Raw genomic sequence first — 72,089 nt, forward strand, 5'->3', positions numbered from 1 at the left:
GTGGAAGTGGATCCTTTTGTAGGGAAAAGCGCATAGGGTTTAATGACAAAAAAGGCATGATTAGTTATTAATATTCATCCATGTGTTTGTGTTAAAAATCTATGTAACGTGTGTATGAAAAACCGTGTGGCTACAGTTTCTAGCATAATAAACTTACGAAATATTAAGTTTATTAATTTTTGTACAGTGCCATTTCTATGGATCGGTGGCTAATAAAAACAATAAAGGTGACAAAGAAAAAAATCAGAATACCGTCATCGTCTGGATGTTGCACCAGACAGAGAATTCAACTTTGTTCAACTTTTCCCAACTTCAGAGAAATTTGTCAGACGAGGTAACAGCACCTTCCTCCATGATAGAAATTATAAAGTATTATTTTCATAGCTGTGCATGCAATTACTGAAATTATATAAATATTAGTATACAGCAGTACAGAGCTCCAATGTAAGCTTGTCCATTTTATATTACCTTCTTCTTATATAATTCGTACTTAGTATGATAATTTACTTTCTAAATGGACATGCTGCTTATCCTTGCCACCCAATTTTTTCTTCTTTTCTTATCTCTCTGCCCTTGAGGTATCCGACAAAAGATGTACACCTTTCTCTTGCCTTGTGTAACATCCATATGCACAACACTGTGGCATTTTACTGCCTTTAAACTAAGAAGAAAATTGGTATTTAACTGAATTCAATGGTTTTCTTATGCTGCTACTAGCGGGCTTTGGGTCCAGAGAAGCGCGAGAGGTCACGTGAACCAATCAGAGCGCCGCATTGTCGGCAAGCGGCAGGGAAGACAGTTGCGGTACTCTGTCTATATAGAGCTCTACCCAATGATGGCCATCTTGTGTGAAGCCAAAGCTTCCCTGTAGGAGACTCCAGGTTCAATGCCCCTGTGTCTCTTAAAAGGTTTAGCTTTAGCCGAAGGTGGTGTGTCTATACTGGTCCTAGTTCTCTTGGAAGTCCCTGGGCCAGCTTGGTTCCCACTGCAGCTAGGATGAGGAGAGGGTCCCAGTTGCGTAGAGCTCCCAGTTCCTTTCTCCTTGTCCCTAGCCATTTTCAGCCTCCTTCTAGCCACCCCTGATAACTTCTTAGTGCTCAGATACACCCATTTCCTTACCTGATGATAGGTTTCCCTCAACTGGAGAGTCCCTGTCGCCACTTTTTGTTTTTTGAGTAGTTCATCCATATGGAGTCTCACGAGTACAGGGGAAATAAAGGTCACCCAACACAGAGCCTCGATTGTATTGGGAAGGCTAGATACTGCAGGGTTTCGCCTGGTGTCCTGCAGAGATTGTTAGCAACACTGCAATTTTACTACCCCAGTGCCATACAGCCCTCGGCACGATGCATTTACACCTTGCCTTGAGTAGAACAGAGCCCGTATATAGTTGCGGTACTCCAACTGGGAGTCCCTTCAGTTGGATTTTAGATGGTAAGCTGCTTCTTAGTCTGGTACCTCTACCATGACCTCTCTGGTATGAATAACTCTGTCAGTGCAACTCACAGTTTCATTGAATACACACAAGCCCCGCCCCCCCCACCAACTTCAAGGTCATGTGGCTTGTAGGGGGGGGGGGCGCTCTGGTGCAAAAGTGAAAACGCAGGAAAGCTAAACTTTAAAAATTTACCTTTTGAAGCACACATCTCACAATACAATACATTCATTAGATTTCACACAAAGAATTATTGAATTTGGGTTCATCATTTAGACTTGCCATGTATTTAGAATCAACTAAAATTAGTTGTACAATTCTGTCCCACTCTATAAGAAAAGGACTTTCAAAATAAAAGTTGAGTAACTGTAATAGGTGTAGTAAAACCGTCGAAAGTGTATTATATTTTGTACAGCTTATTTTCACAAATTAAATTAATTGCGAAGAATAAAGAAAAGAAAATCTGTCAACTTACATAATTAGTTTCAGAAAACATACAAACCATTTATTCAATATGACATCCGTAGTATTTTACAATTTACGAAATATCATGCAATACTTGCAGATCGCTGGTTAAAAAATTTATATCCATCCATGAAAAATCGCAATGAACTTACTGAGGAGCTGTTACAAAAACAATTATATAGTTAAAAATAAATTATTTACATAATTATGAGAAGAGTTTTCTTTGAATGTTATTTGAATTACAATTCATTTAAGTAACTTAAATTGATAAATTTCTTTGTGATGAAATTTTTGCTCTGGAGATGGGAATTAAAGGAAACAATCAAAATGCGATTAATATTAAATTTACAAATGTAATTTCGAACTACAATTGTTGTATGAAAGGCAGCTGAAACGTGTATTCTTTCGAGGAATTCTAATAAAAAAAATAAATTATTTACGTTTTCATGAATTACTGAATTAATATTTAATAACATTTTAAGTTTTAACATTGCTTGTTACGTAAAGTTAACCATACCAAATTTATATTGAACACAAAATATTGATTTATGTTGTAATTTGCATTTCATTATACTTCTGAAACTTATTGAATAAATAAAATAACATACTAGATGGCTTGGGGAGATGTTAGATGCCTGAAATTATTGCATAATGGACACTGACATAACAATATTAGAACAATTGAATATATTCTTGTCTGCTACCCAGAAACACAATATAGTTTCCTATTCGTATCCATTAAGCCTATGTGCAAATCATTGTGAAATGGTTTTGAAAAGACCAATTTAATAAGGAAATTGGAGAAAAATTAAATGTATAACTACAATGGTGATCGAATCTTAAATACAGGAAGACAAAAATAGTTTTACAATATTGTACGTAAAATTAGTATCATGTTTCATTGCTGTTAAATCATAATTTCACTTTCCAGTTAACATTAAATACTTTGGCATATTACAGTGTTATAGAAGTTCTCTGCTGTCTGAATTGCTGATTGTGATATGGTTGCTTGCTAACCGACAATTAACTGCATTCTGCTACTGCTATCTGGTAGCATCATAGTTCTGTAGCTAGAATTTCCCTCAGTTCCACATGCTTCTATTCATTAATGTTTGTAATTTTTATTTACCTAAACTTTAAATTATTGTACTTCCTTAATAATTAATCTGTTAGTATTATTTTCTCGAAAATTATATTGCCACATAAATCCTAGTCAATATATTAATTTTAAGTTTCTGTAATTCAGTAATGTGTCATTATGGATTCAGTTTATCAATTTCAAAATAAATTGGGGTCTTATCAATACCAGATCTTTAATAGAAATATTTTTTTTTCCACTGCACATTTCCTGTATTAAAATTGTAAACATTTTAAGTTGTGGCAGCAAAGGTACTGGGTTGCATCTGTTCTAAGTTCTTCCAGTTGAAGTTGACTTTACTATAGCGATTACTGAGTGGACCGAATTGCAGACAGCTTACTGGACATGTAACTGTGATAATCAAATATCTCCTATTCATATTAATGTTACACAACTCATGAAGTAAGATTATGTAAATTCCATCATGTTAACTGAATCTTTTGTTAAACCAATTTGAAAATTGGAGGAGCACTCAGGCGTGGGTTCGATTACCGCTTGGGTTGATTATCTGTTTCTATTTTTCAGAGGTTTATACCAAATGTAAGATGAATGTCAAGTAATAAAATGACGAATATGAGGCCTCACCTCGCCAAATATTATATTGCTGTCAGCAATTACATTGAAGTGAAGTAAATACTATTTTAAATATTCAACACAATGTATCATTTACTTTCCGTAACAGTTTAATAGTAAGAACTTCTTAAAAAATAATTATTATAAGAAATCATCTGTGTATCGAAGCGTCAGCTGAATGCTTTTTTGCTTACTCAATTTAATGAATGATACACATGACATATAATCATTTTATCAAGAATTAATAGATACTTGTTAAAACACACATTTGCTATCCACTGTGAGACACTTAAGACGATTTCGTCATACAAAACCATCAGTGACATTTCATGTTATTCTTATGCATCTACCACTTTTGGCGATGTTAAAAGGAGTTTCTTGCATTGTAAATATTGTTTAAGTGACCACTTAACTTAAAATTCGTATATTTTCGTATGTACAGCATTGTTCACTGCAACTCTAGTACCTGGTGGCCCATCTGCGCCGTCTTTAGTTGAACTGACTTCTCTTAATGCAGGAAATGCTAAGTAGTTGCCTAGTTCAGAGGCTTAGGGAACGGATACCAAAACAAATGCACGAGTTTGACTCGAGTGTCCTAGAGGTTGCAACATCAAGTACAACTAGTAACAGGGTTATGAACCCGCTCCATTTACTTCGTTCCTGTTTTGATACTAATTATGGTAACAGTGGTGTTTCTGGTGTGTTTACGAATGAGGAGTATACCGACATTGTTCTGCTCTGTGTTGAAACACTGAAGAATGCAGCTGCAGCTCGTTAGGCTTTACCGACAGTAGTTTGAAAGTGATGTTAATGAATAATAATAATAAACAATAATTACAAGGTACAAATCTCTTTCAGTATATTTAGCCATGGATCTAAACCAGCGACAATCGCCATCACATTGGTTTCATGAAGGCATTGCCCCTATAATGTAGAAAATTCTGTTTAATGGGTTTTCTATAATCGTTTTTAAAATGGTGCAGATGGGCCACCTGGTATAATACTCCCAGTATATCTTGACCGATAACAACTGTTAGATTGGAAGTGGTTGATACCTACTGCGCATGCATTACCAGTACATTTAAGTTACATCTAAATTTGCTACAATATTTCAGTTGTAATAGTGTGTGTACTATTTAATTTCACAACATGTACTTGATAGTAAACTCTTAGAAAATTAAAATAAAACTCGTTGACTTCAGTATAGTCTGTAGTGTCTTTGGATACAACTCTATAGTTGATAAAGGAAAGAATCTAATGCTTTCGTTTTCGCATGGATGAGCAATAGTAAAATGCACAGTTAGCTTCAGATAATGGTCTACAATTCCGTTCTCTAAATTATTTCACCGAATAGTAGCACATCTGTCACTGCAATTTTATAACATAAAACATAAGTTTCTCTAAATTTTGAGAAATGACTTGAAGAAATATCATTACATATTATACAATTTTAATAATCTTATATTTGAGAGCATTTATTTTACTGAAGAAATATATAGATGTAATAACGGAAATTAGAATAGGAAACAGAACTGAAATTGTACCAAACAGAGACATACATACACTTCACAATATATACAATGTTGAAATATTAAGCAGTTGATGATTTATTAACCTATACCATTGCAATGGCAACTTTAAACTTTGATATTGCAACACCATGATGAAGGATAAAATCGTAATTTCTAAAATAACAAATTTTATTATTGTCTGCAATATTCAATAACCTTTTATGTTACAAAATTGTAGAAATTTTAGATACAAAAATAGACTTCAGAATATCATTTTTTTTTTATTTCTATCATTCCAGTTATTTGAGAAAGTTAAAACATTTAACACTGAAGATTCGTTCGAATTTTTATCCTTGCAATCGAAAATTACTATTCTACTGCTGTAACAGAAAACTCACAAGAATTTATTAAATGTGTAACAAAACCGAAGTCTGAATAAACTGCAATAATGTGCAACGAAATTGTGACTTAGCATAGAGGGAAAATGACCTCTGGATGGAAGATAGTCGTAAAACAAGAAGAGACACATTAGTCTTATACATATTGGCAAATAGTGAGAACTGCGTGGAAAAACATCTTCATCGCCCCAATATAACAAACTCTGAAAATAACTCCTGATATTATTATGGATGAGCGTCATTTTGTACAGTACGACGACTTGGATCAGTAATAAGAACAACGGTGGTGTGAAAAGGATCAATAGAATGTATTAAGACAATGTCAGAACATTAAATAATGTAAAGCTTACTTTAAAGGAAACGAAAATATAATGTTTGAAATGTAACAAAAATGATTAGTAAAAATGTATATCTCAAGGGCAGATGGAAAAATCTATAAGATGATTTATTATATAAATGTAATAACTTCCAGCATATTAAGGAAAGGATATGTTTTGGAAAATCTTCAGAATTCAGATGGTCAAGATACATACCGAGGAAAGAATTGGCTCAAAACTAGTCAACATTATGGAATTGTAAATGGTTTACACGATAACTGAACGAAATATAATGTTCTTCTTCTAAGTTAAGGGTGTAGAGTACTGGTGTAACAGTTGAGCACAAATGACCCCATGTACATCCCAAAAACTGGAGATCAACTCACAAGACCGCAATGCATTACCAACTTTTTGCTGTGCTGCTGGGATTAATTTCCTCAGAAGATAAAAAGTTTGTTTCCTGAGATAATGATGTCAGACTGGCTTAGATCTGGGCAATCCAGCAAAATTTGAAGTGATACCTCGGCCTCCATCCCACATTTCGTACAAGTTGAGTCATAATTAAGGCCCAACATAATTATGTAGGTGGTTATTCAGATGACAGAGTCCAGTCAAGATTCCAGTTAACCATCTTCAAAATTCTCCTTTGCAATGTCAGAAGGTGTTCAGTTGAGTCAGGTTTAGATTCTCAATAAGGAGTTTAGCCTATTATATGGCTGGTGTAGATCTCAAAGCTCCTAGTAAACCTTTCATCAGGTTCTCCTTTAAGACCTACTTGATTATACATTTAGAGATGCCAACACAGGGTTCCGGGTCATGGCATTGCATGGAAGTTCCTTGCTTGGCCAATAGGCCGGCTTGTTATTGTCATACATTCTACTGTGTGCTGGGACATTTGGGTAGATATTTTCCAGGCTAGTAGATTTTCCTGAGCACAAGCTAATATTATAAATGCTTCAGCTTGCAAAACCATAGTGTATTGACCAACGGGGATAGATATTCTAGCCCTGGGTCTTACGCCATAAATCCCTGCTCCAGCATCACTGTCAGTTCTGGAACCATCCGTGAATCACACTAGACTACGACATGTAAATTGTTTAAGATGATCTCCCTTCCATTCTTCCCTATCAGGACTAATACAAACAAGAGGATTTACATGTTGAACAGGAGTCATACTATCCTGTCTCGTAACAATAACAGGGTTGATATCAGTTGCCATTTTCCAAACATGGAGTTGAGAGGCAGTTTGCATGACTGTGTTTTAGATTGCGAGATCCAGAGGAGGCAAATCAGCGGATAAATCGTAAAACAGCGAACGCCAGTAGGAGAAGTTATCCCCCACCCTCGCCGATCGGCACCTCGCTCACCTGCTCTCTCTCTCTCTCTACTATCTGCCCCGCTTTGGTGGATCACTGCCTACCGCCTCGCACGTATTTCATATTTTACAATACAGTACAACCAAATTGCTGGCCTTCTATGCCCAAGGTTGCGGGTTCGATCCCGGGCCAGGTCGATGGCATATAAGTGTGCTTAAATGCGACAGGCTCATGTCATTAGATTTACTGGCATGTAAAAGAACTCCTGCGGGACAAAATTCCGGCGACGATGATATAACCTCTGCAGTTGCGAGTGTCGTTAAATAAAACATAACATTTTACAACCAAATTAATGTGCATTAGACAAAAACGACACACATTGCATTTCTGCAATACATTATGGCAGTTCCCTTGAACATAAATAGATTCATTTTCTCTTCTACCACCAACTCGCCTCGGTAGCCAAGAGGTCTAAAGTGTGACCACAAAGTGTGTGTGCATGCATTTCGTTAGGAAGATACACGGATTGAATACTACCCTCTGTAAAGTCATAAGGAAAAAAAAAGAGAAGCTTGAGAGAGAGAGAGAGAGAGAGAGAGAGAGAGGAGAGAAGAGAAGAGACAGGACGAAGTTCCTCTTTTGCTTCGTAGATTCCGCATTCACTCTTTTTGTTCCACTTTCCTCCACTAGATGTCACCCTACCCTAAACCCCTATTTCCACTCTTTCCCGCTAGAGTGTGTGGTGAGCTTGTAGGGGAAAAGTGGAAAGGGGTCGTGGGCAGAGCTTAGTGTTCGCTGTTTTACGATCTTGTGATCTAATATCAGTGAAGTCCTCATGGTTCCTGCAGTACTTAAACACGTAAGTCATTGTACAAATACATCAGAGAAATCAAAGTCAGGGCCCACCATACCATTGCTGCATACATAAACATGAGGCGTAGAACAGTGCAATGGATCCAATAAAGGATTTTCGATTTGGCTGTAGCCCCCAAGTACATACAAAGGCTTGTCTGCAGGCCTAAAAAACAGCAGTAGCCTATACTCCGCATGAGTTTTGCAAATCAGCTGTGCATATATATATCCAGTGTGGTCGAGAAGTCTCTCTGCAGTGCTTGTGGAGCCAGGGTGTAGCCAGCCGAGAATCCACTAGGCAAAGAATTCAAGTAGCAACACTGGCTGCTAAGCATGTGATGGACTGGGGATGTGAGGTTGTCAAACCGGAATTAATGGGGGAAGTAGCAACTTTCTTCAGGATTATGTGCCAGCTTTCTACAGGTTTACTAGAACTAATGGAGCTGTGAGGAACTTTTCGATCGCACTGTATATTGTTTTACCAAATGTCAGGTCTTTCAGTGCAAACCCAGCATTCTTAAATCTTTTTTATTTTATGCCTTCCTCTTAATTTCTGTATATGATCTATTTATCTTAATATCGTCTATCATCTGATATCTTTTCTGCCCCTAAATCATCTCCTATGTTTACCATTCCTTCAAGAGCATCCTTCACTGGGCAGTTTCTTCTCGGCCAGTGACTCAACCAATTCTTCTTTCTTTTCCTGGTCAGTTTCAGCATCATTCTTTCTCCATCCACTCTTTCCAACACAGTTTCATTTCTTATTGTCTGTCCATTTCACATGCTCCATCCTTCCCCATATCCACATTTCAAATATTTCAATTCACTTCTTTTCACTTCGTCATAATGTCCATGTTTCTGTTCGATAAAATGTCATACTCCACACATAGCACTTCACTAGTCTCTTAGTTCTTTGTCCCGAGGTCTGCAGAAGATACTCCTATTTCTATTAAGAGCTTCCTTTGTCATAGCTATCCTCCTTTTGATTTCCTAGCAGCAGTTCATGTTACTGCATTTAGTACACCCCAAGTATTTGAAGCTGTCCAGCTGCTCTACTGCCTCATTTAGTATTCGCGTTTCTCATGTTTACCTTCTTTATTTTTCTTCTTCGTCTTGTTTGCATTTATCTTCAACCCATACTCCTCACAGCTGTCATTTAGCTCCACTAGCACATCCCTTAGTATCGTCTGTTCTTCTGCTACTAACGCCTTATCATTAGCAAATCTTATGCACTTTATTCTTCTTCCTCCTACTATTACCCTTCCTATGTTCTGAAAACAATTCTTCACTAAATTCTGCAAGTAGATGTGGAACACAGTAGGTGATAAAGAGCATTCTTGTACTTCTTTCCCTATTTCACTTCCTTCAGACATTTCTTCTATCCTGACTTTGACTCGTTTCATATAAAAATTACTTAACAGCCTCCTCTCTTTCCAATCCACGTCTATTTTCTTCAGGATTCCCATCAGTTTGCATCAAGAATTATTGCTCCTAAATATTTAAATTATTTAATACTAGGTTCTTATCAAATAAGGAAACTCGTGGTCATTTCCTAGTTTTCTTTTCTTCTTAAACAAAACCATTTCGGACTTTTTAGAATTTACACCTAATTTCCCTTTCATGCACCAAGCCCACATCTGTTCAAAGTCTCCATTTGAAGCTCAAACAGCATGCTGACATGACACTCAGAGATAATATCACTAAATCATTAGCATAGGCCTGAGTGTAAAACTCCGCCCTATTAAGATTATCTATACAGTCGTCTATCACTAGACACCACAACAAGGATGATAATATCCCCCCCCCCCTGGGAGCATTCTTGTGACAGACATAATTATTATGCTGTCATTAAGACATGCTTTAACAATTCCCTGAGAGTAAAATGTTTTCGATACCGGTATCTCTTCTTTCTGTAGGCTGACATACAGAGTGAAAGGATGTATTACCAAATGCTACTTCGATATCTAGGAGAACCACCAAAGCACTGTGACCCTGGTTTACTGCTCCTTCATTCCTTGAAGCAAGGTGATGAAGGGCTGTGTCAGTGGATTTCGAAGGGTAAAGGTGATATTGTCTATTATGGATTCAATGCGCTTTCAAGGCACTTCTTCTTTTATATCTGTCGACCAATTTTTACACTGACTTTAACATAAAATACTATAGGTTAGTCTGTCGATATCTTTTATCTTAGATAAAGTCGCTTTTCCCTGCCTTTTATATGAATATGATCCTCACATTCCTATAGGATTTTGGAATGTATCCAGTTACAATTCCGGATTTAAATATTCTTAAAATCAGTTTGATGACAATAACCAGGATATTGACACTTTGTAGATGTTGTATGATTATTCTTATATATTTCTATTTATTGATGAGGAAGATAATATAATTTATCTAATATAATTAGTATATTTGACTTCCAATCAAAAAGTTGTAGAAGGACCGGGTATATACCATCCTCTCCTAGCCATTTGAAGGGTGAAATCTACGAATAGCCCATTTAATCCCTTCATAGGATACAACTTAAGAAGTTGTTTTGAAATTCACATTACGTGTTCCTCTTCTGTTCTCTGTTTCTGATACATTTGCTAAATATTATGACCAGAGAAATGTTCTTTCGACAGATGCTTCAACGTCTCTCCAGGTGTGGTGGCAAATTCATCATTTCGAAATGATACACAGCGATTACCTTTGATGGAAAAGGTATAGGTCCTAGTCTAGTAGACGGATTCTTCGAAAGAAATTTGAGAGTCTCGCTGCTGGACCAGTGCATTAATCTCCTCTGGTTTTGTTGAATAGTCTTCTTAATGAACCTCGGCGATTCTCCAAATTCTTGGTTCATTAGGATATTTTACAGTTGGAACTTCTCTGATGATGGGGACAGCTTTTCTCATAAACTAAGATGATATCGGTAGTCAGAATCTGTGCAGATATTTGTAACTCCAATTTATTAGTGTAGTTTAAAGCTGGAAAAGTTATACTGCTACTCAGTTCGTTTCGAAAGATGTCCCAATTCACAGCCTGCACTAAAGCTAGCAGCAAACTTTAGAAAACGGCTGCGAAAATTTAATCTTCAGTTTATCTTATAATTTTTTTTCCCCTGGCGAAATTCGCAGAAGATCAGTCACTATATCACGATAGTTTTCTGCTTTATGGTTTCCAAGAAAATTGAAACATAAACTTTTGAAAGACTGCCAGGCTGCTTTCTCCAGTGGATTTAACAGTCCTTCGAAATGATCATCACCCATTAATGACCGGATTTGTGGTCCTATAAAAATTCCTTCTTTCAGTTTAGCATCACTGACTTTGGGGAATTTCGATTTCAAGTACAAGAATCCATCAGACTGTTTATCCATAGCTTTGACAAAATTTTTCATTACTCCTAACTTAATATGCAATGGAGGTAACAATATTTTTTCAGGATTCACTAAAGGGACATGTGACACATTTTTCTGGCCAGGGATATGAGATTCACGTTTAGGCCATGATTTTGTAACATAGTGAGACTTCCTATCTCTGCTGTCCCAGAGGCACAAAAAACAGCAAAATTTGGTGAACCCAAGTTGCAAACCAAGCAATAAAGCAACGACCTTTAAATCACCACAGATATACTATTCATATTTTCCATATTGTATTTTCTCTAGAATTACTTTCATATTTTGATATGTCTCTTTCATATAAGTGCTACAGGTATTGATGGAAGTTCATTGCCAATATGTAGCAGCACAGCCTTCAAACTAACTTTAGACGAATCTATGAATAGTCGCCACTCATCTGGCCGGTGTTGAAGCCCAAGAGTTTCCATAATTGAACAAATATCATTACAGAACACAATACCATTTTCCTCAGAGAAGCAGTCCTTGAAATCACTATGGCGGCCACGATAACTACATATTCTTACGTCTTTTTGGAGTAGATTCCACCCTTTGAGTCTGGAAGCTAAACCTTCAGCTTACTGTTTAGACAGATTTAAATCCCGAATCAGGTCATTAAGGTCTTTCTGATTGGGAAAGTATGGTTCTGATGAACAGGTATTGGCTTCAAATGTAGGATCATTTTTATTTTCATCTGAAGCATTTTCAGTTTCAGTTAGGTCAGAATCAGAGTTATTATCTAAGGTCGTATTGGCATATACTGGTACAGGGAACTATTCATTGTGTAAGACAGGTCTTATTGCAGATTTAAAATTAGGATACTTAACTGTATGTTTTGTTTTAGATGTGATTCCTGTAATATTTGTCAAACAGAAATAACAATCACTTAAATGATCCTTCGGTTCCCTCCAAATCATAGGAATTGCAAATGGCATACGATGTGTACCCTTTTTCCATCCAGTCAGCAATCTAACACACGAAACACAGAATGTATTTGGGGCCCAGCTCTTATCAAAATCACCAGCCTGACAGCCAAAGTAAAGTTGATAACACTTCTTTACAAGGGGGGGCAAATGTCGCCTCTGAGACTTGAATGTCAGCTCACCACAAATATAGCAGAAACTGTCTACATGATTTACACACTTTCTTGGCATGATGAACAACACTAAGCACTAAAACACTACATACACAATACACTTCCGAAAAGAAAGGAAGGAACTATTTCACTACTGAACAAACTCACAGCCAGCTCGATACTGACACATCACAATGCCAGATGAACAGGTCTGAGCATGTCCAAACATGAATGAACCTGCACAGGATTGTTTTATGGTGCTTCAGCATAATATTACAAATCATTTCCTTAAATACAGCTTGGATAAAATCGCTACATATGAGCTAACGGTTCCAATGACATGTCAAAGAAAACGCTAAAATCCGATTTTAAAAAGTAGCTGTCACAAAAAAGATGGAAAAATTCTGACTACATATGTGAATTCAGTATGAAAAACTGCACTAGAATCACTAATCAGATTTCTTGTGAAGAAAACCTTGTCGATCAGTATTATTCAAAAGGAAGAAATGACTAGAAATGTTAACAGTGGATACCGACATGTTTGTTTCCATATTTTCTTCACAATTTCCAATTCAAATGTTACTTATTATAGTATTTCAAGAGCAGAAAGAGAAAAACGTCAATACATATAAAAAATAGAGACGAAATGAAAGAAAGAGGAAAAAAACCATAAAATAGAGAAACAAGATATAAAAGTTACTAAATTCATGTAAAAAATATTATCCATCGTACCAAAAGTTATCTTACACTTTAGTTATCGTATATACATTTATATGCACGGTCCTACAAAAGGAAAAATAAAATGACAGACAAAAAGAATGATATCAAGCATTTATTCACATTTTTCGTTGCACTGAGATGCAGTGATTGATTATAATGTACTGGAGTATCCTAATACTGTGACTTTTATAAGTTGAGAGCAAAAATGAAATGAAAACCTAAATATTGGTTCAAATCGAAGAGTGTGACCATTAATTGAAAATGACAAAGAATGAACAATGGAATGCACTTGCCCACATGGTAGGGAGGTTGGGATGGGCAGGGCGGAACTCGACATGCAGCTACCTCCACGTGGTGAGTTCTGGGTTGTTTCAGTTCAAGAGACTGAAACAAGCAAAGAGCTGCATCTCTTCTGTGAATGGTGGTACGAAAATTCATACAGGGTGGAAGGTGTTCAATAACAGTAACTTCACACACTAAATCCCGATAAAAAGAATAGACCTGTGGAGTAACGGTTAGCGCGTCTAGCCGCGAAACCAGGTGGCCCGGGTTCGATTCCCGGTCGGGACAAGTTACCTGGTTGAGGTTTTTTCCGAGGTTTTCCCTCAACCCAATATGAGCAAATGCTGGGTAACTTTCGGTGTTGGACCCCGGACTCATTTCACCGGCATTATCACCTTCATTTCATTCAGACGCTAAATAGCCTAAGATGTTGATAAAGCGTCGTAAAATAACCTAAAAAAAAGAATAGAATCTTCCTTTGCCATTATGAGTCCTTTAGTTTTATTTAGTAAGAAATCAATTTTGTTTCTATAAAAAATTGTTACATGGCAGTGAATTCAATAGCACTTGCCAACAGACGGAAACAATCTTCCCTGCAGTACGGATGGCAGTGACGAGGAGACTGCCATTACACCCTGTCCCTGCGGTGAAGCATGCGTCTTGTAACAGTGTTGCAAAATATCCATTACTTAAACTGATTTATTATTAATTAAAGTAGGTATTAAGATACTTACTCTTAAAGTAAATATAACCAACACATTGTATAAAATTATTTGTTGCAACTGAAAAATGTAATGTAGACATGTTTACAAAATGTATGTTTGTAAATGTGTTTAAGGGTACTGGGACGTGACGAGTGCCTATTTTAGCTCTTGAACTAGCAAATAACATATAGGCTCTACTGAAGCATTCCTATGTCACAGGTTTATGAAATTTATACCATGCATTAAACAATGTTTATATTATCTTTTCATTAAAAATTAAATCACTTATCTCCAATAGAATATTTATAGGATGTCCCCAAATAAGGTAATTAGAAAATAAATTCTTATGCATGGTTCATCAGTTAGGTACACATATCTCATAGAATTTTAGTCAGACCTCTCTAATTTTTTGTGGTACAATAAGAACATATCAAATGACAAAATGAATGCACTACTTTCTTGACTAAACATCACATGTGTAAAAAATTAAAAAAAAAATTATTAACATAATTTTTTTCCAAAATTTTCCTTAGATTTGAATTTTTAAAAATTCAATGATGAAGTTTAAAAGAAAACCACTCCATTCATTTTAAAGAGTTAATTAATATGTACCTGCCACAAAAATTTCATGACTCTATCTTCATTAGTTTATGAGATAAGTGTACCTAAGTTTTGAAAAATCAAGGTTACGGGAAAATGCAAAAAACTGAAAACGTGTATTTTGTACTTCACTCACCAATCTAGAACATTCCAGCCCCATACTCATCCTGCTCCTGTGTTTCTTGGTCCTCTCTCCTCCTTTTGGCATTCCTCTTTCTTGTTCTGGCCTCTTTAGTCATTTGCAAAGCAAACTTTTCACCGTCTTCGAAGCGCTTCTTGTCAATGGTGTAAAGTGCAGTTTTTGTATTTGAGCCCACTTCAATGCCCAAACTCTCCAACACATTTAGTCTATTTACACAACCATCATTAAAACAGAAGATTGCATCTAATACACCCAGTTTTAAGGTTTTTAAACCCACAAAAACTGTTTTTGGGATGCGCTCCCATATACAATGATTAAAGCTTTCATTAGGGTTTTGTGTATTCCCATGTAAGCATTTTTTCAATAGCTCCTGGTTGCTGAGGTCCCTAAAGATGGGTTTTATTTCATCCATCAGAGCTGGAGGCAGTGAATGCTGATGGGAATACTTATTTCCAGTGACTGAAGCTTTATTGTACCCACACCAGCAGTCTTCATCTGTACCTGGAGGACATAACGTGTGATATGGCTCCTCATCTGTGCTATACTTGTGGAAGTATATTGCCCACACTGCTCTTCTCATTTTTTCTACATCTTTTCCAGCATTCCTCCTTATGGCCAGTCCATAATAGGTTTGCAACTGATCTATTGCACTATCTGTTAGCCGCCCTCTCCCTGTTAGTGGTTTACTATCAGAACATTTTTTACCTTTCATGTCTTTACATAATTTTCTTAGTCTTGTTCCCATTCTCTTTTGCACATGTCCACAGCACTCCAGCTTACTTACTTCCACATTCCCATAAACATTTAATTCTTCAACTTTCTTATATCCCTTTGAGTCCCCATCTCCTAAGTAATTCACATACGTGACCTGATATAAATTCTCAGACCTCTGAAAAATTTTTACTACTCCATCGCTCTCCATCCCACCACTGAAGCCATCATAATTTTTCATGCAAACATGTCCAGGCTGGTCTGATTTACAATTATGGCAGAATTTTGTCAAACATTCGACATCAATTACTTTCCCATTGTCTAGTGAAGTTGCAGTGATGACACCATTGAGGGAAATGTGGCCTCGCTTCTGCCAGGACCCATCGAAAGCAGCAGTTATGTCCCTACTGTTTTCATTTAGAGTCACTGCTTCTTCTATAGCATTTGTCATAGATTTTTTTTGCTACTTCTTCCAGACATTTCAACAGTTGGGAAGTGCAGAAATTAAATTTGGCAGTTGGTGGTGGGAGATCCATTATACCACACAGAGTTTGTGCTGGCTTCCTGCCTCTGCCAATACTTCTCATTCCATATACAAATCTTAAATTTACTTCATAACATTTTGTTTTCCCTACCTTATTGGATGTCATACTTGAAGCAGACTCTTTACACTTATTACAAACAACAGACAGTTTAGTTGCAAGCCCTCGCCTACTATTTTTATTTTCTGTAAGTTCAACACAGTCGACGCCACTACAATACTTACACTGTACAGTTTTCTTCACCAAATTAGATAATAATTGAATGTCCACAATGATAAAACCCTTTGAATATCCCTCATCACTAAAATAAAAGTTGTCATCACACTCTGGTTTTATGTGAGACAATTTTCTTGCAGAAGCTGAATGCACTTCTCTACTGCAGCTAGGCTCTGACAGGTTATGTTCACTTATATTATGTTTGCTTTTACTTACATTACCATTAAACACTGGTTTTCTTTTGCCAAACTTCTTTAATCTGCCCATTTTTACTACACACACACACACACTAATAATGCTGAATAAAACTGATGCAAATAACACCACAAAGATTCTTTTTGCAACAAAATTTACACGAGGTTATTCAAAACAAAACAGGAGTGCTTTCCACTGGGCTGTGTTATGCTCTTTGCAGTTTCAGAGTATCCAGAAGCACCAACAACAGCAAAGAAATTTAATCGGTCAAAATATTCCAATAAATAGCCCAGAAATTATAACACATTTAATAAGTTGAATTGGGTATTTAAAAAAGGTTCGTGCAACTACGACGCCATTTTTAAATTCCCTATTTTAGTGCATTTAAACCCAGAAACCCCTACAATATATATATTTTTGGATAGAGAATTTATTCAAGAATTCGAAAACAATGAAAACAAAAAATGACATTTTTGGCCGATTTTCACGTCCTAGTACCCTTAAAAGATAAAAGAACAAAAAATAATCATAATTATTATAGTAGTTACTCATGCAACAAGTTGCGAAATAATAGCGTTTTAAGCATGAGAAGTGAAGATTGTCCACTGACCAGAAGGGGAGATGAACAACACAGTGAGTACTTAAAACGCTAGTTTCGCATATGTTTCATACAACATATTTTAGACACTTACTCGAGAATCCTAAATGTATCTATATTTTAAAGAGAATAAAATTGTTGATTCATTCTTTCGCAATTATGATGTTAAAGACGAAAGAGTATTACATTCATATAGAAAGAGATTTCACGGCCTTCGGATATGTAGTAGGCTATGGTGATTGTTTTGCTGGTTGTTATGAAGTTGCTTTCTGCTTGTTATGTAATTGGGAATATAAATCGGTTGGAGCTAAAAGGAACTAAGTCAAAATAAATGGATGTCATGAGCATCGAATGGTGGAAGCAGGAACTAAGACTTTTAAATATTCTTTTGTCTTCTATAACATAAAAATATAATATTTGTGTTATCAATGGAATCATTTTTGCTTCTTTTGAAAAGTTGTTCAGGATTCGTCTCTCAAAGGACTGTCACTGAAATCCTTCCACTCTGTATAAACTTTACTCATTTTTATATGCAGATAACATCTCAGTAGGCCTAATAGTTTTTAATTTAGTGTTTGAACGTCACAAAATGTAACAAGGTTAAAAGAACCAGGAACGCACACTAATTAGCAGACTCCATTAAAGCAAGGGAATAAAATATCACAGTTTCTTCAGAAAAAATTACATTGAAGTATGATTAGAGTAACTCAACAAGATAAAAAAAACCTTCAAAATTGCTCCTTGGCTCCTCAGGATAACAAGTCAGCCTATGTACTTCACATATTCGAGAAAAAAAAAATTCGATTTTCCAATCACGTAATTAGAATTAATTTATTAATCATTTAACAAGTAATTTCTGTATATTTTCCATTCTTAAAATCATGTTCTTGTAACTTGAAGGGTTGTCCACTCTGCTAAGTCTTTCATGTCTCGCTAGCTAGTGTCTAATTGTTTAGCTGCCAGATGACCTTGGAGATTAAGCAGTCTTCAGTTTTTGGAGCATGGACCTTTTGATAGTACCAGAAAGTAGGCCCTACTTCTGAATTGTCTGAGTTGTTAAGTGTCTGCATATTGTCGAAAGCCAAGCCGAGGAAACTAGAATAATGTCAAATGCATTAAAATTTATATTTGATTTTGGCTATCAGTTAAAGTATTCGACTCTAGATATGTCAGATTTTTTTAAAATTTGGTAAATAGTGTGTTTGCCTCATCTGAAAGCTCATTTCTTCTGGTTTCAAAGATATATAACTTGTATTCATTATTCAATAATTGAAGCATTGGGCCGAATACTGGTCTATGTTAGAATTTTTAAAAATCGAATTTTTAATGGAATAATGCCCTGTATAGTCTTAAACAGCTGTCACAAAAATTGTTTTCCAATATCTGTACCAGAGGCGCTTCTACACGAGTTACAGCCATGAATTTCTTGGTTGAAACAACAGTCTATGTCACTACTGTAGTCACTTCTAGTGTATCCAGTTGTTTACATTGTATCGGGAGTTACTGCACGAGAGTTTATTCTCTTTACGAATACTGGATGCTTGAACTCTGTGTATCAGGTTTCGGTTGATCTGTTACGTAAAATGGACGACTACAAGACAGTGATGATTTCTAAGGTAGATATTGATCGGCTAAATAAATCTAAAAAAGAAAAAGGATCCTAACAAATTCATATTAATAAGTGGAAAGATGTGTCACGAAAGTCGCTGAGAGATAGTAGTCTTGAGTATATAACAAGGAAGACGAAGTCGCAAGTTAGTGCGAATGTTCTCCTAAGTAATATAAGTTCCTGTCTGTTATTTTTACAGTATTTTATTAGTTTTATTTTAATTTACACTTTACCTAGTGTTAGTTAGTCTATGTTGTGTTCTGTCACTATAGGAACCGTGCAAGCTCCTCTGGTGGCGACTGTTGTTACTAACTGCGGGACAGCAGCAATAGAGTTGTGCTTGAAGCGTATGAATATACTTAACATCTCAGGTTAGAAATATGGATGATCCTAAAAAGCGGAAAGGTAATGCAAATTGCTGTGTTCTTGAGTGTAGTAATGCTTATAGGAAAACACCAACTGATAATTATTTTTATTCATTCCAAAACAGAAAACTGAGGCGCAACAATGCTAATTGTGGATCCATGCAGTACACAGACGAAAGTAAATAAGGCTACACTGCTTGTAATCATAGTATTATTACATACTAGGCCTGATATAAAAAATAGAATGTATATAGTATTATGTTTATAAATAACCGTTAAGTTAACAACGACAGGAATTTATCATTTAAATTTCAAAAAGTACATAATTACTGAGTTCTTTACATATATATTATGTATAATATTAGCAACAATAAATAATAATATACTTACTTTTTAAATGTATTCACATCGATATTTAATTCTTGATTTCAAGTGCTGATGGTTTACCTTGGAAACCAACACCCGCAGCAAGAATTTTCGGTATTCATTTTATTGGGAACGAGATCAGAACACCCCCAAAAACACCGTTCCCAGTATTTTTATAAAAGATTACAAGAAAAAGACTGCCTCATCTCAACTAGCTCTGGAAAGGTACGAAAGAGCTGCATAAAGAAGAAGAAAAGATGAAAATTTAAGTTTTATGGAAGGTGAATGCTCAACAAGTGTTATTTCGAAAAATGAAGTAGCCATACAGGCAGAAGTAAATGAAACCATTCTTAGTGATTTTGTTTTTTCTTTCACAATTGAATTGTGTGAATTGTCTACTCAAGTGTCTATTCCATTACATGCCGAACTGAAGTCACATAAGAAATGTTATGACAAGCGTTCAGAAACAGATGATATGTTTAATGAAATGCAAGGTTTCCGAAATTATTCTACAATAAAATATGAGACAGAACTACCAGACATAATAGGAGTGACATTTGTGGTTTCGAATATATTGTTAAAATTGCTGCCCATTGAAACACAATCATACCCGTAGAATCATAATAAGAAATATTTCCAATTCTACCATTTAACCCAAAAATAGCTACCATAGATAGTCGAAACGCCCCAAGATGTAGACTATACATGTTATTTTTGCCATTTTTATTAGTGAATTTCACATCGAAAGCTTTCGAAAAATTCTATCCAAGAGTAAGATTAGTAAAGAAAATCATCTACTCATATTTTCCAATTAAAATGAAAACTGGATTGTCGTATTCTGCTATGAGGATGATGTTCGGAATTAATCGTACAATTATAATTATAATGTATTTTTACCAACACTTTAATGTTGTTGACATCCACAATGGTTACTGTAATTTTGGGTTTTGGCCTAGCAGAGAAAGTATTCAGGAAACAATGCCTGCAATATTGAAAAATGTAGAGTGACAATTAATTGTTCAGAAGTGGAACAGCCACCCAATGTGGATCAGATGGTGGCCTTCAAATCTAAATGCTACCGAGGCAGATTGAGTGACACATTCATAACAACTGATCGCGGATTATTGACTTTATTAGAAGGTGGTGATGAAATCAGGGTTTTCCCGGAATAATAACAAACCTCTCTGATAAAGGGATCATTGTTGTTACTCCACCGTATCTGCACGATGGTAAATTAACAGCTGAAGAAGTCGAAACGACTTACAGCGTTGCCAGTGTTCGAATTCATGTTGAAAGGTGCATTCGGCGAATTAAAATATACAGTATAACATTTTACACAAACCATCAATTGAACTGCTTCCGCATGTTGATCTTGTTGTTTATTCAACTGTCCAAAGAGAAGTCTGAACCTCATAAGTGATACCAACAAGGCACCACTTATGAGGCAACTAGGCCAGAATATCATGGGGTAGAGTGGCCAGTTCCTTTTCCCTTCCATTGCATCCTACATCATATATACCCAGATAGGTCGGCCTTATAGGCTATAAGGTTAACAACTTTTATCAGTTTACTACGCTGCCATCTAGTTGTTACATAAGGAGTCACGTCATAATTCCCATATGAATTGCATTAGTGACTGTACTGCCATCTCATGTTCGTTTATGGCGGACGGGTGGCGATCCTGGTAGTTGTTCTCTTCAAAGTGCTGCAGATTTTAACATAGCGATGAGTTATCTGTTACATATATGATCTAGGATTGCATATATCGCTGACTAGCTACAAATTAGGCCTACACTAGTCAGACTTCATATGCATACAAACAATATTGTTCTTCCTCGTCAAGTGAGATGTACAGCCTGATAACAGATGTACTTATCAGCCAGAACCTCAATCAGAGGTAGTATGTTGATGATATTGTTCATTATGTGTTGTGTTTTAGAGAATTTTCAGTTGCCCATTATTCAGGAAGTGTAATTAAGACTACTTTTAGAATTAAATCACATTAAAATACGTAATTTATAGAGACATTATACACACAAATATTATACACGTCATGACATCAAATATAAGTATATCAATGTTTTCGTAATATGACTGTTCACCCTCATTCAATGGTCTGAAATCTGACTTAAATGCCAAACAACTTCACTGATATTTCAGGAACTTTGTAGTTACATTTTTACACTCCTCTAGCAGTACTGAACTTTCCACTGAGTCTATAAAATAATTAAAGACTGGAGATTGCTGGGTTTGCAGTGAAAGACCTGCCCTTGGCAGAACACTATGAATCAATGAACCCATTCTTACGAATATTACAACTTTTTATCGGCAAAAAGCCACATGTAATTTCTATATCACGCATGACTAGTGAAAGACTACGAGCCTGTAGTTAATTAGGAATTGAGACACTGCACAGCGCCACCAGTACGATTTTGAGACCCATGCACGGTGCCTATAGTTCATCTTAGAATTTTATAACGGTATTTCATTTCAGTAACATATTTGTGGAAATTGTAAAGAGATGTGCTCACAGCTTGCTCTTGATGTCAAAATGGAGCTGATTAAAATGTATTACTCTCTTACAGTCAGCATTTCAAAACTGTGATTGCTATTGTCTTCATTATTGATCAAATTTATACTTAACAGATTATCCATCAATGGATACTGAATATTCGGGACAGGGGTTCAAATTCCATCCCCCAACAATTTCTCAACTGTAATATTTAATTTTCTTTATTCGTTTGTTATTGTTACAACTTTCATTAATTTAAGGAACCTGGAGGTTCATTGCCGCCCTCACATAAGCCCGCCATTGGTCCCTATCCTGTGCAAAATTAATCCAGTCTGTATCATATCCCACCTCCATCAAATTAATTTTAATATTATCCTCCAACTAACACTCTGTGTACATTTATGGAGACGCCCATATGTGCTACATGCCCTGCCCATCTCAAACGTCTGGATTTAATCCTCCTAATTGAGGAGGTAACTTTCAAAACGTGTTTTGTTACAGTAATGCTATTTTTCAGAGTAAACGTGTTATTTCCATTGTTCTGCAAGCTACTTTCACAAAAATTACTAAACCATCTTACGAAGACACTTATAAAATTTCAAGTTTAAAAATATTTTTTTAAATCAAAACTTGTACATTTTGATTTAGAATTTGGACAAAACGTGTTTTGAATGAACTGAATGGACAAAAAATTATTTGAATGAAGAGGTTTTGGACAAGAAGTGGTTTGAATGAAAAAGCTGTGAGCAAAATGTATTTTTTCTCAACACAAAATTGTTTAATATTGAAATGACATCTTCATGAAAAATTATAAACTTGAAACGATATCAAGTTTTTAAGTGAAAAGCAGTCTTCATGGGAAGATGTTACAAAATAAATTTGACTTACATATGAAATTCACATCTTTCATCTAGGTACCAATCTTAGTTACTGAGAAAAAAAAAAATTTACAAAAGGAAACCTTATGATTATTTTCCACTGGTAAAAAGTAACGGACATTAAAAAGATGCTCACCACCTGGCTTTTTCTTTTTACCTAAGTCAACAGGCCTAGGTATACGTCTTTTTACTGAGTAAGTCTGCATCAAGTTGCCAATAATGTTATCTCTCTTGTTTTATCAGGTTTTTTATAACACTGTTCACTGAAATGTTTAGGTTTAAATTTAATACAAGAAAACCTTTCCATATTGTGTGTACACAGATTAAAAACTAGAGTTTTCCTATGCTGAGACTACCTTAATACTTTTGCTTTGGACTTTGAAGAACTTTCTTTGGCTTTTTCTTTTCCAGTTCCCACCGCTACTTTCACCAACATTCATACTACCGTCTACTTCTTCCATTTTTACACAAAATCACAATATAACACAATGGTCAATTGACTATTAATCACTAGAATTTAATTAACTTGTTGAGTAACACTTCTCCATTGCAAAGCTAACCTCAATCATACACTAATAACACTGATCACACCACTTGACTGGGTTGTATATTCAGTTGTCTGTAAAAAGAAGCACTCTCATTGGTCAGTTGGTCAAAACGCTCTTTAATCTAAAAACAGGGTGAGGACAAAACCTATTTTGCCTGAAACCCTGATTTTGTTTAGTTTTTCTAAATGGGATAAAATATTTTTTGTTGAGTAAATAATATTGAACAAGATGTAATTGATGACAAAGAAATCATTGGTACCAATATCTCAAATTTAAAAAAGAAATGTGACAAAACACGTTTTGATAGTTACCTCCTCAATTAGGTATGTCAGGTGAAGAATACAATGCGTGCAGTTTGCATTGTGTAACTTTCTCCATTCTCCTGGAACTTCATCCCTCTTAGCTACAAATATTTTCCTAAGCACCTTATTCTCAAATACTCTTAATCTCTGTTCCTTTCTCAAAGTGTGAATCGAAGTTTCACAACCATACAGAACAACCAGTAACTTAATATAACAGTTTTATAAATTCTAACTTTCAGATTTTTTGATAGCAGACTAGATGACAAAAGCTTCTCAACCGAATAATAGGCATTTTCCACACTTAGCATTTAAAAATAATGTCATAATCATTTTGTTCATAATTTAACATTTTTATTGATTTTGTATATTTCAGGCTTGGCCAACTTGTTTTATGGTGTGATCTACTTTTTCTCATTAAGACCTGCCGTGAGCTACTACGAATGATGCAATAGTTCAATTGTAAAACTGGCTTTACGAAGAGATTCTGTTGTGCTGATAACTTGGATTTAAGTTCATTCAACTTGCATTTTCTAACTTAAGTATTGGGTGGAAAGTCCAACTGGTAGGCGTATTTGCTGTGGAGTATGTTGAAGTGCCGTTCTAAATTCCATTTCTTAGGCATTGCTACTGAAGCATTACAAATTGTATATAACTTACAATATATATATGAATGGTTTTTAGTGATTTTACCTCAAAAGAAGAAATGCTTGGTATGATTCCTCTGAAAGATAAAACCACAGGTCTGGATATATTCAACTCCTTCAAAAACTTTGTTGATAAAATTAAATTGCCTCCCTTTAAGTTAGTGTCCATTACAATGGATGGAGCAAAATGTATGACTGGTCATATTAAAGGTTTCATTGTTTTATGCTGGAAAGATGATGACTTTCCAGATTTTTTTTAATTATCATTGTATCATTCATCAGCACGTACTGGCCAGCAAACGTTTAAACACAAAAAGTGTGGTGGACATACCGGGTAACCTTCAAAATTGTAAATTCCATCCGATGACAGCCTCTTCAAAGCCGTTTCTTCAGGATGTGACTGGGTGGAAACAATACGGATTTATTATTATAGACGGATGTAAGGTGGCTCAGCCAGAGTAAGTTTCTCCAAAGATTCCGTGATTTATTGAGTGAAATTAAAACATTTTTGGAGGAAAGAGGAGATGATTACCGAGAGTTAGAGAATGTGGTGTGGCTGTGCGACTTGGCATTTCTGACAGATTACAAGGCAAACTAAGTACTCTGAATTTAGAACTTCAAGGAAGAGAGAAGGCTGTTAGTGATATGATTGGCCTGATTTCTGCTTATCAAAACCAGTTTTAAATGGTGATAACTGACCTTCAACAAAACAATTTCGAAAACTTGCAAGATCACAAAAACAACTATCCTGATTTTGAGACTGAAACCGAGAAATTTGTTGATGAAATTGCTGAAGTTATTCAGGACTTTGAATCTAGATTCAGCGACTTCAAAAAAATCGAAGATATTATTCAATATTTTTCTTTCCCATTCAGAAAAGACTTAGACAGGAAGAACATCACAGGGAAAATTAGTATGATCTTCTCCATGGATAATATATTTCTTGAAAATGAGATTATAACTCTTCAGTGTGATATGTTCTTAAAGACACGGTCATCAGAAGAAGAATTTTGTAAATATGTTTTCCGAGACAAATACAGCAATATTAGGAAATGCAGTGAGATGTTGCATTCTTGCTTCGGATCAACATATTTATATGAGTCTGCATTTTCATACTTGAAACAAACAAAGACAAAACATCGTTCCAGTTCAACGGATCTGCATCTGGAAAATTCCTTGAGACTGGCCCTGTAACAGTATATGCCTGATTTTGAAAGTCTAGTAGATGAGATGAAACCACAATTTTCTCATTAACAAGGTAAAGTAACTTGAAATAGTGTGTTATTTTGTATTACCGGTATTATATATATATATATATATATATATTATAATAAACAATAATTTGAGCGGTATCACTAATATCTGTTGATTCAGCAAGCTGGAGAGAAAAGGCATTGCACTTAGATGTCTGCTCGCAATTGCTGGTCACATTTTCATTCATTTTTTCAGCTCGCCACATCACAATATTTCGTGATAACTGTAGCTCTTGAAAAGCAGCCCTAATCTCATTATTGTTTTTAAAACTTTGAAAAAGTACATCTGATACTTCTATAAACATATCCTTAATAATTTCACCATCATTAAACGGTTTACATTTCTTGGCAAGAAGATGGCTTACTTTGAATGATGCTGCTTTCCATTGTAAAACTGGCTTTACGAAGAGGTTCTGTTGTGCTGATAACTTGGATTTAAGTTCATTTAACTTGCGTTTCCTAACTTCAGTATTGGGTGGAAAGTCCAACTGGTATTTGCTGTGAAGTGTGTTGAAGTGCCATTCTAAATTCCATTTCTTAGGCATTGCTACTGAAGCGTTACAAATAATGCAACAGCATATTTTGTCTTTTATCATAACAAAGAAGTAATTGTGCTCCCACTCTCTGTGAGAATGATAAGCCCGCTCTTTTTAGATAAACTCATTTCGTAGGATCACTAAATACATCATTCACTGTTATTAATGTTACAAATTCTAATATGAGTATGAGGCACTACTTTTAAGACACAGGATCAGAAGATGGAATAATGAAGTCGATACAAACAAAAACACACAGGAAAACAAGCGACTGCTACTGTTCGTGTATCTCCTCTAATGCTATTTTACGAGATTTTTTGCACTTCGTTGCGTACTAATTGCCCAATATTATACACTATGATCTGGGCAGTGCATGAACTGGGGAAACTTTGTAAATTGTAGTCAGATGAATTACATCTGTGATGAAATTTACTTATTTTCATAACTGCAATTGCATCCCCACCACTACAGTACCTACTCAAATCTCGCTGTCCACATAGTTAATGCTTGCAATAACGTCATTCTATTTCGTAATGACGAATGCTGATATATGCAATGAAGCGAAGCTCGTAATATATTTGATTCGATCCGGAGTAAGATAAACTGCCAGGAGCCGTTCAATTTGGGAATCTTGAGAAGAGAGCTTCTTATCAGTCTTCTTGCCATATAGATGCTGCGAAGTCTTGCTTTGGAAGTGAGCATAAACTCGAAACAGGTAATCTGACTTCAACATTTTGACAAACACAAATTTCTGCCTCAGCTTAAAGAAACTGAATTCAAGACAAGTTGAGCGCATTGCGAGTTTCACTTTCTCACACTGTGATCTTCTGCAATCATGTTAAAAGAGAAAGTGCAAATAATGCAGAGAAAGGACTTATTACTGCAGCAATTCAAAACAATCTCTTGATTTCAACTTATTTCTTATAAACGAATGAATTATTGAATAAGTGAGTACCAGTACTAGGGATGGAAGTTCGGACACCGAACATATGAAGTTAACTACGTCGCGTGTAATACAACTCGTGTTGTTTACATCAACTCAGAGCAGTACAGGGACTTGTACAGAGCACTGCTGTGCTTGAATCAAAACATTGCCCGGTATAGTATAGTCAAGTAATTAAAACAAATAGCCTAGATTATAACACACATTTACGAAAGCAACTTACTTAATTCTATTTTTTGTAGAAAATGGTGATGAATTTTAAATAAAATAAATGAATGGTGTACTTTAAGTGTCATTAATTGTGTTGCAATCTACAACTCAGAAATTGTCAAATATAAACCTTTTTCGATTGTCATTCAAACAAGATAATGTTCTTTTGAATTCGCACGATGTAATTGGTGCGAATTTGAAATAGTTTTATCATAATGTTGTGTTTCATCTTGTGCATGTTCACTATTTAATTCATATTGCACTTCACATAATTTCGAATATGCTGGATTTTTTTCAAGAACACTCTTCTGTTTTAGTTTAACCCTTTTATTGTTAGCAACAACTGGTCGTATACAATTTAAAATTATATCATAACACAAAGGAAAGAACTGTGTACACCTACGCATGTTTTTTGGAGTCGGAAATTTTCTAGACATAATATACTTTTCAATCAAGTGTTTACAATGTGGATTCCCAAGTTTATGAAATGGAATATTCGCACATATGAGCATCAGACACAAGTCATAATAAAAAATGGACTGATCCGAAATCGAATCCTTAAACAATTTCAGATGTTCGATGTGTCTTTCACAATCACAATATTTTTGTAAATCATAACGCTTATTAACCTTCATATCTAACTTACACACTTCACGATATAATACAGGATGCCCATAAAGTTTCTATAAATTTCACAAAAAGCATAAGTTTGGATCATTTCTGTTGTAGGAACAGTGAAGACACGTCCAAATGTTTACCACTGCTGAACGAGTCACAATGGTGGAATACTGTTAGGTGGCAAAAGCTATGCTGAATTTCAGAGGGTATTTCAGAGAAAGTATCACAAAGAAGCGCCTACGAGACTTGCTGTTCAGCAGATTGTGAACAAATTCAGGTGTACAGGGTCTGTAGGTGATGAGCAGCGCCGTGGACGACCTATGGTCAGAGAATAAGAGATAGAGAAGTCCAAAGACATCCACTCGCAAGCTGAGTCAGGAGCTGAACATTCCAACATCCACAATGTGGAAAGTGCTGCGCTACACTCTTAAGAAGAAGGCTTACCATATCCAGGTGCTTCACAGGCTGGAGGATGAGGTCTATGCAACATGCCAAGCCTGTGTTGTGATCTGCGTCAAGCTGCAGCAGAGTAGGACCAGATGGATCATGTCCTGTTCAGTGACGAAACGACATTTCATCTGTGCAGCATCATCAACCGAACAGTTGCCGGATATGGGCAGATGAGGAACCCAGTTAAGGCAGTGAGTGGCAAAGGAACTCTACTAAAGTCAATGTGTGGCTTGGTCTCATGAAAGACAAAATTTTCGGCCCTTTCATGTTTGCCAAACAGACAATAACCGGAGGAAGCTAACATTTCCTGGAATCACATTTACAGCAGGATGGTCTACTCGACTCAGTGGTTTTCCAACAAAATGGAGCACCACCCCACTTTGCAATCGCTGTGCAAGAGTACCTGAATAATGTCTTTCCTGACCGGTGGATCGGAAGAGGTTCGAATCGCATGTGGGCTCCTCACTCTCCCAACCTGACACCCCTCGATTTTTTCGCATGGAGTTTTATCAAGAGTGAAGTTTACAAAACTAGGTGCTTGATATTAATGGGCAGCAAGTAAGAGAGGCATGCTTGCTGATAACACCTGCTATGTTACGACGTGTTTTCCGTGCAACCATAAGGCAATGAAAATGGTGTGTTGAGAAGGAAGGAGGACATGTGGAACTCCACTAGCCCGAGTTCTTGTTAGATCCTACTCTATACAAATATAATGTTAGGTCAGTATCATGGATGTATAGGGACTTTATGGGCACTCTATATATTTTCGTCCTTGACTGAAAAATAATCACCTTTGAAGTCTTTTACAAGAACAGGCAAAGTTGCAACCACAGACAGCAACAATATATTCCTATTACAAAAAAGAGTAATAATTAGAATAATAGTAGGTGCCAAATCTAGGGAATCATGTAGGACTACAGTAGAACCTCTATTATCCGTGGTAATGAAGGGGGTAGAGTGAACGGTTAATCGAAAAAAATCGGATAATCCATACAATAAAATGTTTCATAAACTAAGTACATAATATTTTCTTAATTTTCTCCTTGGTCTTTTCTTTTAATGCGCTAGGTAGTGGATCAGAAGTTCCCTAATTTAAGTCTGTTTTTTTTACAATTCATGTTTGATTTTCCGATGTCAATTATTAAAACATTACTTATTGTACTTAAGTATGGTTTTCTAAGACGTGTTTTTAATGGCCAAGTAAACTCCTTATGACGACTGTCTGTGGAAAGATGGAAATAGTAGAGGTCTCATGTTGTAGATTTAAAAATTTTTATACAGTTTATATTTTGTTTTTCATTAGCCTAAATAGCGCACAGTTGTAATTTCTATCTCGTATTATGATGTGAGATGAACCGAATTTTCTCTTTTCCCAAACTACTCATTCATTAGCCTAAATAGCGCACAGTTGTAATTTCTATCTCGTATTATGATGTGAGATGAACCGAATTTTCTCTTTTCCCAAACTACTCAATTACTTGCAGTTTTTTCCATAGTACAACATGCTTTCTTTTGATACTTATAGAAGACATTTTGCATAGAAGTTAAACATTAGCGGCCACTCGAAGAGTAGGCCATAATGCGTAAGGGTAAAGATTTGTAAAAAAAAAAAACAACACTCTGTAGAAAAAAATTCGTACTAATGTAATGTACATTACTTCTTTTTTTTTCTGCGAGAGAGAAAGACAGTCGGATAATCCACCAATCGGTTAATAAGATGACGGATAATCGGGGTTTTACTATATTTTCAAAAAACTACAAATAATGCCCATGACTTGTCAGTATATTTTTTCATTAATAATCTTCCTCGTATGTAATCTGAAAACTTTGTAACCAATTCAACAATTCATAGCATAAATACACGTCAAAAAAATGACTTTCATACTTCATCAACAAGTCTATCATGCTATCAAAAAGGAGTGCGTTATGTGGCAGTAAAAATTTTTAATAGCCTCCCTATCGAGTAATACTTGTATATTACCAATATTTGTTAAGTGAATGTAAGAAGAACAGTGAAGATAATAATGGATATTACTTTTATTGCATACATTTATGCTACTTTAATTTGAAGGTGTCATTAAGTTTTCATGTAATATTAGAGTGAGAGCGTGGTTAGCTGTATTTGTGACTTAGTTTTAGTACTGTACTTTGTGTACTTTGATAGCAATAAATGCATCAGTTTTTATTGAACCTATCCAATAAACCTCATAAGTTAATAGGACTCCCTGATATTTGTGATGAAGGTTTTGGATTTTGAAACTGTGTGTAGAGATTTATTTTCTCTGATTAACTTTTTTACTTCTTTACTGTATTAATTATTAGGACATTACCTTGCTGACTAGTTTCGAAGTGTTGTTCTTCATTGTCCAAAGCCTAGTTATTTTCTGCAATGATTATAAGTTCAGAGATTCCATTGTCAAGATCAGAGAACTAAAAATCTTACCTGTACCCTGCATATATATTTTAGAAACAGTGTGCTTTATTCATCAAAACATAGATTTTTTAAAACAAATTCAACCTATCATGAGTATAACACCAGAACATCCCAAACATACATCTGAATTACCACAGGCTTACCAGAAGTCTTAACAGCATATCACATAGAGGCAGCAATTTAAATAATAAACTTCCACAGAAAATCAAAGAACTTAACATAAGAAAATTAAAAAAAGAGGTAAAGAATATTTTATTAACACATATGCCATTTTGCACAAATGAATATCTAAATTTAAAATTTTAGAATTTAACGTTTCTTGATACTGCCCTTGACCATTTATGTTTCAGGTAACTCAGAGTTGAAGAAAAGACAGGGAAAAGCAAAAAGAGAAGATACTAGATAGAACAGTGGAGACTGAAGATCAAGCTTGTCCTATATATTCTCTTTTTTTTTTTGCATGTCACTTAATATTAAACTGTTAAATTTATTTAGAATTAAGTCTATTTTTGTATTATATTGTATGTTATGTCATTTTTCTTGTGTACTGACGACGCCATGAATGCTTGTAATTCTATTTGGCTAATAAAGATCTAATCTAATCTAATCTAGTAGAAGTAGAAATGAAGAACCAGGTTTTAGAAAACTTAAGACTGAAGGTAGAAAACATCAGTGAAAAGATAGAAGAATTGATGGCAGAGAATAACAAATTAAAGAAGAAGATGAGTGACTATGATCTCAAGATGAGGAAAAATAACTTAACAATTTTCGGGATCGAAGAAAGGGGCCGGGAAAAACAGATGGATACCTTGGAGAAAGTGAGAAATTTATGTGAAGTGATCTTTAATATCGAGTTGAGAGAAGAACATGTCGACCATTCGTACAGGTTAGGGAACGGGACCAAAAGACCTATCTTCTTGAGCTTTAGGAATACAAAAGTAAGGGAAGCTATTCTGAATAACCTAGGACGGCTCTGTGGTTCAGGAGTGAGAGTGGAAAAAGATATGCCATTTGAAATAAGAAATAGAAGAAAACAGCTACCTTATATGAAAGCAGCAAGGGCGAAGGGTCACTTTGCTAAAATGTACGAGGATAAACTGAAAGTGAACAGAAAATGGTATGATCTGGAGTTTTGCCTGAGGAATGATGATCATCCAGAATTTGGACTAATGAGAAGAACGAAAGAGGACAGTGGACATATTTCAACTTTGCAGAGGGAAGCAACGAGAAGGCAACAGAGAGTCGACGTTAGCTACATAAGCGCAGGGAAGGAGCAGGAATGGTGGAAGAAAATCATCCCAACTTCAAGGACAGAACAAGTGATTGTCGCAGATCAGCACATGGTGAATAGTAATGAGTTCAGGAACCCACATACTGACGTACAAGGAAGTGTAAAGGTGATGGCACAGCAAGGAGAAGAAAACAGTAACGTGATCATGCAGCGTAAGCGGATTCCTAATCTACATACGATAGCGGTAAGGTTAGCGCATTCCAGAAGGAATGCTGACAATAACGGAACAAGGAACACGGGCACAAGAAAAAAGACGAGGGGTAATAAAAAGAGAAATCAAGAATCAGGAAGTGATAGGGAAGAAAGTAGTGTAAAGAATAAGGGTGCAAGTGTAAGTGGAAATCTAGTATGTGGAAGTGAAAGCGTGGGGGGAGGGGGATAAAAGAGGAATAGAAGAACAAATAAATAGAAAGAAAGACAAAGACAGAAATAAGGCAGAGACGAACAGCAAAGAAAGGTCAAAACCTGCGACAGCTGAGGATATAGCAGAGAAATTTGATACATTAAAAAAAATATGGATGTGATCAAAAAGTGCAAATAAAATGAAACTGGAAAAGATCGAGAAGTGTAGGGGAGAGAGAAAGTGTATAAGCAGATGTGTAGAATAAAATATAAGTATTTATAGGAAGTGAGAATAGTGACAATGGTTTAAGTGTAAGCAGAATAGTGAGAAAGTGAAAGTGAGCGCAAATGAGAGAAAATAGTGAGAAAGGGTTAAGAGAAGTGAACAAGTGACAGCATAAAATTAGTTCTAACATTTGAACGTTGAAACAGTAAATGAATATAAGAGAAAGATAGGAGAAAAGGTCAAAGAATAAATAGGACAAATAATTCAATATGATAATTTACAGAGAAAAATTGAAATTGAGACTTTAGTGAATAGTAGTTATAGGATAAAGAGGGTGTGAAAGTAGTATAGAATATTAGATATATTGGGATTAATGAATAAATAGAGAATAGCAAATGAAATGTAGGAGAAATACTGAAGGGGAGTTTGACCAAATAACAAAAAAAGGTACATAGTGTAATAATTGGGAGCATTTGTGTAGACGTGTACTGCAAAATAATGTGTTATTGTAATAATATGTTAATGGTGGCACGAGATACAGAAATGTGAGGTACACCATTACATGCAAAGAAGTGCTGTGACGAAATATATCATATCATATCATTGTCAAGATCTTGTCTCAAGTAATACTTTCATAAGGCTGCAATGTATATGTACTTCCGAAAAGTTGGAGTGATTTGGGAAGTACATTGTGTATCATCAGATGGTTCTTTCAGACGGGCAGACATTATTGCTATTAATGGATGCTTAAAACGGGCTCTTGTTCTTGACCCTACTATCCGTTTCGAAAGAAACCAAACCTATATCAGGCCACCGAAGTTGATATTGAGAAGAAGTCCATATATGAACCTTGTCTGCCTTATCTTTCTCAAAAGTACAATGTCCCTCTTAAACAATGGTCTGTCATTGGTTTGCTGTTTGGCAGTAGAGGTTCTATTTCCAAATTCACATGGAATTATCTTAAGGAACTTCACATTCCTTTTGATTATGTAATGTCTGTCCTTATAAATATTATCAAGGATTAAGTGTTCGCGTAGGCTTCCGTGGCTGGTGTACATGGTGTGTGGATAAGCTTCAGGGCTTCTACCGCGTTGTCCTACGACCTATCACAGCAATTACTTCCCGCATCGAGACTACTATATATATAAGAGCTGGTAGACTATTTCCTTATCCAACAACTGCTCTGAAGATGGCCACAACACAGCAGTCGAAACGTCAGCCAATAACACCAAGACAACGCGGTAGAAGCCCTGAAGCTTATCCACACACCATTATCAAGGATTCTCTTCAAATATTACATCATCATCTCTATTTCAATTCATTTTTCTTTAATGTATCAAATCACATTATACTGTACATGTTTATTGTATTCAGGACCCTTGTGGTCACTCAAATTCTGTGAGCTGATGTCTATAATTTAGAATTTATATATATATATATATATATATAGTTGCAAAACCCTGAAACTTACACAACCTAAGTCTGAAATCCCATATCTAATATTTTTTTATTATTTAGTTAAACCTGCATATGCTAACGGGATTTCAGTAGAAAAGACGAAATTAACATTTTAACACCATAATCTCAAATTTATGTTTATATTTATACTTATCATAATCATATCCATCATAAGCTGAACTGTGGTTTATATGGTTAGATGATCAGTTAGATGATGGTCTTTCACTGAGGCACCAAGGGTTCGATTCCCGGTAGTACCAGTGAAATTTGTGGTAAATGAACAGTTCTGGGACAGATTTTCTCTAAGTACCAGTACTTCGATTTCTCCTGCCAATTCATTCCACCATTGGTCCATAGAAGGGGCTTCATTACAGATCAGCTTCAAGGGTGAAAAATAAAATTGAGGATTAGGTTCATCATTGTAAGAGTATTACACCTATGACTCATTCTGCAGATGGGAATGTAAGGGTTACTTTTCATCTTATTCCTCAACAGATTACATCCAGTATTTTTATATTTATTCTTATTTATTACATAAATATAGTGTAGACCAAATTTTCTTCCATGTTAACATATACTTACTTACTTATGGCTTTAAAGGAACCCAGAGGTTCATTGCTGCCATCTGTCCCTATCCTGAGCAATCTGGCTTTACAATTATATCCCATCTCCCTCAAATACATTTTAAAATACTCTATCAAACTTCTGGATTTCCATGTTAACATGTAGTACTGGTAATTCAAATTCATGAGTACATTAAATTGTTCAGTATAAGTAAGTTATACAAATATGCAATATTTGTTTGAATACATGCATGTGTGTGAAAATGGCCTGTATGATACTGGGATTTCTTTATTTATTGTATTGGTTCATAGTGTTATTGGTAAGGCTTCTCACGTTGGCACAGTTATTTCGGTTTTTTTTTTTTATTTGAAGAATTCAGTGGCTTCCTACTAGTATTTATACCAGTAATTAGCTACAGAATACTGCTCCTGGTCTGTATTTAAGTACTACAATGATATAAGCATACTTCAGATGCACTTTTTTTTTTGTTTGTCTGTGATACTCATTGTATTCATATTCATTTATTGCGTCCAACCGATCACATACATGATATGGGACATGTCAAAAGTAACACATAATTACTAAGCTACAACATAATTAAAATACCACATAGTACATTAACTAAAATAAAACACACAAAATTTCAACATTAATTATAAATAATTTCAACATCAACAAATAGCAACCACAAGAACAGATAGAACACATTACAAGACAAATCACATTTCATTTAACAGTCTGGAGTCAATTTCGACCAACATGTCCTTCATGAGAAGACATTCCTTCTTGAAGTCAGGATCTGGAAAAGAGGAAGTAAAATTTTTGAAGTAAAGGCATTCTTTTTCTATTCAGTTGTGGCAATTTTCAATAAGTTCGTTCATACTGTAAAAGTAGTTTTTATTAAAGTTTTGTAAAGAGCTCTCTTAAATTTTTGATGTGCAGATATTTCTTTAAGATAATTTCGTAGGCTACTATATGAATTGTCTAGATTCAAAACCCTCTAAACGCAATTTTTGCATACTTTCATGTTTTTATACCATTTCAATCTGTGTAATGAATTCTAACAACAGTATAAATATTGAAGTTGAAAGCCAACCCAATCGGGCTGAAATAGAGTGATGAAAATTGGGTTTAGTTTCAAAATCCCCTATAGAACGTAAAACTTACAAAACTGTTAGATTCAAAATCCTCTATCAACAAAAGAGCCAATCGGTGATGAGGATGCAGTCACGTGCCAATATGGAGATCATTCATTCTGTTGTACCTTAAATACGATCCTGTTATGAAAACATAGTTGTGTTTTTCGTTGCAAATCACAGTAAAACATGAGCGAATTCAGTGCACTTGCTTCTCTTGTCCCACTGGATAGATCCAGAAAGCAACAGAGACAAAGCTGGAAAAGAAACAGAATACGCCAAAAAAGATAATTAAATTTAACTTTTTAACACAGCTTCCAAGTTTTTTTTTATGTACTATTACCACAGTCTACTATATACAGTCACGAAGCTTGGGATGAATTTTTGCAATTGTCGCGATAGTTGCTAGCCGCTTGGAGCGCTGTGAGTACTAGGAACAATAGACTGTGCCACAGCCATCATGATCTAATCAACGAGTTAGAAAGAGTCTCTTTCTAACTCATTGGATCTAATACAGGCCGTAAAGCAGACCATGTAACTCGCTTAACCCGATCACGAAGGGGGGAGTTTCAACCCAACCATATAAATTAGTTGGAATGCATAAACAGTAACATATGTTTCTCTAAAATGTAGTGTAATGCCATTAATAAAATTTAAAACAATGATTATGAGACACTTCAGACATAATTCACTTGCGAATTAAGGTGTAATATTATTTATGGTGTGAAAATTACGTTGTTCGTATGTGTAATACCTGCCTTTATTTCGATTAAATATTACGAAATTCTTGTACATTCACAGCCATCATGATCTAATCAACGAGTTAGAAAGAGTCTCTTTCTAACTCACTGGATCTAATACAGGCCATAAAGCAGACCGTGTAACTCACTTAACCCGATCACGAAGGGGGGAGTTTCAACCCAGCCATATAAATTAGTTGGAATGCATAAACAGTAACATATGTTTCTCTAAAATGTAGTGTAATTCCATTAATAAAATTTAAAACAATGATTATGAGACACTTCAGACATAATTCACTTGCGAGTTAAGGTGTAATATTATTTATGGTGTGAAAATTACGTTGTTCGTATGTGTAATACCTGCCTTTATTTCAATTAAATATTGCGAAATTCTTGTACATTCATTTATGCACGATTCAATAATTTTCAATTGCACCGCACAGATATTTAGATATGTTAAAATTATAGGTTATGTTTACTGTACCAGTTGCCCCTTTCTGTCTAAATTTAGTGATCTCCAATGCCTTGCCATTCATATGAAAATTATAGGTTATGTTTACTATATTTAACTTATATTCCTAAATTCGCAATTATACATCATAATTACCGGTAAGCATAATGTCATGTATGATACCCCGGACATTCAATTTGTCTGTATTTTAATACTACAATTGAGTACTGAATTATTGTATTTATCTACTACTTAAGAGACGAAGTAACACAATTGTACGTACACTAATTTCATAGGAGTGGTATGGTAAATGTTTTGTCTAAAATTAAGGAAAGTAGATGTGCTAAATTGAAATCACAATATAAATTCCTTTTTATTAAACCTCAAAATAGCTTCCATTCTAAGCTTAAAATGTTGACGTGAACTGATTATGATAACATGTAAAATTCTCTTCACATTAAAATAACACAGTTTTGTAATTATTTCTGCAACATATTATGCAACAAGAAGTAAACAGAACTTATGGACACATTACACTAAATAAAGCTTAGCAATGATACGCAATAAAGTTATAATATAATACACTCAGGGACAAAAAAAACCGGACACTTTAATATTTGCTGGTATTTTGCAAAACATTATCTTCTCATACAATATTATGGTAGCCATCTGTTTTTATGGAGACGTGTATACATTGTTGATTGTTTTTGTTTTGTAAACAAGCCATTACAACCAAATATTCCAATTTTGCTTTCGGAGTCTCAGCTATAACAATTTTGTCTCAACCATCTTGTGCTTCATTATCGTTATCATTCGTTATTTCTTTATTTTTACATTTTCTGAGTTTAAGTGGGGTTGTAACATTTGTCTTAAAACAAGATGCGACCTGAAGATGTGGCTCGAGCTGTAGCCCTTTACGATGATGGACGCAGTGTATGTTACATTGCAAATGTTATGAATATGGCTAGAAGCACAACCCATGATGCCATAAAACGGTATAGAGAGACCCTAGAATATACCAGAAGACCAGGTTCGGGTCGTCCAAGAGCTACAAATCCAAATGAAGACAGGTATATGGTGTTGAGAGTTCTTAGGGAGCGCAACCTGCCAGCTACTAGTGTAGCCCAGCATTTTGTTAACATGCATGGACGCCCAATTTCGGCCAAAACAGTTAGAAGGAGGTTGAAAGCAAGTGGACTGATATCAAGTAGACCAGCAACTGGTCCCAGACTTCTCAGGATGCATCGAGTTGAACGACTGCGTTTTGCAAATGATCACAGATATTGGAGAAATGAACAGTGGAGCTGTGTTCTGTTCACCGATGAGTCCCGTTTCAATCTGTGCTCACCTGATGGACGTGAAGGAGTTTGGAGAAGGAGGGGAGAACGATTTTCACAGTGTTGCATTTCCGAAAATGTACCGTATGGAGGTGGTGGAGTGATGGTTTGGGCAGGAGTGTGTCTAATAGCTCTTTTTTGTAGTTTAAATATTTGGATTGCATTAGGTGAATTACCACAAAAAGACATCCACGAAAAATATTGGACTGTAAGGAAGCAAATGACTTCACTGTCAAAGAGCTGAACATTAAACCAAAACAAATTCTTCAGATGTACTGGGTGAACAGTAGGCCTACAGAGTAGAACAGGTTTCATGGCTCTCAGTTGACTTCAGTGCGGCCTTGAGTCCCCCACCTCCGCATGCATAGCCAGCTGGCTAAGAACCGTGAAACCTGTTCTGCTCTATACTGTTCACCCAGTACTATAGCTAGTCATTGTGCCATATAAATGCAATTTAGATATCAGAAATTGATATGTTTTAGTGCATTTTTCCATGAAAGATATTTTACTTTTTAAATTTTGTTTAATATACGCAGATATATTCTTTGACAGTTGTTCAATTTATTCTTTCACCCTCATATCATCACAATGTTAATACTTGATACATGGTTTCCCTCTCTCTCTCTCTCTCTCGTTCTTTTTCAAGTCTTTCTTTAATTTTATTAAACATATCAATGACGTTGCTCTGAAGTTTCTTTTATAAATAATAGTTTCGGGAGAAATAGTATAATGATGGTAGGGAGACGAAATTAGCCTATGCAAGAAAATGTCTTCTCATCATTTCTGTCCATCAAGAATTCGTCAGATTACACCCAAATATTCCGTGTGAAGCTGTTCGACAAATTATGTATCATTAAATATTTGCAGAGTTGTTAATTGTTATTGGAAATAATTTTTGGGTTTCAGATTATGTGTATATTCCATAGGGAACTAAGTCACTAATGTACAGTGATAGATTTGTTTCGGTATATTAACTTCTTTCTTCAGGGACTTTTTTTGTCATTACATGTTTTACTTTGGACTTGCCAGTAGATATCATTGGGACATCAAAAGGAGATATAAAGAAAAAGTCCACACTTGTGGAGCAACGGTCAGAGCGTCTGGCTGCGAAACCAGGTGGCCCAGGTTCGAATCCCGGTCCCTCAACCCAATACGAGCAAATGCTGGGTAACTTTCGGTGCTGGACCCCGGACTCATTTCACCGGCATTATCACCTTCAAATCATTCAGACGCTAAATAACCTAGATGTTGATACAGTGTCGTAAAATAACCCAATAAAATAAAAAATATAAAGAAAACATTTATAGCTTTAAAATCTGCAGCAGATACAATTTCCCTTGAAATTAATTAATTATAATAGCAAACAATCAAATCAACTATGGCACTTACTGTAATCAGTGAATTTAAATTCGAAAGAGTACACGGAATTTTTATATGAGGGTTGTTTGAGAAGTTCTCGGAATCATCAACAGAGGTGCAACCCAGTTCTCACATAATGATTAGTCATCCTTCATGAGTAAACACGTGGCGCATCAGTGCACTCGGTAGAGAGTTGTGGTGCGAACGCCTCTCCATTGTTGTTCCTGTGTAGTGATTTGTGAAGATGAAAAAAACGAGATTCGAAAAGTGTTAAAGAACTTCGTAAAGAAAGGTATGAAAGTAAATGAAACTCATGCTGATTTTCAGAACACAATGAAGGATCTGCTCCTCCATATTCAATTGTTGCCAAGTGGACCAATGAGTTTAAATTTGGTCGGCAGAGCTTAGAAGATGATCCACGTAGTGGTCGGCCAAGATGTGCTTCAGTGGCTGACCATGACAATATCTTTGAAAAATATTGGAGTGCAAGAGGTCAAATGACTTTATTGTCAAGCGCTTGGCATTAGAAAACAACAACAACAAATTATTGCACCCAATATCTGAATAAACTTTTGTCCTTGCTTAATCAAATGGTTCTGTTAGTAAATATAGGCCTAATGAAATACGACCCCGAAACTATTTTCATTTCTCCTGAAATCTGTATCATAGATATATTGGTTACACCCTTATTCTGGAGAGTCTTCAATTCTGACATGAGACCTTCAAGTATTCTAAAGCTTTTATATCTTAATTTTCACTTTATGGTTCCATTTCTGTTTCAAAAGTCACTCCATCTCATCATCTATTCATCTATCGTCCCTGACTTCTTTGTCTTTTTGGTTGGTGTTCCATTGCTGTTTTTGGAAGTCTAAGATCATCCATTCTGTGTATATGCTGTCTCCACCCTTATTTCAATTTTACTATGCAGATAGCATATTTAATTTTCTTCTAATGTATTCATTCCGTATTTTATCCAGTCTCGTACACTCTTTAACATTATACGTATAGAAATCTCATCTCAGCAGCTTGAATGAGAGCTGTTCAATAATAAATTATGATGTTGTTTGAGACATCATACCTTTACAGGTATTAACTTTGACGGTCTTTCTCAAAGCAATCTCCATTGATTGCAGTGCACTTGTCTCAGTGTTCCTGCCAATTTTCAAGGATGTGCTGGAAAACCTTTTCAGATAGGTCCATCAGAATCACCTTCGCCACTTATTATGAAGATTGAAAGCGCAACCCATGAAAATATTTCTTCAACTTTGGAAACAGAAAAAAATCACATGGTGCTTAGTTCCGGACACATTTCAAGTTCATTTTAGTGAAATACTCCATGACTGGATCTGTAATGTGAGACCATGCATTATCGTAGTGCAGTCCTGCTCCATTGAGATGACACTTTTTCCTGACAAAATCGTTCAAAGTCTTCAGTACACTTTTGTAGTATTGTCCTGTCACAGTGGTGTGTGCTGGTACAACATGCCGATGAACCATTCCTTGAATATAAAAAAATGAGATGATCATGACCTTTCCTGCAGATGCCACCACTTTGGCTTTCTTTGGTGTTGGTGACGATGGAAATTTATACACAGAGTTTTGTTGCTTGCTCTCAGGATCAAAATGATGCAGCCAAGTCTCATCTCCAGTTATGATCTTCGAAAGAAACCCCTAACCTTGCCCTCTAACATACTTTTGAGCTCCACATAAACATGTATACCATCTCCAGTTGTTCGGGAGTAAGCAGTCTTGGAACCCACAGTGCACTAATATGTGTCAGGTGCAGTTTTCTGTTACTAAAATATGAGCAGTATCTAATGAAACATTCAGGATCTCTAAGAGCTTTCTTAGTGTTATTTGCCTATCTTTCTTCATAATTAAAGCTGCAGTGTTAATGTTTATGAAGTAAAAGTTGTGATTGGAATCTCAGGACTAGTGTCCTCTGATGACGACTGCCTTTCTTCTTTGAACATTTTGTATCATTTACGAGCAGTATCATATGGTAGGACAGATTCTCCACATTACTGCTATAACATTTCATAAGCATCACCACAATATTTCAGAGTAGTACATTGTTCTTCACATTTCAATTACATGTGCTGTAGGTGAAACTGGACCATCCGTCACAGATTAAAACCGGAAATTAACTGAACAATAAGAAGGTATATTAACAATATAACATAAAATTAAAACTTTAAATTTAGAACTGTGTGAATGTAAAAATCATGATCATTCATTTTTGAACGGCATACTAACGTCTTTCTGCATTACGACCCAGCTATCACAGCAATATAAAAAGATGGGGGTGACCATAAGTTTGTAAAACTGATTATATCTAACATGCACACTTCACGAATGAATTGACTTATAGAATATGAATAATATCGTCCGCTAAGTTGAATCTGTGGTAGCGCGTCTGTCTCCGACCAGCCAGTTCAGGATCAGAAATTTTCGTGTAAACTTTCTACCAGGGGACTAGGAGAGCTGGTAGTGCACAACTTCCAACCACTAAATTATGCATCACTATGCCTGGGTTAAATTCCAAATCTCTCTGCAGTGCATATGAAGAGAAGGCATATGTCACTGTTGATAGGGAGTTTAAGCCTGGCAGCCCCCTTAGTACTACTTGACAAGAGAAATCTACACATCGGCACCAGGTTTCCCCTTCTCCCTTCCTCATCTTCATCGTCATCCTCACTCATTTCTACACTACAGTTACACATACACTCACTCTAGTACACGACGTAACTCTCCACAGATACACATAATGTACAGTGTGGCCTGCCAAAGTGGTGTGCAACTTTGCGCACGCACACACGCACGCACACACACACACACACTCTTTACGAACAATATGATGGTGTGGATAGATAAACACACAGATGAACAAATGGATTCCTAGATACTAGTTTCTGGTACAAGGGATGCTGAAAACAACTCGAAATACAGGTACTGGTAGATCTATTTGATCAAATCTTCACATCAGTAAGTGATGGCTCTGTAGGGCCTGTGTATCCCCTTAGTACTTTTTTCATCCTCGGCAATGAAATCAGATTCAAATTACATTGAACCACTTTCTCATTCACTTCTTGCAGGATTTTTTCAAACTTTCTTCATTGCACTGGTTCTCATTATTTTCTGAAATACTGTCAATAGCTTTCATTAAACCTGATATAGTTTGTCAACGACCTTGGAATACTTGTTCAGAAGCTCCAGTACGTCCATTATTTTTTGGGCTAGTAATAGATCCAAAAAGGTTGTGTTAGATCCGAAAAGAGTTAGCAGACCAAAAGAACTTTTAAGTTGTTTTCCAGTATGAGAAACTTTTTGTAGATTTTCCAGACCAATTTCGTACTTACCTAGAATTTCTCGACTCTTGTCATCCCTATGTGACCAGCTTGTATGTCAAAGGAATATTATTCAAGCATAAGTCCTTATTGGACCTCCAGATCTGGATTCTGGAATATGGATAAATTTTCTTTGTTTTTTTTTTTTTTGAATGGCTCAATAACACACCTAGCTCATTTCATTGCATTTTGTACCATAATAGTAGAAGATTAGCACTTTCCTTTAACATCACAGTAAAACAATAAGCTCCACAATGAACAAATAATACTACTCCCTGCATGATCTTATAATTATGGATTGCACTCCTTCATAGTTGCTATTCATAGTGGGGATGCCATCATGTGCCTGTCTCCAAAGCATACTGACAGATAAATATATTCTTATTAATACGTCGAATATAACAGATGCTGTAATCTCACCTGACATGTCTGCTGCACTGTGTAGTCCAAGAAAACTCTCACACGATTCAAGCTAGTCATCCACCCAACGAACACAGATACTTCATTGTTCAACACCACTTACATCAAGAGTACCACAAATAACAGAAGGGCTAAACAGAGATGCGTACCTTCCACCCCAGGCAGCAGAGCCACAAAAGAAGAATAAGGAGCAAAACTATTTTCACACTCTAAGCACATGAGGCTATAATAAAACACTGACTAAAAAGATTTGTAGTACTCACAACCGTGCACTCCAAACATTTTCTTCTCGCCTTCTGGAGTATCAGCACAGTCTAGTATATACAGTAACGAAGCTTGGGATGATTCTTTGCATTTCTCGCGATAGTTGCTAGAAGCTTGGAGCGCTGTGAGTACTAGGAACAATAGACTGTGCCACTGCCATAGTAATCTAATAAAGGACGTAAGGCAGACCATGTGACTCGCTTAACCTGATCACGAAGGGCGATGTTTCAACCATATAAATTAGTTGGAATGCATAAAGAGTAACATATATTTCTCTAAAATGTAGTGTAATTGCATTAATAATATTTAAAACAATGAGACACTTCAGACATAATTCACTTGCGAGTTAAAGTGTAATATTATTTTTTGTGTAAAAATTACGTTGTTCATATGTGTAATACCTACCTTTATTTCGATTAAATATTGCGAAATTCTTGTACATTCATTTATGCACGATTCAATAATTTTCAGTTGCACTGCAGGGATATTTAGATATGTTGAAATTATAGGTTATGTTTACTGTACCAGTCCTTCAATACTCGCATTTATACATAATAATTAAGCATAATGTGATGGTATGATACCCCGGACATTCAATTTGTCTGTATTTTAATGCTACAATTGAGTACTGAATTATTGTATTTATCTACTATTTAAGAGACGAAGTAGCACAATTGTACATACACTAATTTCATATGAGTGGTATGGTAAATTTTCTATCTATAATTAAGGAAAGTAAAGTGCTAAATTAAAATCACAATATAAATTCCTTTTTATTAAACCTCAAAATAGCTTCCATTCTAAACTTAAAATGTTGATGCGAACAGATTATGTTAACATGTAAAATTCTCTTCACATTAAAATAACACAGTTTTGTAATTATTTCTGCAACATATTATGCAACAAGAAGTAAACGGAACTTATGGACAGATTACACTAAATAAAACTTAGCAATGATACGCAATAAAGTTATAATATAATATTTCACTCAGCTCCATACACTGAAATAGAAAACCCGAACATACATTATGGCCTGGTCTATATTGCAAAGGCATTGGCTGTGCCGTATTTCGCATTGTTGTGAAAAGTTGTGTAAACTGTGAAATGTTTGTTATCGGTTGTAATAACTGTAAATGGCTAAAATACAATATGGGACAAGGAGACGTTTGTAGTACTATAAATTGTAAGAAAAAGAGGTCAGACTTATCCTTCTTCTGAAAGATTCAGGAAAGTGAGTTTATGATATATAATATATACTTTATGAAAATAATACTTATGTATTTCATATTTGAATAGTGGAAGGTGTTAATTTTTTCAAAAGAACGCGATATCGAAAGTATAATACATTTTATCCTCTGCTAGGGAAAGGGTCTGTGATGAGGCGATAGTAGCGATCCTGGTGGTTAGCAACTATCTATGGATGCATATTTATTAAGTAATGAGCTTCGTGACTGTATATACTAGACTGTGGTATCAGCATCTCTATAATGTGTCTTCCTCCCTGGATGATTTCCCAAGTCCTGCAACGTATTCACATGCCTGTAATTTCCATATTAAATAACCATTCTATTCTAATGTCACACTACCAACAATTAATAGTTTCAGAAGTCACATTCCATTCAATACTGCTACAATGTTCGGTGTAGATGGGTGTACCAAGTACAGCCTGGCCTTGCTATAATAAAACAGAACAGTAAGACAAGGACTGAAAGAGTGATAATTGGAGGCATATACCAGAGAAAGCTGAGGTACATATGTACACAATCATATCCCACCTCCCTCAAATCCATTTTAATATTAACCTCCCATCTGCGTCTCGGCCTCCCCAAAGGTCTTTTTCCATCCGAGAGGTGGGATATGATGGTAGAGACTGGATTAATCTTGCTCAGGATAGGGACCGATGGCGGCTTATGTGAGGGCGGCAGTGAAACTCTGGTTTCCTTAAAAGCTATTTGTAAGTAAGTATAGGTGTATAAGGCTGTAATAAAAATTGAGAAAATGAGTTCTAAAATTTATAGTACTCACAGCCATATGCTATAACTATTTCCTCCTCAGACTCCGTATTATCAGCATCTCCATAATGTCTTCTTATTCTCTTGTTTACTCTAAATTCTCTGTGGCTTTCTTGTAAACATGATCTGCTTCCAAGTCTGGTAGTCCCTGGATAATTTCCAAAGATCTGCAACATATTCACATGGCTATAATTTCCATCTTAAGTCAACACGCAATTCTAATGCCTGGCTCTAAAAAAATAATACATTTAGGCGTCCTTTTCGAATTAGTGCTGCTAAAATTTTCAGTGGAGGTTGAATACGACTACACCAATTCGTAGCATACATGAAATAAATGAAATGGACAGAGAAAATGTATAACAAAGAATTGAATACTACAATGTAAGACCACGATACATTCACAAATTAAGACTGATAGGATACATGACGTGAATTAAGGACCCCTGGGTACTGGAGAAAATGTGGAAAGGAGAACTTCACTCTAGGAGACAAAAAACTAATGCTGGTCGAGGACAACATCCATGTAGTCTAGAGCCAGATCTTGATGTGATAAAACAGAACTGAAAGCCAAGGAATGAAACAGAATAAAATGGAAGCACACATCAGAGACTAACTTCCACCCCGGGAAGTAGAGCCAGAAAAGAAGAATAAGAAGGAAAATTAATTTCAGTGCATAGGTATATAAGGCTATAATAAAAACTGAGGGAATGAGCTCAAAGATTTATAGTACTCACAGTCATTATGCTATAATCATTTCCTTCTCAGACTCCAGATTATCATTCATAATCTGTTTTCTTATTCTCTTGTTTATTCTAAATTCTTTCTGGCTTCCTTGTGAACATCTTCTGCTTTCAAGTCTGGCCTCCCTGGATGAGTTCTCAAGTCCTGCAACATATTCAACAGGTTCAGTTCCATCTCAAGGCACCACTGAAGTGAAAATCGTTGAATTTATAAGGGATTTTTTTTATGGAGATGCAGTTGATAGTCTATGCAAAATATAACTTACTAACAAAAACCTAGACTAACCAAACCTAACCTGGATAAATTTCAGAACACGGATACCTTCCTTTCCCTCTTACTCCAAAATTCCAATAAATCACTGACACTGAAATGTGCATTTTCGCAAGCATGATGATGCACATTCGACAAACACAGACAAATCTGCTCTTTTTAGTATTTTAAGATAATTGTTGTCAGTGAAAATCTCCCCCTACAGATTCGTATATGCAATGTGTATAAGCAGAGTACAAAGGGAACTACCTCAGTGACGAGATGCTCACGCCAGAATCATGGAGGCTGTGAGATGGCAATGAGGAACAGGCTGTGAGATGATTAAGTGCACATGAGCAGACATCTCGTGCACTGCTAGTGCAATCCTTACCTGGCTCTATGTACTGGTACGTACCGTTGCTGGAGTCAGCCAGTGATATACATCAGAACCAGATGTCAGCAAGAAAAATAGCTGATTTGACTCAATAGCTACTGAGGATAGCACGGCAAAGTCCTGAAACATGTCTAGAGAACACGAATTTTAACTTTTTAAGTGTTTAATACTGTAACATTTTAATGATTTAATGGAAAATACTGTTGAATAACGACTAATATAATTTAACATATCAGAATTTTACCATATTTCAATAAATTGTCCTTCTCTAGAGCATGAAGGGCCTTAAGAGCAGCAAAAGAAGCCTCTCCTTCCTGTATATCATCACGGAAACATTTTAAATCTAATAACCTGATCTGTTTGGTTCAGCCACTGCCATCGTGATCTAATACAGGCCACAGTATAGAGAATGTTCTCTATACTGTGTACAGGCCGTAAGGCAGACCACGTGACTCGCTTAACAGCTGATCGCGAAGGGCGGTCTTTCAACCATATCAATTAGTTGCAGTGCATGAAGAATAACATATATTTCTCTGAAATGCAGTGTAATTGCGTCAGTAAAATTTTAAACAGTGATTGTGAGACACTTGAGACACAATTTACTTGCAATTTAAGGTATAATATTATTTTTGGTGTGAAAATTACGTTGTTGCAGGCAAAGTTCGTATGTGTAATACCTGCCTTTATTTCGATTAAATATTGCGCCCTTATGTGGTTAAGTGAAATTTTGGTCTTATAAACAGTAGGCTAAATATGTGTAATAATATATACGTGAAAGTGAAACATTGACTGGATTGTAAAGTAAGTTGTGATTAGGCCTAAGTGCAGCGTTACCGATGTTACTCTTGTCTAATCCATTATTGTTAGTTTACCGTATTTGTCTTATTAAATTTAAATTATTGCGCCCTTTTTATTTGTGAATAACCTACATTATACGAGTAAATAATACGGCGTTTGATAATATATACAATTTGAACTATACATATACAGATACATATAGTATATTACGAAAAATTGGTAATTTCCTAGAAGACGGGCAAAATCCAACATGGCTGACGAAAACTACCAAAAACCTTCTGCCAACTATGAAGTTCAAATGTCACCAAACATCGCAAAATCAGAGATGAAAAATCAAATATATATTCATATTTTTAAAGAAGAACAAGCCCTCCAAAAAAAATGAAAATATATTTAATTTCTCGCCTTTGATTTTTTTGGCGTTTGGTGGCATTCGAACTTCATAGTTGGTAGTACTTTTCTGGCAGTTTTCGTCCGTACTTTACCCCCCAAAAATCACTAAAACACAAAACAAAACATAATAATTTATCATCTTATCAAATAAAATTCAATTCTCATCGACGTCTTCAACGACAACCTCTTCACTTCCAGTACAAATGACACAGGCTTCAAGGCAATCTAAACTTAAACCATGCAGCCAACAAAGAACTAAGCCAACACTTTGTCGTACAGTCAACTTTGCATAAATAAACCACGTGTTTACACTAAATGAAATTCTCTTCGAACACTTATTACATCTTAACTTCTACAGAAAATTCAGTAAATAATTCCTTTAAACCACAGGAAAACAGTTTTCTTCTCAACATTCAACACAATCCTTCTTCACCAGCGAAAGAACTAAACCAAAATCGACACAAAATTTAATAGATAAATTTCAGAACACGGTTTCCTTCCTTTCCCTCTTACTTCAAAATTCCAATCTTGTGCACACAAAATAAATTATTGGCACTGAAAAGTGGCTTTTCGTAAGCATGATGATGTGCATTCGACAAATGCAGACAAATCTACAATGTAACACCACTCACGTCAAACAACCAAGAACAACAGGACAACGTCATTATCCATGAAAAATTAATGAAAATTCTAGAATAAATGATAACTATAACCAATCAAATCGAAAGAAAATCACAAAAATCATAAAATGAGAAACTTTCAATAGCTTTTAGCCATCAGGCACAACATAACACCACTCACGTCAAACAACCAAGAACAACTGATAACGTCATTATCCATTCAAAATTAACGAAAATTCTAGAACAAATGACAACTATAACCAATAAAATTAAAAGAAAATCACGGCGACACCTAGTACAAAAACCTAGAACTAACATGTAAAAGTCACTAAAAGATCACTAACATTTAACTCTGAAATAAAGAAGTTGGTAATACTTACTATATTCAACCAAGTGCCCGTCTTCTATGAAATTACCGAAAAATTATACCCTATAGTTTTCATTACTGTTACAATATCTAGAATTGTAATTAGTTGAAATAAAGCACTCATGCTTCATTACGAAATTCTTGCACATTCATTTATGCACGTTTCAACAATTTTCAGTTGCATCGCACGCATATTTTAATGTGTTGAAGTTATAGGTTATGTTTATTCTATCAGTACTTGCCTTATTTCCATATTCGCAATTATGCATTATAATTAAGCATAACGCTACGTATAACTTATAAATGCAATTTGTCTACACTTCAATTGTATTTATTCGTTTCAGGCGGTACTCCAGTCTGAAGTCTGATTAGTTTAATATGTTACTAGGGCTAAACTAGCGCTGAGGTAGTTCCCTTCGTATTCATACATCTTGCATATACAAATTAGTTCGGTTCGTTCAGGATTTTAATATGCCTTGCTTATAGGATCAAATGCATCTCCACAAAAAATAAATTCAACTGTTTTCAGTTCAGAAATTACCGGAACTATACCTCAGCGCTACTAAGTAATAAAACGTATGCACATTTCATAGGAGGGACTGTGGTGAATTTTCTACCTATACGTAAGGACGGTAACCGTGTTCTGGAGTTTATCCTAAAAATATATTCTTCTTTATTAAATCTCAAAACAGTTTTCGTTCTCAACTTAAGCCTAAAATGTTGACGCAGATAGGTTATGTTAACATGGTAAATTCTCTTCACATAAAAATAACAGTTTTATTTGTTATTCCTGCCACATTATGCAACACATAAATGGAACTTATGCACATATTACATTGAATAAAAATTTAATTGTATTTATTTGTTCCCTACTATACTGGGTTGTAATGAATTGTATTTATCTAACCTACCAGATTAACACACAACTGTACATACACTAATTTCATAGGAGGGACTGTGGTAAATTTTGTACCTACAAGTAAGGAAGGTAGACGTGCTAAATTAAAATCACAATATAAATAATTCTTCTTTATTAATCTCAAAATAGCTTCCATTCCAAACTTAAAATGTTGATGCAACCAGGTTATGTTAACATGTAAAACTCCGTTCACATTAAAATAACACAGTTTTGTAATTATTTCTGCAACATATTATGCAATAAGAAGTGTGAAGGGATCGTATATACACATTACACTAAATAAAATTGAGCGCCGACACGCTATAAAGTAATATATTTCACTCAGCTCCGTATACTCAAATAGAAAAGCCCGACTCATCGAGTGACGTCACACAACCTGCATTACAGCCTGGTCTAGATCACGATGGCAGTGGTTCAGCCAATTATTTCTGACACACTTTAAAATATGTACACTGTCAAAACTAAAATATACAGGGGTCGCTCTGTGACATTGCTATTGGGGTGATTGGTATTTTATTTTCAGCCCTGGGAGGTTACTAAATAATGAAACAGTCTTTCTGTTTGTAGCACTGTTATCTGAGACAATGCCAAAAACCGGAAACCTATTTCCTCAAGCTTTAAAATAAGTAATACCCCTTACAAACAAATACAAATGTTGTTTTTATGGTTGCGACAGGCAAGTTATGTGCTATATCTAAATTACTTGTGTCCGAACTTCGTTTCATAAAAACATACAGTAGAAGTACACTGTGAATTTTTTCTGCCTGACTATTATATTCCCACTCTTGTAATCAAATTGTCCATGAGCACTAAGACATTTTTATTTTCCTCCTTTAGAAATTATACTTTCTTGGACAAGTAATTTAGAAACCTGATGACTGCTGATGATCTACTATTGGATTTGTGGAAAAATCGTTGCACACCCTACTTAATGTAATTTCACAAGTCAATAATAAACCTGATACAGATAGTACCAGTAACCAGAAAACTATTAACTTCCATGAATATCTCATGCTGGACTTCTCACAATTCAACAAAGAAATCTGCAATTCAATTCAAGTTCGTCAGTAACTGCTTATTCTAAATTTTTAAATCTAACACTAAGAACTTAATGTCATTCAGTATATATAGGTCTAGTGTTTAACTTATTTATGTTAAATGTTATGTTTTATTTAACGACGCTCGCAACTGCAGAGGTTATATCAGCGTCGCCGGATGTGCCGGAATTTTGTCCCCGCAGGAGTTCTTTTACATGCCAGTAAATCTACTGACATGAGCCTGTCGCATTTAAGCACACTTAAATGCCATCGACCTGGCCCGGGATCGAACCCGTAACCTTTTATTTATGTTACTTACCATGACTGGAAGAGTTGCATAGTCTATCCATCTTACTTGTGTATCTTTCACATGCAGTGTTAATAACAAATCACTATTAATAACCACATGTCGTAACACAGAATTCTGGGATGAGGAACTTCATAAATTAATAACAAGCACACACAGGTATCTTTTCTCACAAATACCAATCACTGTCCAATTTCAATTTAGAAGTATGTTCAACTAAAGAATTAAACAATATCATTTTTATTTGTTTATTATGCTCAGGTAAACTCTCCTCGATTGAAGTTTTAAGGAAATTGTTTTCTAGACGTTCCCTACGATCATCACGATTCTCCCTAAATGATATTGCTTCAGAAAGATATGAAGGACAGTCAGGAAGTTTTCAAGGCACAGCGTCTGAAATAAATTTTTCATATGAAAACTATCTTAGATTATGGTGAAGCCTTTGGAGAAGCTTTAGACCATTTCCCACTTCGTCCGTCGGATGGGGATGTCAAGTCTGGCAGCCCCCTTGGTACTATTCGACAGGAGTAGGCTATGTGCTGGTACCGGGTTTCTCCTTCTCCCTTCATCTTCATCATCACACATTCCTGACACTACACTTATACGAACATTTACACATACACTCACCATAGTACACGACATAACTCTTCACAGATAAGCCTACACATCATGTACAGCGTGACCCGCCGAAGTGGTGTACAACTAGAAAATGAGTCACAGTTCTGCCATCTATCCGCAGCATGTGGAACCCCAATCACGCAAGTGAAATGGGTGGGCATTCGATACACACACAATGACATCCGCCTTGTTGCCTCTTTGTGCGTTACCAACAGAAGCAACTATACCATGCCAGTTTGAAATTTCCTGTTAAAGATTAATGAGATGTTTGAGGAATAATCAACGTAAAAGATATACAAGAATGTCTAACCGTTTCAGAGTAAATACACGACCTTAAAAGATAATCAATAGTAGATTAATAAAACAAAGTTTGACTTTCACTTTCAAATTAATACTTAATTCATGAACAATGAAACAGTTAAAAGTAATAAAGAGATATTACAAGCAATGATTTTCGGTTACAAGTTACATACATGATTCAGGAACAATTACAATAATTAAATTATAACACAAGTAATGACTTACAACTAACGAATACCGAAATTCTTGAAGGGCAATACAAAAGATTTAAAAACAAATATAAACAGTACAGTAAAGGAATAGTAGAAAAAATGACTTAAGATTACAAATTAAACACATTCTTTTTAAAGCAATAGGTAACAACAAAGAGATACTAATAACAATACACTGACTGTAGTTACAGATTAAGCACATTATTTTAAAAAACAAACACGCAAAGGTTTAATAGCTATTTTCAGGCATCATTCATGACTGTAATTCACACCTTCTTGACGTTTTTTCGTATATTATTTTGTGTTTCAATCTATTTCAATTTGTTATTTTTCACTGTAACAACAAAATATGATTCATAAAGCCTCAAGGCATTTCTCTATACTTATTGTATCACGGTACTCTTTGTCAATGGCAACCTGTACTGGTTATAGGAAGAAATATATATAAATAAAAATAAAACAGTTATTAAACATTATTTTAAAAGCAATAAATAGCTGTATTAAGAGATGACTTGAAACTTACGAATTAAATGCATTATTTACCAATTGCAATTGGCAATAAGGAGGTATTACAAGAAATGGCTCAAAATTGGAAATTAAATACATAATTAAAATAAATAAAAACCAATTATACACACTTAGACTACTTCAATAAGGCGGAAATTCGAAGTGAAGAGGTGATAAGTTTATGTTGTGTTTTATAATTTATTATTAAATTGAACATTATAAATGCAGCATTATTTATTTACTTCAGGGAAGTCGAAGTGAACAGCTGACAGGTTTGTGTTTGTTCTAGGCGGGAGATCAAAGTGAACAGTTGATGGGTTTGCGTTGTTTCATGTACGGCAATTATTATTATTATTATTATTATTATTATTATTATTATTATTATTATTAATATACAGTCACAGTATGGACTTGTGTTGTACTATAAATCAAAGTTTGAAGAACTCCCTAAGCATAGGTTGTACTAACTTACCGGAATCTAAAAGTATTCCAGTGTGTTAAATGCGATAAATCATGCACACAACATAGAAATTTAAGACGACATGTAAAATTGTGTCACAAAACGGTAGGCTACACAGAATTCCTGTCAGTTGTTTTCAATTCAGTGCTACTAGCTTAGCTAAAATGTTTCAGTGCGTTTTATGTGATAAAGTGTACACACAACATAGAAATTTAAAACGACATGTGAAACTTTGTCACTAAAGCGTAGATAGAATCCCTTCCTTAAAAGAAGATCCTATCGAGCGGTTTCAGTGCTCTGTTTGCCCCGGGAAATATAGAAATAAAAGGCTTTTGAAAAGACATTTGTTAATCAGCCATGGAAATGTCGTTGAAAAACGTAAATCATCTGCCAGTTGTAACAGAAAAAAAAAGATTGTCCATTACAGTGTGGTTTTAATTCTAGTGATAAGAGCCACTTAATTACATATTTTGAATCCAGCCATGATATTGAAATGAAGTCAGAATGTCTAAAGTTTCCCACTTATGAATATTTTGTTTCGTGGAAAAATAAAATAGAACATGATACTAAATCAAAATATATTGTTAGTCGTTCCACAGCGATATTAAAGAGCAAAACTCGTTACTATTTTTCCTGTCATCGCTCTGGGCACTTTGTTTCAGAAAGTAAGAATCTGAGAAGCCTAAAAATGCAAGGCAGCAACAAAATCAGTGGATTCTGTCCAGCAGGTATTAAAATTGTAAAAGATAATCATTCAGGTCAGTGTGAAGTTCAATATCTCAAAACATATGTAGGGCATACACATGACTTGGGTCACATTTCCTTAAGTACAGAAGAGAGAAATGCCCTTGCAATGAAAATCGCAGCCAAAGTGCCATTCGATGCTATTTTGGACGAACTCCACGAAAATATTTGCAGCTCTCTGGAACGAGTACAACTTGTGACAAGAAAAGATCTTCAGAACATTGAAGCTGCTTTCTCTTTGACATCCGGTGAAAGAAGACATAGGGATGATGGAACAAGTGTGCATACTTGGGTTCAGGAAATGGAGAACCAAGACCATTCTTGTGTGGTATTTTATAAGCAGCAAGGAGTTCCATGTTCCGACGAAAAATTTCCATTCATAAAAGATGAGGGCTTCGTGCTAATTGTAATGAATGAAGGACAACGTGAAATGCTCCAAAAATATGGAAGTAATGTGGTTTGTATTGATGGCACTCATGGCCTGAATAATTATGATTTTGAGTTAGTCACACTGTTAGTTGTTGATGATCTGCATCAAGGTTTCGCGTGTGCTTTTATGTTCAGGAATAGGACTGATGAACAATTAATAACTCTTTACATGGATAAAATAAAGGCTAAATTAGACAATATGCCGGTAAAGCCTAATGTCTTCATGGGTGACATGGCTGAATCATTTTACAATGGATGGAGAAAAGTAATGGGGGAACCTGGAAAACGACTCTTTTTTACTTGGCACGTAATTAGAGCTTGGCGGAAAAACCTGACAGAGAAAATTAGTGATTCAGAAAAGAGAGAAGAAGTATACAAAGAAGTCACAACTTTACTACAAGAAACTGACGTCAATGCGTTCAATAAAATGCTTGTAACATTTGTAGAGAAAACTATTACTGATCTCGACACCAAAGCTTTTGGAAAATATTTTGTACAGCATTATATTCCTATTGTAGATTCTTGGACATTCTGTCACAGATTGTGGGCACAAATTAACACAAACATGCACTTAGAATCTGTACACAAAACTCTAAAGTATTTCTATTTGTCTGGCAAGAAAGTTAAGCATCTTGATAAAGGAATACATGCAATGATGCGTTTCATTAGAGACAAGATAGTCGACCGCATCATCACCTTAGACAAAGGAAAAGTCATCTCAAAACTAAAGGATCTTCGAGTAAGACATAAAAAAGAAGCTTGGAAATTTCACCAGAGAATGTGTTCGAAGAAGCAGATGGTTGGCTAGATAGCGAAAAAAAGATTTTTGCGTGATTCGTAAAACTGGAATAAAGTGTAAAAGTTGCCATCTTAAATGCTCTGAATGTAACACATGTATCCACATATTCAACTGCACCTGCAGTGATAACAGTATAAGATGGAATATGTGCAAACACATTCATCTCATATGTAGATACAATTCTATGAAGGAAGTGCCTACGTCATCTGACCAGAACCCCAGCACTAGTACAAGTAGGCCTACTGCTCCCGACTTTATTATAGATGAGAGTAGTAATATGAAACGCAATGAGACAGAAGTACTAGTTGCAGCTTTAAATAATGTCACTGCTTCTAAGAGTGCTACTTTGTCTCTAGAAGCTATAAAAAGTAAAACTTTAAACATTTTTCAGGAAGTGATATCCTCTGCATGTTCTTTCGATGAAATGGACGCGATAGATGAAATAGTTTCAAAAATAAAAGCCACTATTTCAGCAGTACGTTAAAAAATTGGAATATTTTCTTCTGTAACAAGAAATGTACCAGGAATAAGAACGTCGAACCACAGAGAAGACTGTTTTCCACGAAGAAATCAACTTCAAAATTATCTAAAAGCTTTTGACGAATGGATGCCAAACAAAAGAAAAAGATTTCATTGTCACTGATAATTAAGGAGGACAAACAGGATGACGTTAAATGATGTGTATAAAATAATTGTTCTTTCATTTTAGTTATAGGCCTATAGTTTTGCTTTTCATATTATGGCGTTTGTAAATAATAGTCTTTCCTCAATTTTAATTAAAGTAACTACATTACATTTTTAAGTGTGTAACTGTGGCACAATCTTAAAATTTTATGTTGTAACTGTATTAAAAACCAAGAACTAAACCTTTTCCAACGCACGATGATTGTGAAAAAATTGTCAAATCATACTGTGACGTGCAGTATATTAAGTATTTAGTGCAACGTAAAGAAAATGAGGGGAAAATACATGAAAAGTTAACAACTTGTGTGCAAGAGAAATAGGGTAAACCATACAGTTATTGGCCACTTAAGGACAATTTTATGTTTGAAAGTCGAGGATTTCAATGCATTATATTGTAAGAAGGAACTGTTTGTGCATCTGTAATTGTCAATTATTTCTTTATACAAATCACTGTTACAAAAATGGAATCAATAATACGGTGTGATACTAGTGACGAAATAAAATTGATATGTGTGAAATTATAGTTATTGGCCACTTCTTGACAGTTATTGGCCACTGACTGCATAGTTATTGGCCACTTCACAATTATCAACTCTAACAGACATTTATTTTTGTTTTGGCTGCAGATATTATTTTTAACTGTTATTATTTCTATTAGTTATTTACACATGCATTGCACTGCCCTAATACCAGTTTTATGTAAAAGATAAATCCACATGTCTCTTTACTGCATATACCCTTATTTATATGTTGCTAGTTTATCAAGTTCTTCAAGGTAATCATCATCCTCCAAACTACCCTTAAGGTTCATACTGTTATGTGAATCTTCTCCTTTATAAAAATGAGTGACATAGGGAGATATCACCATCTTTTTTAGGAATTTGTTGTCTGTGTTTACGTGAAATATAATTTACATAAAATACTTTTTTACAGTCTTCACATCAAATTTCACTGAAAGCTTCTTGCAAATGTCACAAATTGGACTTGATTCATTTTGCAATTCTCTGAAGAGTGTTCGTTTTCTCTTTTCTTTCGCTACTTTAGGTTTTCTCTTTCTTTGTTCTTTTCTTGGACAACTTTCTGTTCGCGCTTCTTTCTGTGCATATCCTGGTAGCTCTGTGATATCAAAAACGACAATCTTTCTACATCATCTTTGCCTTCTCTTTTAGGTGTCTCTAGCTACACCAGAAACTTGCCGATTGATGTATTCTTGACTCTTTTGAGCATGGAAGATATTTTCTCACTTATGTTCTTTTTACTTGGTTATTTAACGACGCTCTATCAACTACGAGGTTATTTAGCATCGATGGGATTGGTGATAGCGAGATGAAATTTGGCGAGATGAGGCCGAGGATTCGCCATAGATTACCTGACATTTCCCTTATGGTTGGGGAAAACCTCGGAAAAAACCCAATCAGGAATCGAACCCGCGCCCGAACGCAACTCCAGATCGGCAGGCAAGCGCCTTAGCTGACCGAGCTACGCCGGTGGCTCTCACTTACATGTGTTAACACAACCAGAATGTTGACTACTGCATTCACACTTGCTGATGTACTGTATTGTGAAGCAGTAATTAGGAGAGGGAGAGACCGATTTATTAGCGAAGTGATATCTCCATATTTCTATTACATGTATTCGCGGGGATGTTCTGGCGACTTCGTTAGAATTAGCTTCCCCACACAGGTGTTTCGTCACTTGTCAGCATCGGACAGATTTAGGGCCACCTTGAGCGGGGTTTTCGTATAGAGACTCGATGAAGCATAAAACCCTTAAGTCGGATTAGACCCGTGGGAAAGATACTGCCAAGCTTGGGTTTTCCAAAGAACGGGTATTCTTGTGAGATATACAAACTAATTTGAGGTTATGGGAAATCCAAAGTTTAAATTTAGAGATGACATATTTCGCGCCCAATAAGAAGAGATCTTGGTCCAGCTTATGAGGTCACTTTGGACCAATAGGGAATAGATTTTAGGCCAGTTAGTGACGTAGTTTTTAACCAATAGAATAGTTAGTTTTAGCGTAGGATAGGTTTTTATAAATGAGGGTGACGGGGAGCGGAGATGAGGACTACTATTCCGCCGCGGAGCGGAGATCAAAAAAACAACTTTACTTCGTGTCGGCGGCCCTACATACAGGGCAGAATAACTACTTCGTTTGGTGTCGACAGGACTACTATTTCGCTTCGTGTCAGAGTGTACCGGACAGAGTATTGAATTTGTAGTATCGGATAGAGCTTATCCAGAGCCGCCATAGAGTCGATACAAAAGGCGATCAACGATTGAATTATATGTCAGCCGGAAATACATATTCTAGGGTTTACCAAGTGGATACTACAATAAACTTATAGTTTTGAAGTTTACGCTGCCTTTTATTTAAGTAGCCGGCTTGGTATTATTCCCGACATCACCCTATACCACAACAGTACCTCGGCTACCCTGAGTGAATCTCACGCAACATCGAGACGCACCCACCCTCAAATGGCGCCCAACGTGTGGTCACAATAACCACTCACCCTCAAATGGCGTCCAACGCGGGAACTCAATAACGACTACCACCCACAAATGGTTTCCAACGTGGGGCTCGAAGGAAGACAGCTGTTCCAGTGACCGGCCCCGGGTGCGAACACAGCACCAAACAACGAGGAGGACCGGACGGAGCATTTCAGCCCTGCATAGCCGAGGAACGACGCTGGAAGGCGGGAACAGAACCAAGCCATCGCGACATCACGACAACACTAGAGAAGACAACACGGGGACCACCAGAGAAGGCGACTCGGAGAGGCGGTGGCAAGTATGAATAGAAGATGAATATATGTGTATATATGTATATGATATTTTGGGGGAATAAGTATAAAGTGTATATGTTTCAATTTCTGGTGTGATATTTTGGGTATATATATATGTATTTTTTTTGTGTGTGATATTTTGGGGGAAAGAGTGAAATAAATGTATTGCGTAATTTGTTAGAAATGAATAGAGTGCAAATACAGGCCTAGTTAGATTATTATTGGGAAAGCGAGCGTCGGATAGATGACAGAGTAGCATATAGATGATACTACGTAGCCATAGGAGTAAAGTAGTTAGGAAAATACGAGAAAGACGAGGAAATAGAAACAAGGGAACCATGGAGCAAAGGAAGGACGAGGAAATTATGGAAATCAGAGAGGAGGTCGAGAGTAACGCAGGACAAGAAATAGAGGGAGAGCGAACGGTGGAAAAGCAACAGAATAGAAACAGCGGCAAAGGGGAAATGACGCTAGAGCAGTTGTGGGAGCAGATGAGACACTTCATGGAAAATAATTCAAGGGAAAGTAGAGAACAAATAAAACAAATGGAAACTAAATTAGACAACAATTCAAGGGAAAGTAAAGAACAAATAAGGCAAATGGAAAATAAATTAGACAACAATTCAAGGGAAAGTAGAGAACAAATAAAACAAATGGAAAATAGATTGGGGGAAAGTTCGAGAGAGATTAGAGATCATATTGCAAAATTAGCGGAGAGAGGAAACAAGATGGAGGACAAAATAGAGAAGCTAGAGGGGAAATTAGCCGAGAATGGGATCGGAATGGAGAACCAATTGAAGATAGCTATGGATAGGATGTCAGAAAGTATGAAGGATTTAGAAGTTAGAGATAGCGCTACTAGAGAGAATAGCGACCTAAAATCAGCTGTTGAGAAAACGATAGTGGAGAAGGTTCGAGAAATTCAGAATTCGGTGGAAGAGAAAATAGGTGAGATGGATCAGGAAGTGGACGGTCTCAAGCGAGCCATAAAGAATAAAGAAAGGGCGGATAACGAATGTTTGGAAGAATTAAGAAGTAAACTAAACTCAATAAACGACGTACTAAATGGGGGTAGCCCCGCAAATTTAAGCGGACATAGCAGCTCGGACCGTGCAGTTTCTAGACAAGAGGGCACAAGTGAGAGCCCGGCATCAGGTAGCAACATAAATGTAAGACATGTTAACAATAGTGTTGGTGAGGAATGTCAGACCTCACGGGATGACGTGCGCAGTGAGTTAATAAATGTAAACGACAAGGCATATTTAGGCCGTCCCCAGTACCCCACTCACATTTTGAATGAGATTGGTTACCCTATTTTTGATGAGGTTGAATTTTCAAACCCACATAACTACATAAGTGAGCTAGAAACGTACTTTAGAGTAAGAGGGGTGCCGGATGACTTAAAAATGACTGTCGTACGAAAGAGCCTAAAGAGCCGACCACTCAACTGGGCGCTAGTGGCCCTAGGGGATAATGTCACTTATGAGGAATTCAGAGAAAAATTTTCGGAGAGATACTGGGGACAAAGACAACAACAAAGAATTAGGAAGGAAATTAATCAGAGCAGGTTTGACGCGGGAAGAGGCGTCTCTATGATAGACTATTTTCTTGAAATTGTTAAGAAAGGGAAAAGCCTCAATCCGCCAATACCGGATTCAGAGCTGATCCAAACTGTGATTTCGCAGTATCCCGAGAACATAAGATATAATCTGATCGTAGCAGGGCCCCGAGACTTCGGGGAAACAATAGATTTATTGACTGCGCTGGATGGTTCGGACGCCACGCACTATGAATGTAGTGGACAGGCAGATTATGAACATGGCAAAGGAAAGGGTTCAAGCCTCACCGACCAGAAAGCGGGGAAGGGGGCAAGTACAGCCTTTTCATCCCCAAGGAAAGGAGCCCAAAATCAGAGTAGCTGGGGTTGTGATAGGAGCCCCAACAATGCATATAGTCGACACTATAATGGCCATAACGGAGGGAAAAGTCCCAACAGGGAGAGAAGGATTGACCCGTCCTTTGGGGGTCCTTACAATAATAGTAGGAATAACCAGAGTAGTCATAACAGGATGAGGAACGATCGAGGAGGTGTTGGTCCCGTGCGTAGGGTTAACCACATACGATGGTACACGGGAAGACAAGAAAATGGAAATAATAGGCTTAGAACCCAACCACATTGGCTTCGAAACAGAAATTACCGACAGGGATTCTGGCAGCCTAATTTTAGCAGGGGACCGCAAAATCGAGGTGATTGGAGGAGACAGGAGCAGGAGAGAGATAGGCGAGGCGTCCTACAAGAAATGGCCTCACAAGGATGCAATAGGCCACCTACACAGTGTAACGTGGGACAAAGCAGGAATAGAGACATGAACGGACGTCAGCAAAGTCCGGTCAGAATGAATATGGACCGGGAGCCTATAAATTGTAGAAATAGAGACGAGATAGCAGTGGAACCGACTGCATCGCACTCGGGAAACTGCTAGACGGAAGTCTCAAGGGTTCGGAGATTTCTGTAGCTAAGTGCAGTAAGCCACTGTCAAAAGAATCCACCAACGCGGTAAGCGTAAAGAGACAGAGCGAGATTACTAACCCAGAGTTAGAAAATAATGGGACTTATGTATTGCCTTGTATAGATGCTAAAATATTTGGGACAAAGTGTTGTGTGTTGTTGGACTCGGGCTCCACAAATAATGTATGCAGCTTGGAATTTTTTCAAAAGGTTAGGGATTCAGGAATAAAACTGCAAACGTTACCGATATGTTCACTGTACTGTGCGGGCGCCCTAAGCAAGAAGAAGGAAAAGGTAAAATATCAAGTATGGTTCGAGTTAGAGTGCGGAGACGTGAAATTAAATGCTATTTTTCTTGTGATACAAAGGTTGACTACCGACATCATTATTGGAGTAGAAAGCTTCTATGAATGGCACGCGCTATTAGATTTCAGGGAAAACAGACTAGGGGTTACGACAGGTAACGACAGTGTAGGCCATGTCCCATTCAGTAGCAATAACGCTCGAGCTGAAGTAGATGAAAGAACCGCGGAAGAGATAGGATTACAGGAAGAGTTATTTTTCGTAGAGCATCTAAAAATTTGTAAGAATGTAATTATAGAGGTTAATCCGTGGGAAGGTAATGAGGTAACTAGGGGAGTGTGTCAAGCAGGCTGCGGAGAATGCGAGTTATGTATCGGCGAATTAGTCCAGGCGAGACAAATAGGACGTAATCTCATTAGCGGTAGGGCCAGATATTGTAATGAGAGTTCGCCGGGCGATCTTAGGCAGGTAGTCGCGTCTAACAATAGGAAGACAGATACTTTCGAAATAGTAAGAGATAAAGTTAACCAGGCACACGGCCTGAGTGAGAGTGAAAGAAAACGCTTAATGGATGTTGTAGGTAGCCATTTAAATGTCTTTTCAGATGCGCCGGGTCTGTGTAGAGTGTATACACACAAAATTAAGGTGGTAGGAATGGAGGAATTTCGGCATAAATGTAGACCCATCCCCCTATCTTTAAGGGATCAGGCAGACGAAGTCATAAATGATATGTTAAAAGACGGAGTTATAGAGGTATCGGACTCGCCTTATGTAAATGCATTGTGCTGGGTTAGGAAGCCCAATGGAAGCTTAAGAGTAACGATCGATGCCCGACACGTTAACTCGTTTTCAGTTAAAGATAATTTCAGGACGGAGTCAGTGGACACTTTGTTAGGCCGTATCAGTGACTGTTCTATATTCACTAGTTTGGACTTGACCAGTTCGTATTGGCAGATTCCGCTGGACGAGGACTCGAGAAAATTCACAGCGTTCCTACATAACGGGAAAGTTTATCAGTATACCCGATGCCCATTCGGCATCGCGAGTTCTGGATCTGCGCTACTAAGGGCACTTGACATAATTTTTGGTGATTCGACGAAAGGTTTTCTGGCACAGTACATTGACGATTTTCTTATATATGGCAATAATGTGGATAGGCATATTAGGGATATTGATTTTGTACTCACTAAATTGAGAGAGGCTGGTATGACAGTCAAGCTGGGGAAAACAGCATTTTTTAAAGTTGAAACAGTTTTCCTGGGTTACGTAATTTCGTCTGACGGAATTAGACCGGACCAAGAGAGAATTCAGAGCATTGCGAGGATCCCGCCGCCGCGGAACCGGAAACAGGTTCGTAGGTATCTAGGTATCCTACAATACCAGAATCGGTTTCTCGTCAATTATGCTAAGCATGTAGCCCCACTCAGAGCATTGTTGAAGAAGGATACACCCTTCAGGTGGGGGTCGGCAGAGCAGGAAGCATTCGATCGAACGAAACTGCTTTTTGCCGACTCAATTCTGTTGGAAAGGCCTAACGACAGCCTACCTTTTCAGATTTATACGGATGCGTCTTCATATGGGTATGGAGCAATTCTATGTCAGACAGATGAAGATAATAAGCGACATGTGATTGCCACAGCTTCTAGGGGACTGTCGCGTACCGAAAGCAACGCATCAATCACGGAACTAGAGATTTCTGCTGTGTACTTCGCACTACAGAAGTTCCGTCAGTATATCTCTAATAGGCAGATAATCATATTTACTGACCATGTAAGCCTAGCGTTTCTGAGTAGATGCAAATTGACGAACTCTAGAATATCTAGATATGTGCACGAAATTTTGGCTCATGATGTGACGATCAGACATATTCCGGGGGCAGACAATATCTTTGGTGATTGTCTCTCTCGTTTGAATTCCAAATCGGGGCTACCGGAAACTATCACCGCCCCCGCGTACGAAATTGCCGTGATGAAAATTGATTCCACGAGGAATGGAGCTCTGACGGGAAAATTTCGGAAAATTGCAGATTTGCAGCAGGAGGATTCCACGATAAGGGCCTTAATGGACAAAGCTAGAGAAATCTCACAGGTGAAAGACGAAGTGTATGGATTGCGCTCTGGATCTTGTATAAATTGCATGGTAGGGATATCCAGAAGTGGAAGATATACATACCTGCGAGTATGGAGAATGAACTTATAAACAACTTTCACCTATCTATGTGTCACTCTGGGAGTGATAGGATCATTTTAACTATGTCAGAATCATTTTATATTAAGCAACTGTCAAAGAAGGTTAGAAGGGTAATATCTCGTTGCGAGGTCTGCCAGAGGGCGAAACCTCTAAATGTAAGGTATGACAATGTACCACAGGTCATTATCAGGGGTAAAAAGAATGAACTTGTAGCAGTGGACGAACACGGTCCAATGCCCACATCGTCCTTCGGACACAGGTACATATTTGTTACGTACGATGTGTTCACAAAATTTGTAAAGATTTACCCTTTAAGAAATATCTCTAGTAAATTGTGGGCTGACAAGCTGGTTAGAGATTACATACCGACTTACGGTCCGGTAACAGCGGTGCTCAGTGACAATGTGTCGGTACATAAATCGAAAGTGTTTTGCAAAAGGCTGGAAGATGCGGGCGTGAAACTATACAACTGCTCCGCATACTTTCCCAGCGGTAATCCCTGCGAAAGAGCGCTTAGGGATATATCATTGTACCTCCGTATTCTGTGTCACCGAAACCATAAGGACTGGTTTAGGCAATGTGAGGTGATTGAGAGAGTCATGAACCACTCTATCAATCCAACGACCGGAATAGCTCCGATCAAACTTATGTTAGGGATCGATCCCGATCCCATGATAAAGAGTTTGCCGCAGGCAATACAGGAGGGTGAGCCTCCTAGTGCGGAACTACTGTGTAAACTAGCTTTCGACCGAATCAGGAAAAAGGCTGAGTATAGACTCGGTAAAGTTAAAAGATATCGCCACAAATGGGAGCCCACACCCGGCGATTTGGTATTGCTAAGGGACGTGAAGTTATCTTCCGCCCTTAGAGGACGTTACTCACGCATGGAGCTACTGTACAAGGGGCCCTACGAAATTAAGAGTAAATACGGAGACCATACTTTCGAATTGGTAGAAAGGGGAAAAAGTAAACCTGTTGGAAGGTACCACAAGCAACTCTTGCGGCCTTTCAAACAGGAGAGGCTGGGAGGCAGGAATGAGAAAGAGTAGGATGGTTAGTCTCACGCGTACAGCTAGGTGAACCTGTACAGGGCGGCTGGTACAACCAAGCACGCAGAGTGTGTAATTGATCAATTAATAAATAAATGTAAATATGTGAATGAATGGTATTGTACATATGTAAATGTGGATATAAATTGTACATTGTTGTGCTTATTGTGTGAGAGTTGTGTACATAGAAAGGCTTGTGAAGATATATGTAATATTTATTGTAATTGCTTGTAGTGATATTATAATCAGATTGTATTGTAAATAATGTGTTACCGGCTGATCGCGCGGGGGAACTATGAGGCTAGTTATAGGCAGAAAGCGGGGACATCTCATAACATTGGAAACTCTTTCGGGAATTTCCAATGGTTATGTAGATGGGCATTTGAAGCAGTAATTAGGAGAGGGAGAGACCGATTTATTAGCGAAGTGATATCTCCATATTTCTATTACATGTATTCGCGGGGATGTTCTGGCGACTTCGTTAGAATTAGCTTCCCCACACAGGTGTTTCGTCACTTGTCAGCATCGGACAGATTTAGGGCCACCTTGAGCGGGGTTTTCGTATAGAGACTCGATGAAGCATAAAACCCTTAAGTCGGATTAGACCCGTGGGAAAGATACTGCCAAGCTTGGGTTTTCCAAAGAACGGGTATTCTTGTGAGATATACAAACTAATTTGAGGTTATGGGAAATCCAAAGTTTAAATTTAGAGATGACATATTTCGCGCCCAATAAGAAGAGATCTTGGTCCAGCTTATGAGGTCACTTTGGACCAATAGGGAATAGATTTTAGGCCAGTTAGTGACGTAGTTTTTAACCAATAGAATAGTTAGTTTTAGCGTAGGATAGGTTTTTATAAATGAGGGTGACGGGGAGCGGAGATGAGGACTACTATTCCGCCGCGGAGCGGAGATCAAAAAAACAACTTTACTTCGTGTCGGCGGCCCTACATACAGGGCAGAATAACTACTTCGTTTGGTGTCGACAGGACTACTATTTCGCTTCGTGTCAGAGTGTACCGGACAGAGTATTGAATTTGTAGTATCGGATAGAGCTTATCCAGAGCCGCCATAGAGTCGATACAAAAGGCGATCAACGATTGAATTATATGTCAGCCGGAAATACATATTCTAGGGTTTACCAAGTGGATACTACAATAAACTTATAGTTTTGAAGTTTACGCTGCCTTTTATTTAAGTAGCCGGCTTGGTATTATTCCCGACATCACCCTATACCACAACAGTACCTCGGCTACCCTGAGTGAATCTCACGCAACATCGAGACGCACCCACCCTCAAATGGCGCCCAACGTGTGGTCACAATAACCACTCACCCTCAAATGGCGTCCAACGTGGGAACTCAATAACGACTACCACCCACAATTGTCATGGGGAGTCGGCCACTGGCGTATTTAGTATTTAGTATTTTAGTAGTTCAGTAGTTTAGTAGTTCAGTCGGTTGAGGCACTTGCCTGCCGATCCAGACTTGTGCCCTGGCATGGGTTCATTCACGCTTGAGATGATCATTTGGTTAAGTTTTTCCGAGGTTTTCCCCAACTGTAAGGAAAATGTAAGGTAAACTATGGCGAATCCTGGGCCTCATCTGTCAAATACCATCTCGCTATCACCAATCACATCGACGCTGAATAACCTAGAAGTTGATACAGCGTTGTTAAATAGCCAACAAAAATACAATATAAAAAATTGTCATGGAGAGTCAGTTTCCGGGGTTCATCTCTTGCATTTTATAATAGATGTAATTGTCAATGCTGTGAGCCAAAACTTCTTGTTGAGTACAGGGTTGTTTCCGATCTCTGATAAGGAATTTGAATGACGTCATGTGAGTCAGGAATCACACTGACAGCTAAATTGTAGCGAGAGGTGACAGACCAGTAGTGAGTGATTTCATAATTATAATCAAAGTGCACGGTGTATTACAGTAGCAACGCCCAAGAAAATTTAACCTTTCTGGGAGGTGTACATAACAACTCTTTCCGATGCCAAGTACAGTTACATGAAAATCATAGGAGCCTGCAAAAAACGTGGTTTCAATATTTCCACGAAAGGCATCTTATGTTTACTTAATAAGACTGGCAAAGCTTGGATGGGATTAATTCCAGAGTGGAAAAAGCAAGCAAATCCACCCCTGTCATAAGTCGCCGCCCCCCACAAGATGATACAAATTAATTCCATTCGAGCTTTACCAATCTTATTAAGTATACAGAAGATGCATTTCTTGGAAATAACGAAACCTTATTTATTGCAAGCTTCTTTTATTTTCACTTAACTGTACTTGGCATCGGAAAGGATTGTTATGTACCCCTCCCAGAAAGGCTCGATTTTCTTGGGAATCTGCTGAGAGTCGCCGTGCACTCTATGAGATCACTCACTACTGGTCTGGCACCTTGCGCACAATTCAGCTGTCGTGTGACTCCTGACGCACATGATGTCATTCAAATTCGTTATCAGAGATCGGATACAACCCTGTAGACTTGTCTGCATCCAGTGTTCGATATGAAATGACATTTTCAGAACACTCATTATCAATTTCCTCCTAAGCTATAAGATTCAAATCACCTTTCCGTTTTAGCATTCTTTATTTTGATATTTAGGGTTGCCTTAGGAACACTGTGCTTTTAAGCAATGACTCTAAGTGAAGTCCTGTGTGTTTCCAATTCTTCCAATGTTACCTTCATCGCCTTTGGCTTATAGTCAGCCCATTTTGGATTCTTAAAATAACCTAACCAGGGTATAAAATAAATAAGAATAGTTATTGGCCACCCATTAAGACAGTTATTGGCCACGTGGCTAATAACTATGCACACATTTAATGGACTCAAAATAAAAATACTAGTGAAATAGTGACATTTAATAAGTTAAATGAAGGAAAATAATTGATTTTTAAAATTATTTTAAAATTACAGTTATTGGCCGGGGTGGCCAATAACTGAAAAATGCGTTATAATGAAACAGTTATTAGCCAGTAAATTTTCAAAATTTAGGGATTGTATTTTATTACGTTTTACAAGTGTAAAGTCAAAATAGAGATGTACTTACCTCATAATTGGAATAATAATGAAAACCAGTTAAAAGAAACGGCAATTATTACGACTCAACCACAACACAGTTCTTAAGAATTTCACAAGAAACCAAAGCCTGGGAACGTATGTTTTGCAGAAATATATTTTTCATCTCACAGTGCTATCTGTTGTTGAAAATTAAAGTAACTACCAAATAAGAAAACATGCTGCTACCATCTGGCAAAATATTAATTAATTATTTGCACAACCTGTCTTATAATAACACATCAAAGTTCAAGTGGCCAATAACTGTATGGTTTACCCTAGTGTAAATAGTGTAGCCCTAGAGTTTAATTAAATAACTATGAGAACAATAAAATTAATGAAAACTATAAGTCTTAAAAATGTTTAGTGTAGCCCTACAGTTTAAATTAAATAACTGTCACAATTAGTGAAAACTACGAGTGTTAAAAATGTTCTGTACATAAACAGTAAGCCTGATTCTACTCCCTGGTGTCCATATGAAAATGTCCGGAGACATATTTCGGTAAGTTTTTTTTTTTTTTATATAAATGCATGCCTAAATATAACTTATTACATTAAGTAAGTTTATTAACTCTCTGTCGAGGAAACGTATTGCACCGACACAGCGGGATAGGCATGGGGTGAGGGGTGTAGGAGGAGCAGATGGCTGAGCGCATGCGCTTTGAGCGGATTGGAGCGAAAAGTCTGTCAGGGTCTAGACTATTTATTTGTCTATGGTCTAGACCGTTGCTTACGAGATTACACAAGCTGGCGCATAGAGCTTGAAAAACGAGTCTGAAGTGGTTCCCTCGTAATGCCAATTCCGCCGCTCGGAGCGCTGTTTTGCCCTATATATTCATAGCAGAACACTTAAAAGACATTGACATTTGGGACATTTAAAGGACTCACCATTGCTTATTAAATGCTTCGTACAATATTTTATGGACAATAGACGTAATTTGCAAACTTCTACTCCTCAATTATATTACAATAAAAGGCTGTCATTCTTGATATTAAAACATATTACATATAAACTGAGGGACTGTCTGCTCTGTACTTCAGTTCATACACCAAACATTTCCGGAAATAAATTAACTTGACATCTTACATATACGCACTCTAGCCTACCCTTTTCACCTAATATTATTAATATTGTTATTAAATAAGGCACTGCAACTAATTAAGGTACTGCATTATCTTTAATTCCCTTGAATTTATAATTAAGCATTTGCAAGAAGGCGTAACTTTTCCCTCTCTTTAAAAAAAATACGAACGTCACAATAATTGAGAAGTATAATTATTACGCGATTTTTTCTTGCAGTGGTGAAAACATTTCTATAGGCCTATTGATTAATCTATTGAGCATAGTAATAGTAAACGCTGTAGTATTCTTTTCTGAAGCCAAGATTTTCGCAAGAACTGAAGTGCGACACATGTAAAGATGAGGAAATGTCCCTCTTTCTTTTGGGAAAACTTGTGAAGCCACTACTGGACAATATTGCCAAAGATATTTCCAGTAAATACGAAGTGATTAGGAAACTTAATCAGAAGCCCCTAAATAGAAAAGTGCTGAAAGTGCAATAAACTGGGCCATTTCTTAATTACATATAGAACACTGGAACTGACTATCTACAAGGACCCTCGTGTTATAAATATTATGATTATTTCAGATTGTGATACAGTTATAAGCGTACATTCCTAAAATTTAAAAGCAACAATGTGGATGCCCTATGATATAGGAAAGTTTTAAACGTGTACATTTAACTTTTTTATGAATGATTTCCTGATCAAGATTTTCATTAACTATGTGCCAAACTTTTGGACATCTGATCAGTATTTTAATCATGTGCTGGTTACAGTACATTAGATGTCTTCTTGAATATACCTGCTGAGGTATGTATATGAAGTTTGTATCGTCAGTATTCAAGTAGCCTACTTATGTATGTAATTTTTATTATCTGTACAGAAAAAATTTAACTTACGTGATAGTATGAAGTAATCTCTCACGAAATAACAAGGAAGAGAAAGGTGCTTAAATTTAAATATTGAAAACAGGATGATAAGAAGAAAATAATTTTTACTTCCTTTCAATTATTAATGAAACCTGGCCACTCACCATTCGCAGTTGATTTCTATGGTTACAGGTCTATTCTTCATATTCTGTAGCTTTCAAATAATTTCTAAAATAAATATTACGCCTACTTAGCTCTTGTAAAACGAAATTTTCACTTTCACTTTCAACGGAACACTCACTTATATTCAGTTCTTGTATCTTGCAGTAAATTATCCATTTGTGATCATCTTTCCAATATAACCTCCCATTGAAACGACCACTTAAAATCATGAGCTAGAATTTATTATTCTAAAAACATTTCCACGTACATACTGTTACAATTGTTATGAACCACAATACAAAAGACAACACTGTGAAATTGGATTAATTTACCAAGATCATCATCAATACCGGTAGTATAAAATCACATATAGGCCTAGGCTATATTATTTCATTACTTTATGGTCTTAATTAGAAGAATTAATTTTGAAGAATTTACAAATATGTTGAAATAATTTATGACACCTCTTATAGAAATGTAAAAATATGTATGTACATTTTGAAACAATGGGTATAGCACCACTTGAAAATGTTGAGCACTTTAACAGTAACTTGTAAATTGTTCCATCACGTTGTCTATAGTGTTCATTTAATGTAGCATTTTTAGAATGAACGTGGTTCACATACATAAGAAGAAATGACGATGGAATGAGTCGAAGACATACAGCTTTCTTTAATTTTTAGCAAATGATGAAGTTGAATATATACTGTTACTTCATATCCTAACATAAGTAGAGTTGCCACCATAGATGTAACACCTCCGTAACACCTGAAATGAATATAAAATAAATTAATGTATTGGTAATGATATAAGAATAAAAAGAAATTAGGCTAGACATAACCTCACAAAATTACAAACACATGCTAAAACAAAAAAAAAAAAAAAAAAAACAAAACAGAAAAAAAAACTTTACGTATCCGTATTTAATAAAACTAGATATTCTAGATATAATTTGATTCACACGATAACCACCTCAGCCTATTTCGCAGCAGCCATTAGTTACCAGTTTGAGGTGCATTACCTAATCTCATACTAACCTTGTTAAGTTCTCTTACCTAATTCACTGATAATTACGTAACAATACAAGGTCTAAAATACAGACAAATACACATTAATTACTTAATAAGTACAGCATGAAAATAATTAATTACTTTTGTCGGTATTTTCTAAAAGAGAAAGGGAAAACAGTAACAACATTATCTTCAATGTTTACATCACGTCGTTCACATTTTCATTAGGCCTATATCAGTAATGCTTGGTAAGTGAAACAATGCATGAAATTATTTTACATTTCGGGTCACATCATTCGAGAGTCGGAAAATGCAATTCGCCACTTTTAACATAGCATTGCTTGTTATATGAGAGAACTTTGACATTTACCTTAACCTATAAATATACGACCTGTTGGTACAGAGTTCTTCACATAGCAAAACACAGACAATTTTCGAATATAACTTAGCTGAACAAACTTCAAATAACACTGTAATATGCTTGGCATATTTGTAATATTCGTACTCAATGAGTAATGCACAATTAATCGAACTATTTTCACGATGCACAATGCTTTGTAATGGTACTATTCATCATTTCATAGGGCAGAGAGGCGAACCTAGCGGCAGAAATTGTCATGACTCACAGAGACCTACTCTCGATCGTGCTATGCGCCAGCTTGTGTAATCACGTAAGCAACGGTCTAGACGCTCGTTCCTATGTACCGCTGAACTGTAGGCCTACTGCTT

At 36.3% G+C, this 72,089-nt stretch overlaps 1 protein-coding gene and 1 long non-coding RNA gene across 12 annotated transcripts; both read right to left on the reverse strand.

The window, feature by feature from the left end:
• Positions 1 to 34,007: 34,007 nt before the first annotated feature.
• On the reverse strand, positions 34,008 to 48,168 carry LOC138701064 (uncharacterized). 11 transcript variants are annotated; one of them, XR_011332440.1, is made up of 6 exons: positions 47,408 to 48,159; positions 47,185 to 47,294; positions 46,514 to 46,664; positions 45,793 to 45,946; positions 43,767 to 45,287; positions 34,535 to 35,512 (listed from the first exon to the last, which is right to left on the reverse strand). XR_011332440.1 is itself a non-coding variant. In XM_069827631.1 (5 exons), the coding sequence occupies exons 2-4, from the start codon at positions 47,290 to 47,292 to the stop codon at positions 36,027 to 36,029; spliced, it is 342 nt and encodes a 113-aa protein (XP_069683732.1). In that variant the 5' UTR covers positions 47,293 to 47,294; positions 47,408 to 48,160; the 3' UTR covers positions 34,535 to 35,512; positions 35,978 to 36,026. The 11 variants fall into 11 exon arrangements, 5 of the variants coding, with proteins under 5 accessions (XP_069683750.1, XP_069683732.1, XP_069683759.1 ...); XR_011332435.1 differs by lacking the exon at positions 34,535 to 35,512 and adding an exon at positions 36,062 to 36,106 and having other exon boundaries at positions 47,408 to 48,168; XR_011332434.1 differs by lacking the exons at positions 43,767 to 45,287; positions 46,514 to 46,664 and adding an exon at positions 35,881 to 36,106 and having other exon boundaries at positions 47,408 to 48,153.
• Positions 48,169 to 70,296: 22,128 nt separating this feature from the next.
• Positions 70,297 to 72,026, reverse strand: LOC138701105 (uncharacterized). The gene is made up of 2 exons (XR_011332449.1): positions 71,731 to 72,026; positions 70,297 to 71,118 (listed from the first exon to the last, which is right to left on the reverse strand). It is a non-coding gene; the product is annotated as an uncharacterized lncRNA (long non-coding RNA).
• Positions 72,027 to 72,089: the final 63 nt, after the last annotated feature.

Source organism: Periplaneta americana, chromosome 1 (assembly GCF_040183065.1).
Source record: "Periplaneta americana isolate PAMFEO1 chromosome 1, P.americana_PAMFEO1_priV1, whole genome shotgun sequence".
Taxonomy (NCBI): Eukaryota; Metazoa; Arthropoda; class Insecta; order Blattodea; family Blattidae; genus Periplaneta; species Periplaneta americana.

What these genes read in the sequence shown, in the direction of transcription:
- LOC138701064 (XM_069827631.1), bottom strand. Translation starts at nt 47,292, where the DNA reads ATGTTTCAGGACTTTGCCGTGCTATCCTCAGTAGCTATTGAGTCAAAT. An exon ending in ACTGGCTGACTCCAGCAACG is followed by an intron (nt 45,947 to 47,184) that starts GTACGTACCAGT and finishes AATATGTTGCAG; the next exon opens with ATCTTTGGAAATTATCCAGG. An exon ending in AATAGTTATAGCATATGGCT is followed by an intron (nt 36,107 to 45,792) that starts GTGAGTACTATA and finishes TTTCTTTTCCAG; the next exon opens with CTTTGTCTCTGTTGCTTTCT.